Here is a 72,089-nt window from a genome sequence, read left to right as displayed (position 1 = left end):
AAGCACATTACTGACTTATCGTTTATCCTAGCAATTAATGAGTAAGTGCATGGGTCAATAAATTTGGTAATATTTAGTCAATGGCTTTTTACAGTAGTTAAGTAAATGGAGCTTCCATGATGTTCTACAAAGTGAACCAGGTGATATGCTGGTTAGAAAAGCACAAATGTACTGAAATTTAATCAAGAACTCTCAATGATGCTGACCAACACAAGAAAATTCATTGACAATAAACAACTGATCTGTTGGTGGTGGGGTGGAGTTGGGTGGGCAGGGGGTGGTGGGTAGAGTTAGGATCAGTGGGCTGTTTGAAGAGATTGGACTCTGGTTCGGTTATGTGTTTGGCTGAAGGCATTCTACAACATGACTTCACACAGGTATAAGACCTTTAAAAGCAGACAGTACACAGATTTCAGTCAGTTTTATATAATCAATGTACACTTAGAGTTGGAATTTCAGGTTATATTTGAACTTCATGTTAAACTTTAAGGTCTTATTCAATGATTGCTGTTTAAATATTCAAAGCCCTTGTGGATGCATAAATGTTAATATGATAACACTACAGTATTGAATCTATATTGCGGCAATATTAAAAGCTTGAATAAATAAAATGATATTTTAAATATTCATTTTTATTTTATATTTTTATGGGCTTATATAAGGTTTGCCATCTATGTAGATTAAACCATAATCTTGCCCAGTTGCTCAAAGTCCAATGTGATCTGTTTTATAGGAAAAACAGGGAGAGTTACACAATTTCAATTACCCCCACTTCTCCAAGGCAGCAGGAGCCACAACAAGGGTTTCATTGTAGTAAAGAGCAGGCCTTGAACCAGAATGGAACTTTTAACTCAGTTTACTCATTAACTAGTAACCCAATGGTTCCTACTAACAGAGGCACCATTCTCTGTGTTTAGCTGCCTAAGTAAAGGGGCACCAGGGAAAATGTGCTTTTGCTTGGGTTATGAAAGAGACAGAATAATCAGAAGCATGCAACCTTTCTGCAGTGACAACAAAATATATATTTCTTCTGTGTGTACACTTAAAGAAACTTTCTTTCATAGAATCACAGAATGATGGAAGCACAGAAGGAGGTCATTCGGCCCACTGTGTCCATGCAACTCTCTGTAAAGGCAATTGAGAAACCTTTTCCCTGTAGCCCTGCAAGTTGTTTCTCTTGAGATGCTTATACGGTTCCCTTTTGAAAGTCACAGTTGAATCTGCCTCCACCGCTCTCAAGCAGTGCACTCCAGATTCTGACCACACGCTGCTTAAAAAAGGTTTTTCTCATGCCTCTATTGGTTCTTTTGCCATGCACCTTAAACCTGTGTTCTCTGACTCTCGATCTTTCCGCCAATAGTAACAATTCCTCCCTATCTACTCTGTCCAGACCCCCCATGATTTTATGAACAGACATATGAACATACAAATTAGGAACAGGAGTAGACCATTCAGCCCCTTGAGCTTGCTCCATCACTTGATAAGATCATGGCCGATCTGATTGAGGCCTCAACTCTGCTTTCCTGTCTGTCCCCTATACCCTTTGACTCCCTTATCAATAAGAATCTATCAAATTCAGCCTTAAAAATATTCAATGACCCTGCCTCCAATGCTCTCTGAGGAAGAGAATTCCACAGACTAACGACCCCCTGAGAGAGAAAATTTCTCCTCATCTCCACCTTAAGTGGGACACCTTTAATTTTAAATTGTATCCCCTAGTTCTAGTCTCTCTCAAAAAGAGAACCATCCTCTCAGCACCTACTCTGTCAAGTCCCCTCAGATCTTATATGTTTCAATAAGATCACTTCACATTCTTCTAAACTCCAAAGGATACAGACCCAAATTGTCTATCCTTTCCTTATAAAACAACCCTTTCATCCCAGGAATCAGTCGAGTGAACCTTCTCTGAACTGCTTCAAATGCAATTATATCCTTTCTTAATTAGGGAGACCAAAACTGTACACAGTACTCCAGATGTGGTCTCTCCAATGCCCTGTACAACTGTAGCAAAACTTCCCTACTTTTATATTCCATTGCTCGTGCAATTAACAACAACATTCCATTTGCCTCCCTAATCACTTGCAGTACCTGCATAGTGACTTTTTGTGACTCATCTACCAGGACACCCAGATCTCTCTGTACTGCAGGGTTTTGTAATCTCTCTCCATTTAAATAATATCCTATTCTTCTGTTCTTCCTGCTAAAGTGGACAAGTTCACATTTTCCCACATTATACTTAATCTTCCAAATTTTTGCCCACTCACTTAACCTATCTAAATCCATTTGTAGACTCTTTATGTCCTCCTCAAAGCTTAGTTTCTTACCATCTTTGTGCCATCAGCAAATTTAGCAACGATACATTCGATCCTTTCACCCAAGTCATTCATAGAGATTGTAAATAGATGAGGCTCCAGCACTGATCCCTGCAGCAGTCCACTTGTTACAGCTTGCCAACCTGAAAATGACCCATTTATCCCTACTCTCTGCTTCCTGTTAGCTATCCACTCCTCTATCCATGATAATATGTTACCCCTATACCATGAGTTCTTATTTTGTGTCATAACATTTGATATGGCATCTTCTCAAATGCCTTTTAGAAATCCAAGTACACCACATCTACATGTTCCCCTTTATGCACATTACTCGTTATTTCCTCAAAGAGCTCTAATAAATTAGTTAAATATGATTTTCCTTTCACAAACCCATGTTGACTCTGCTTGATTGCTTTAAGTTTTTCTAAGTGCTGTGCTCTAACCTATTTAATTTGGCCTATAGTTTCCTGCTTTCCATATCCATCCTTTGTTGAATAGAGGAGTTACATTCTCTATTTTCAAAGTTCAAGACATCTTTCCAGAATTCTAGGAAATTTTGGAAAATTACAATGCATCTACTATCTCTGCAGCTATTTCTTATAAGACCCTGTCCATCATGTGTTGGAGACTTGTCAGGCTTTAATTCTAATAGTTTTCTCAGTACCCTTTCCTGATTATTGCAATTATTTTGTTTCTCCCTCCCTTTCACCTCTTGATATACAAATATTTCTGGGATGTGTTTTGTGTCTTCTTCAGTGGAGACAAATGCAAAATATCTGTCCAATGCTTCTGCCATTTCCTTTTTTTCCATTACTAATTCTCCAGACTCACTCTATGGAGGACCCACACTCACTTTAGTTACTCTTTTCCTTTTTAAATACTCATAGAATCTCTTACTATATGTTTTCATATTTCTCTCATACTCTAATTTTTCTTTCCTTATTTTTTGTTGGTTTTAAAATTTTGAACACCTCTATCAAATCTCCTCTCTACATTCTTTTCTCTAAAGTTAACAACCTGAGGTTCTCAAATCTATCCACATAAGTGAAGTCCATTATCCCTGGAATCATTCTCATGTACCTTTTCTGCACCCTCTCCAAAGCCTTCACATCCTTCTGAAAGTGTGGTGCTCAGAACTGGACATAATACTCCAGTTGTGACCGAACCTGTGTTTTATAAAGGTGTACGACAGATGTAAGGCATGTTGCAGTCACACTCAACAACATCCATGTTGCCCACACCGCTTGCTATACTGGATTTCCACTGCTGAGGGAGCTAACGGCAGGTTTGTTATGTCAAGTAATCACTCAACATGAGAGATGATGAAGAAAATTATCAGAAAATGTAAAGCTGAAAATGCTATAATTTCTATGAAACAACCCAAACACCAAAGGTCAAAAGATCAGAACCATGGACCGTCTCCAACTGAGGTCCTTAAGTAGGCAATTAATACCCACTCAAGGGCCTCATACTGTGTGGCTTGCTTGCGAACTTCCGGCGGGGTTCCTCATTCAAAGGGACTCAGTGCCTGTGATTCAGAGACCTGGCATTTGTAAGGGGAGGCCCACTGAGAGCCAACCCCTTGCCCTTCCTGCTGCTTGCTGCTGATCTCATTCCCCACCATGGTCCCCACCCCATCACCTGACTCTCCCCCCTCCATCATTCACCTGTGGCCTGGGATCCTAGGCGAGTGTTGTATCAACATCAGCCACCTCCTCCCCAGTGCTGCTGCCATTCAATGGAGCTACCGGCCTCTAATTGGGCAGCAGCTCTTGCAGACAGTCTTTGATCTCAAGAGAAGGCTTGCTGCTGGCCAATCAAGTGCCTGAGTGGAAAAAAGATGTGGTGGACTTTCTTGCAAAGAGGCGATGGGGGCTCTCACTGTCTCTCCAGCCAACAGTTGAGACCCCATCAGCTCCACAAGACTCTGCCCATCCTCTCTCTTTTCAGCATTATTCAGTATTATTCTCCTTAATCAGTGCTGCCACCGGTGCTCTTTTCTTTCCTTCCCTTGTATCTTGGAATCATTAGTATCCAGTCCTGTCCTTTTTGAGCCAGATCTCCATTGTCACCAAAACATCACACTCCAGTTTGGCTACCTGCACCTGCAACTCATCAACCTTATTCACCACAACCCATGCATTCACATATATGCACAGTTAACCAAATTTAGAACTTATTACATTCAGCCTTACTCTGACCCCAACTAATATCTTACTATTTTCTACTCTCATGCTATCTGTCTCTCCCAGTTCTTTGTGCACCTTAGTTTTTCTCACTAATGATTCTCTCCTGGTTCCCACACACCTGCCAAGTTAGTGTAAACCATTCCCAACAGCACTTGCAAATCCCCCTACAAGGACATTGATCCCAGCTCTGTTTAGGTCTGTACTGGTTGTCCAGCCTGTACAACCCTCTTTTCCCCCATAACTGGTCCCAATGTCCCAAGAATTTAAAGCCTTCTCTCCTGCATCATCTCTCCAGCCACACATTTATCTGCTCTATCCTCCTATTTCCATACTCACTAGTTTGTGACACCAGGGGCAGAATTTTGCCCTTGTCGGGTGGACTCGACAGGGGCAGGTGGAGGCGGTCGGGATGCCGACCGACGCCCGCAATTGGGACCAATTAAGGCCGTCCAGTGTGAAACGTGAGCAGCAGCGCTAAGTGCCGCCTGTGTGGGTTGTGGAGGAGGGCGAGCGGGGAACTTTGCGCATTTGCGTGCGTGCGCGCTTGAAAATCTCCCTGAGGCACAGAACTCCCTTAGGGAGATGAAGAGTTTTTAAAAAAGAGTAAAGGTTTTAAAAATGTTATAAAACAGATCCCCTCATTAGGGACATGTTATAAATGAAATTTTAAACATGTTATTTCATTTTTATTTGATGTTGGAAACCTTATCCCGCCCGTGGATGGGGTTTCCAAAAAAGTGCAAAGACTACTTGGCCTTTTTGCCTGTCCATCATTGACTTTGTTAATGGCCTTAACAGGCATTTTAATGGTCAGCAGGTGCACTGCCGACTCCGACGTGTGCCCGCCGACTGAAATATTGCTTAACTGCGTGTTGACTTCAGGGCGCTTGCCCAACATCAACACGTCATTTTACACTTGAGTGGATCGGGCCTGCGGCCGCCTGCCAAGATAAATGTTCTGCCCCAGAAGTAAACTGGAGATTTAAACTTGGGGTCCTGCTGCTAGTTTTTTCCTAGCTCCCAAAACCTGCCTGCAGAACCTCGTCACTCTTTCTACCAATATTGTTGATACCAATCTGGACCGTAACCTCTGGTCCCCCGGGATGTCCTGCAGTGCTCAGTGATGTCCTTGACCTTGGCATACCATCTTGGATTCACACCTGTAGCCACAGAAGGACCTTACTATAGGATTCCTTATTACTATTGCTTTGCAAATCTTTCTCCTTGCCCCTTGTACAACTGAGTCAATCATAGTGCCATGGACTTAGCTCTTGGTGCACTCACCAGAGGAATTGAATACCATTTGGAGACTGAGTTGCAGTCTTGGGACTCGTGCACTACCTGCTTGATCTTTCTTGACAGCCTTATGATCACCCATCCTGCTCTACCTGTACACCCTTAACCTACATGGTGACCCCATCCAGAAATGTACTATCCATGATACCTGCAGCACAGTGATGCCAGCTTCTGCTCAAGTTCTGATATTGCATATGTGGTTGCCCAGGTCACAAAATGCGCTCTGATATTCCCACATGGAACAGGATGTGCATTTCACAGGACTGTGCCCTGCCATGTTTCTATTGATTAGATTATTAACTGACTTAACAGAAATAAACTTGAGACTTAATTATAGACTCACCGAGTTTTTTTTATTCATTTCTGGGATGTGGGTGTTACTGGCTAGGCCAGCATTTATTGCCCATCCTTAATTGCCCTTGACAAGATGGTGGTGTAAGTACACCCACACTGCTGTTAGGGAGGGAGATCCAGGATTTTGACCCAGGGGCAGTGAAGGAATGGCGACATCATCCCAAGTCAGGATGGTATGTGGCTTGGAGGAAAACTTCCAGGTGCTCGTGTTCCCATCTATCCTTGTCTTTCTAAATGGTAGTGGTTTTGGGTTTGGAAGGTGCTGCCCAAGGAGGCTTGGTGAGTTCCTGCAGTTCATCTTGTATGTGGTACACACTGCTGCCATGGTTCGTCAGTAGAGGAGGGAGTGAATGTTTGCAGATGTGGTGCCAATCACCACAACCACAAAGCGGGCTGCTTTGTCCTGGATGGTGTCAAGCTTCTGAGTGTTGTGGGAGCTGCACTCAATCAGGCAAATGGAGAGTATTCCATCAGACTCCTGACCTGTGCCTTATAGATGGTGGGCAGGCTTTTGGGAGTCAGGAGATGGGTTACTCACCCAGGATTCCTAGCCCGTGACCTGCTGTTGTAGCTACAGTATTTATATGGCCAGTCCAGTTTAGTTTCTGGTCAATGTTAACCCCCAGGATGTTGATAGTGGGGATTCAGTAATGGTAATGCCACTGAAGGTCAAGGAGCAATGGTTAGATTCTATCTTGTTGGAGATGGTCATTGCCTGGCACTTGTGTGGCATGAATGTTACTTTCATTTGTCAACCCAAGCCTGGATATTGTTCAGATCTTACTGCATTTGGACATAGACTGCTTCAGTATCTGAGGAGTTGCAAATTGTGGTGAGCATTGTGCAATCATCAGCAAATATTCCCACTTCTGGCCTTATGATGGAAGGAAGGTCATTGATGAAGTAGCTGAAGATGGTTGGGCCTAGGATACTACCCTGAGGAACTCCTGCAGTGATGCCCTGGAGCTGAGATGATTGATCTCCAACAACCACAAACATCCTCCTTTGTGTTAGGTATGAGTCCAACCAGCTAGAGAGTTTTCTCCTTGGTTCCCATTAAGTGCAATTTTGCTAGGGCTCCTTGATGCCACACTTGGTCAAATGCTGCTTTGATGTCAAGGGCAGTTACTCTCACCTCACATCTGGAGTTTGACCTTTTGTCCATGTTTGAACCAAGGCTGTAATCAGGTCAGGAACTGAGTGATCCGGGAAGAACCTAAACTAGACGTCAATGAGCAGGCTATTGCTAAGCATATGCCACTTGGTAGCACTGTTGATGACCCCTTCATCACTTTACTGATGATTGAGAGTAGACTGATGCCGGGTAGATGCCAGTGTTGTAGCTGTACAGGATCAGCTTGGCTAGAGGCATGGCAAGTCTTGGCACAAGTCTTCAGTACTTTTGCCAGAATATTGTCAGGGCCCATAGCCTTTGCAGAGTCCAGTGCTTTCAGCTGTTTCTTGATATCACACGCAGTGAATCAAATTGGCTGAAGACTGGCATCTGCTTGGCACTTCTGGCTGAAGGTTGTTGCAAATGCTTCAGCCCTATCTTTTGTACCAATGTGCTGTGCTCCCTCATCATTGTGGATGGGGATATTTGTGGAGCCTCCTCCTCCAGTGAGTTGTTTAATTGTCCACCACCATTCACAACTGGATGTTGCAGAGCTTAGATCTGATCTGTTGGTTGTGGGATCACTTAGCTCTGTCTATCATTCGCTACTTACACTGTTTGGCACGCAAGTAGTCCTGTGTTGTAGCTGAGTTGTTATATGGGGGAGGTGATGGCATTGTGTTATTGTTGCTGAACAAGTAATCTAGAAGTCCAGTATAAACCTCTGGGGCCATGGGTTTGAATCCTACCACATTTTATTTGAATTTAATAAAAATATGGAATTAAAAGTCTAATGATAACCATTGTTGTAAAAACCCATCTGATTCACTAATGTCCTTTAGAGAAGGAAATCTATTGTCCTCACTTGGTCGTGACTCCACTCTCATAGCAATGTGGTTGACTCTTAAATGCCTTCTGAGCAAGGGCAATTAGGAATGGGCATTAAACCCTGACTTAGCCAGCAACACCCACATCCCCTGAATGAATAAAAAAAATATGTTTGTCACCTCATTTTTAGGTATGCCTGGTGCTGCTCCTGACATGCTCTACTGCACTCTTCATTGAACCAGCATTGATCCCCTGGCTTGGTGGTAATGGTAGAGTGAGGGATATGCCAGGCCATGAGGTCACAGATTGTGTTTGAGTGCAATTCTGATGCTGCTGATGGCCCACAGCATCTCATTGATGCCCAGTCTTGAGTTGTTAGATCTGTTCGAAATCTATCCCATTTAACATGGTGGTAATGCCTCACAACATGATGGAGAGTATCCTCACTGTAAAGGCGGGACTCTGGGTGGAATCGTCCCAGATTTGCACTAAGTGTGGTACCCACCAAGCTGCATTGGCAGGATTTCACGCCATATCGTCCCAAACCAGCCTCATTAATCATGCATTCCCGGGAACACGTGAATACAGCTGGGGCAGCCTCCCATTCGCCTGCCCCATGTCACATCGGGCCTTCACTAGACCAGGCGCTATATTTAACGGCACCTCTGCAAAGACCTAGCACTCTTCAAGGGAGAGGGAGCTGCTGCAAACTGATAGCTGTCAAAGGGAGGAAACATGCTGGGTCCAGATTTAGCGACACTTCCCTCGAGTGCCTACTGGACACAGTGGAGGCCCATCGCGATGTCGTCGACACTTGATCTGGGTGAAAGCCAACAACCAATGTGACAAATCCAGCATGGGAGATGGTGGCAACAGTGATCAGTGCAACACCCTGCAAAAGAGGACAGCCAGCTAGTGCCGCAAGAAGATGTATGATCTCCTCCTTTCCACCAGCGTAAGTCATTCTTCTCATCACTCAACTCACACACTCACAAACCCATCAACATTCACAGGAATCTCACTGCAAGTTCAAGGGACATCACCATTCACTCTCTCACACAAACCTTCATTGTTGTCCTGTCAATGGCACCGCTCACCACCCACACACATCAGACATACTTATCATCTGACCTGGCAGGCATCCTGCTTACACTCTCTTCTCTGTATTCATGCAGGACAAGCTGGCACACAGCAAAAGGGAGAGGTCACAGACTGGTGGAGGAATGCCTAAAATCAAGGCCCTCACGGACTTTGAAAATAGAATCATACAGCTGGCTGGCGAAGATCTGGACTGTTCCTGTGCTGACAGTGAGGTCGGTGCTGCTCTACCCAGTGAGGATCCAGCAGTGCAACATCCATCAGACAACCATGCTGTGAGTGATGTGTCCTGTTTCACAGGCCACTGCCATGCACTAATTATCTCCCCTTGCTTTCGCAGGCACATCGGGGAAACAGCTGAGGGAGTCTATGACCCAGGTCCTTGACTCAAGCCCTGAAGACACCTTAGAAGAGGAATCTGCTGAAACCCCAATTGAAGATCTGTTACAGTGCTCACCCACACCCTCCACCAGTGCAGAGACCTAGCTTTAGAGTAACCTTGGGGTCACAATCTGTTGAGCACATCACACTACCTGATCCACAGCAGGCAGCGGCATGGATTTCCCAGGTTTTTGGCACTCACAGGATTGTTGGAGACCAGCAGCCTGCTGAGTCTGAGTCAGATGATGAGCCTCTGGACTCGGACTTACCTCAGTTGCTGGAGCTGCAAAGGCAAGCTTGGGAACATCAGGAAGGGATGTTTGCTGCACTCCTCAGATTGCAAGGCACGATGGAGGAGTCCATCCATCTTCAGTCTGAGGTGATAACGTGGCATGCCAAGGCACCGAAATCAACACTGGCAGGATGGCAGCCACTATGGAAACCTTGGTCCAGGACATCACTCCTGCACTGCTGCGCGGGCTGAACTTCATCCAAAAGTGTGTATGCAAGAGGAGTGTGGGGCAGCTTGATCTCATTCCAGCTTCCTCTCCTCCTCAAGGAATCAGCCAGGGGCCCTCGGGCACCCATACAGAGGAGGACCAGCAGCTCGACACCCCGGGGCCATCCACCCAGGCAACTCTGACAGTGTCCAGCCCATCTGAATACCCTCTCCCTGTGATGCCAGCAAATCCAGTTCCACAGGCCAAGGAGGATGCCATTGCCACACAGCATGACACCAAAAGCAGGCTGAGGCCATCCAGTCCTTGACCCTCCAGGTCTTGGCCCTCCAGAGGACTCTTGTCAAGGTCATCACAGACAGGGCATAGCAGTCAGTTGCCTCCACCTCCACTGTGGATGATGGGAGAGCACCAAGACATAGCAGCAGGGTTAGGAAGATTAAGAAAATGTAGTTGCACAGCCTGGGCATGGGTGTTAATCAATTGTACATTATGCTCACTTTGTTAATAAACTCCCAAAAATATCTTCTTGCTTATGACAGGTGTTTGTTTGACTCAGATGTGAAACCTTGATCCCTGCACAAGAAAAAGGCAGGTGTCTCAGTCCAGGGCCTCTCCATGTGCTTTGTACAACCTTCCTAGCACACTGCTGGTGTGCCTTCACTGTTACTGGATACATCAGTCATGCTTGCAACTCAGTGGGGCTCATCATTGCTGCCAGAATGTCCTGGGTCGGCAGCACAGAGTTCCGTCATTGACTCCGTGTGCTCCCAGCACCTTTAAGGTACGACTGGCATAAATAGGTTAAGTGAGTGGGCAAAGATCTGGCAAATGGAGTGTAATGTGGGCAAATGTGAAATTGTTCATTTTGGCAGGAAGAATACAAGAGAAGCATATTATCTAAATGGTGAGGGATTGCAGAGCTCTGAGATTCAGAGGGATCTGGGTGTGCATGAATCACAGAAGGTTAGTATACAGATTCAGCAGATAATTAGGAAAGCTAATAGAGTGTTATCATTTATTGAGGGGAATTGATTACAAAAGTAGGGAGGTTATGTTTCAGTTGTACAGGGCATTGGCGAGACCACCTCTGGAGTATTATGTACAGTACTGGTCTCCTTATTTATAGAAAGATGTAAATGCGTTAGAAGCAGCTCAGAGAAGGTTTACTAGGCTATTGGGTGGTGTGTCTCATGAGGAAAGGCTGGGCAGGCTAGGCTTGTATCCAATGGAGTTAAGAAAAGTAAGAGGCGACTTTATTGAGACCTTTAAGATCCTGAGGGGTCTTGACAAGGTGGATGTGGAGAGGATGTTTCCTCTTGTGGGAGAATCTAGAACTAGGGGGTCACTATTTAAAAATACGGGGTCGCTCATTTAAGACAGATGCGGAAACATTTTTTCTCAGAGGGTATTGTGCCTTTGGAACTCTCTTCCTCAAAAGACAGTGGCAGCAGACTCTTTGAATATTTTTAAGGCAGAGCCAGATAGATTCTGGATTAATAAGGGGGTGAAGGTTATCATGGGTCAGCAGGAATGTGTTGTTGAGGTTACATCAGATCAGTCATGATCTTATTGAATAGTGGAGCAGGCTTGAAGGGATGAGTGGCCTACTCCTGCTTCTAATTTGTATGTTTGTATGTTATACGTTCGTAACTCATCAACATCTGTGTCCGGTGACAGTGTGGTGCTGGTGTTCAGCTCACAAAGGATGCCATAGGATCAAGAGAAGTTAAAGTTTCCCTGCTGCATCTCCATTGTACGACCCTGTTCACAGAGCACAAGTAAGGTGCTATCAGCCAGAAAGGATTCATTCACATAAGCTATGTGAGGATCTGTGAAGATTCCTCACTGCATGTTGTCATCATCCTCCTGGAATGTAGGGACTGTGGGTATCTGCCGCATCTCCATGAAAGGAGCCTTATCACAGAGGGTATGTGCACTACCATCAGCCAGACCAGAGTCAGACGTTCACAGATGCAACGTGAAGATCTATGGGAAGATATTTCCATTAGTAGGAGAGACTAGGACCTGAGGGCACAGCCTCAGAGTAAAGGGAAGACCTTTTAGAACAGAGATGAGGAGAAACTTCTTTAGCCAGAGAGTGGTGAATCTATGGAATTCATTGCCACAGAAGGCTGTGGAGGGCAGGTCATTGAGTGTATTTAAGACCGAGATAGATAGGTTCTTGATTGGTAAGGGGATCAAAGGTTATGGGGAGAAGGCGGGAAAATGGGGTTGAGAAACTTATCAGCCATGATTGAATGGCGGAGCAGACTCGATGAGCCGAATGGCTTAATTTCTGCTCCTATGTCTTATGGTCTTATGGTGTCTCCTCACTGCATGTCGTCATCATCCTCCACATATCTAGCAGCTATGAGGGCCTCCTGAGCACGCCTGCCTCATCTGGCCAATGCAATAGCCTCATTGCCATCATCTTCGCCTTCGAGGACCTCCTCACCCTCATCAAAATCTACGTCCTCCTCATCGGAAGAGACCTCCAGCTTCTCCATCTCCTCCTCAGCCAGCTCCTCCCTCGTTGCAGTGCCAGGTTGTAAAGGGCGCAACAGGCAACGACGATGTGTGACACCCTCTGTGGACTATATTGCAGGGCTCCACCAGACTGGTCCAGGCACTGGAACCTCATTTTCAATATCCTGATGGTTTTCTCCACCAATTGTGAATTGCAGCATGAGCCTTGTTACACCTTCACTCTGCTGTAGTCTGAGGCCACCGCATGGGTGTCATCAGCCACGGCCTCTGCGGGAACACTTGTCCCCGAGGAGCCAACCCGGCAGTCTCTGGAAGATGTCAGAGATCTGAGATCTACTGAGAACAATGAGTCGGGGAACTGTGTGCAGAACTGCAGGATGCGTTTGTGGTGGTCGCACAACAGCTGAACATTCAACGAATGGAAGCCCTTGCGGTTGACGTAGTTGACCACTTATTGCCATGGAGATCTGAACCATGTGAGTGCAGTCAAAGGCACCCTGCACCTATGGAAAACCTGAGATCTGGACAAATCCCAGTGCTCTTGCTTCCTGGCTTTCCTGATCCCAGGCGAAATGCACAAAGTTGTGTGCCCTCACGAAGATGGTGTCTATGGCCTCATGGATGCATTTGTGGGTGGAGGCTTGTGATATCCCTCAGAGGTCACCTGTGGAGCCCTGAAAGGAGCAGTCACTTTCATGGCCACTGGCAATAGATACCCTCCATGTCCCCATGGCATCAAATCCTGCAACAGGTGGCAGATGTGACCAACCAGTTCCTTAGACATGCGCAGTCTTCAGCGGCACTGGTTCTTTGTCATCTGAAGGAATGACAAGCACCCTCTATAGACCCTGGGTCTAGCTAGGCATCGACTAGCAACAGCCCTCTGTGGCTCTTCAGCAGCGTGGATGGGGGCCCCAACCGCCCCTTCTTCCTGGGGGTGCTGCTTTTCCCTCTGCCCAGCCAGGCACCCCCATCACTCTCTTCTCCTTTGTTCCTGCTCTCTGTAAGCCATGAGGCATACAGCCAGGTCACTAGGCTCCATGCTCCTGGTGTACTCCTCCTGCAGGATGTAAAAGACGCATGGGTTGGCTTGGATATACTAAGAACCTCTCTTGATTAAGTCTGAAGGCTCCTTAACACATTCCAGAGAGTGCTGACCACCACTTGGATGGCCGGAGTTTAGTGTGCTGCATGGCTGCCCAAAACCCCACCCATCTCCGCCCCTCTCTACTTGACCAATTGGTGGCAGCTTTGCCCATTGGACTGCATGCTGTGCTCCCAGCACAGGCACAGGCATTCTCCTAACCCACCTGCAAAGCTGCACAGTAAGCTTGAACCATGAGGGATACTGGTCCAATCTGGAATGATGACATTGCAAGGGGCTGTAAGCATCTTCACCAGTGACTGTTTCACAGCCAGCTTTCACAAGGATTGTACAACGTGCCCAGTTGTCCAATTGTTCTGTGGTCCACTAAAATATTCATTAGTTTGCTATTTGTGCCTGAGGGGTGAAGAGCTCTGGAACATTTGGTGGCACTTTCATGCCTCTGTGTTGCTTGAGTGGGCAGGTAAGCTAGAGACTTGACTCCAATCATATCAATGTGGCTGTGTCTGAACTGTCTTAGCTGTGGAGGAACTGTCACTTCACACAAAAGTTTCCCCATTGCATGGCCACTTCCCTCACCCCCTGCATCCACCCCAACACCACATGTGCTTGTGCATTACCATCAATTGCAGTGCAACCCTTGCACCCCCCCAAACTCACCTCAACTGCAGTGCAGCCCTTGCCCCGATACCACACCGTCAGCCAGCCGGGAAAAAGCGACTTACCAATGCCCTCACCTGAATGCGTGGTACCTCAAGTTTGAAGTCCAACAGGCAACCCTTGTGAGCGTTGCACAACATTACTGCGCGCTCACCTCTGAGTTCCCCTCGAATTGAAGCTCGCCTGGTGTACGCCTTATAAATGCTGTTGAGAAATACATCAGCATGCAATCACACTGACTTGCCCGGATGATCCAGCATGGGGGATGCTTCCAGCAAGCTGGGCTGAGAATGATGTGCAGATGTACTAAAATGAAGTACCCTACTTGTGGGGGCAGGAATCATGGCCTGGCATTGATGGGCAGAGTGGACGAATACAATGGTTTCACAATGGTGAAAAACTGATTTTTGGCCTTCCAGCCATATTGTCCGTTCATGCCCGTCATGACACCAGTCGCCAGTGGGCAAGGCATGGAAAATTCTGACCTTCATCTCCTCAAGGACTATGCTGTCACTCCTACCAATACTGCCTTGGACAGATGCATCAGCGGCAAGCAGGTTGGTGAGGATGAGGTCAAGAGTGCATTTCCCTCTTGTTGATTCCCTCACCACCTGCCGCAGACCCACTCTAGCAGTTATGTTTTTCGGGACTTGGCCAGCTCGGACTTTAGTAGTGCTACCGAGCCACTCTTGGACATTGAAGTCACCCACCCAGAGTTCATTCTGCACCCTTGCTGTCCTCAGTTTTCGTCCAAAGGATGTTCAGCATGGAGGAGTACTGATTCACCAGCTAAGGGGGGAGATGGGTGTGGGGTCAGTAAATGGTAATTAGCAGGAGGTTTCCTTGGCCATCTTTGACCTGATGCCATGAGATTTCACAGGGGCCAGAATCGATGTTGAAGACTCCCAGAGCAACTCCCTCCTGACTGTATACCACTGTGCCGCCACCTCAGGGATGGTGATGGTGGTGCCTGGGACATTATCAGTAAGGTATGATACCATGAGGATGGCTATGTCAGGCTGTTGCTTGACTAGTCTGTGAGACAGCTCTCCCAATTTTGGCACAAGTCCCCATATGTTAGTTAGGAGGATTTTGCAGGGCCGACAGAGCTGGGTTTGCTGTTGTCGTTTCCGGTGCCTAGATCAATATCAGGTAGCCTGTCCAGTTTCATTCCTTTTTACTGACTTTTTAACGATTTAATATGACTGACTGGCTTGTCACCATCTGACATGATTTGATTCAAACTTAGGACCACAGAGCATTACCCCTGGGTGTCTGGATTACCAGTCCAGTGACAATACCACTATGCCATCAACTCCCCATTATTCATATACCTCAGGTTTTAATTCACCTAAAAAGTTAGAACACTTTTAGTGTCTATTTAATTTAGACTTCATCCTCTGGACTTGATTAATTAATTGTACATTGATTGTAATTATATGTTAAATCAATTGGATTTACTTTTTATAGTAATCAATTGATCCAATCCTACTTTACAGTTGCTTAATTTAGATTAAATTAAAAGATTATCAGTATGCTCCCCTTTGTGGCTTCTTGACCTGTGAAGTCACTTTGCGATATTGTTGTTTTTCTTCCTCCTGATCAATACAGACTCACAGTTATTGTTGCTCTGCTCCTGGACCTCTCCTTTTGTCTGATTATTCAACGATTATTTGTAGTTAAATTAATTAACATAACTAGTTAATCTATACATTTAAAACAGTACTTTATAATTCCCTAGTCCTGGCTTAAACCATGATCCTAATATTAAAAACACTAATGCTCACTAACCAATCACCCACCTGCTGCCCTGCAATGCCAATTCTTGTATCTTTTTGTAAATACTCAGTGGAATATCCATCACCCCTGCTGGTGTCTCCGATCAGGTTTGTAGTATTCCCCACCCTCTCTCTTTTATTCTCCACCACTGCTGCTGGCACCTCTGATCAGGTCATCTCTGTTCCCCCACGCTCTCTTTTTCACTAATTCTTATTTTACCATAACTTTTTAGGAAAAGAATTTTATGTAACTTTAGATAGAATCCAACGTTGGAAGTAATGTGCTTTGATGTGATTACTTTTTAAATTGAGTTTGTCTAATCTTACTCAAAATATGGTCCATTATCTTTGAATCTAAATTGTAAGAACCAATGAAGATATTAAAACAAATCAGCCAGAATGCTGGTGTTTTATTGTATTGAGATTCAATTTTCTGAATCACAAACAGCCTTTCAACACGATATTTAATATATTTGATTTGCTGTTGTTCCCCTGATTTTTCATTGAGTCTTTCTGTAACTGAACCAAAGGGCCAAAAGGTCCCAGTATCTCCTAATGATCATAGGACATAGGAACCTAGGACTTAGAGCAGGAGTAGACCATTTGAGGCCACCAAACCTGCTCTGCCACTCGATAAGATCATGGTGATCTGTTTGTGGTCTCAACTCCAGTTTCCTGCCTGTACCCCATAACATAAGAATATAAGAACTAGGAGCAGCAGTAGGCAATTCAGCCCCTCGAGCCTGCCCCGCCATTCAATACAATCATGGCTGATCTCATTTTGGCCTCAACTCCAATTTCCCGCTCTCTCCCCATAACCTTTCAACACATTACTAATGAAAAATCTGTCTATCTCCTCATTAAATTTATTCAGCATCCCGGCTGAGGCACTCTGAGGCAGTGACTTCCACAGATTCATGACTCTTTGAGAAAAGTAATTCCTCCTCATCTCTGATTTAATTATTTCTTTTATCCCTTGTCAATCAAAAGTCTATCTAACTCAGCCTTGTATAAATTCAATGCCCCAACTTCCACTGCTTTCTGGGGAAGAGAATTCGACAGACTGACAACCCTCTGAGAGAAAAAAAGTTCTCCTCAACTCTTTCTTAAAATGGAGACCTCTTATTCTTAAACAGTGTCACATAGTTCTAGTCTCCACTACAAGAGGAAACATCTTCTCATATCAACCCTATCAAGTCCTTTCATATATGTTTCTTATGTGTCACCTCTCATTAGTCTCAGCTTCAATGGGTATAGGTCCAACCTGTTCAACCTCTCTTCATGAGATAAGCCCTTCATCCCAGGAGTGAAGCGAGCGAGTCTTATCTGAAATGCTTCTAACACAATTATATCCTTTTCAAATAAGACGACCAAAACTGTACAGAGTACTCCAGACATGGTCTCACCAAGGCCCTGTCCAGCTGCAGTAAAACTTTCCTACTTTTATATTCTACTCCCGTTACAATAAAGGCCAACATTCCATTTGCCTTCCTAAGCAGGGTTAGATAGGGTAGACAAAGAAAAGCTGTTTCTATTAGCTGATGGTACAAGGACTAAGGGACCCCGATTTAAGGTTTTGGGCAAGAGAGTACAGGGGACATGTGAGGAAGAACTTTTTTACACAGAGATTGGTAATGACCTGGAATTCTCTGTCTACAAGAGTGGGGGAAGTGTAGATGGTCGATGATTTCAAAGGGGAATTGGATGGGCATTTGAGGGAAATTAACTTGCAGAGCAAGAGGGATAGAGTGGGGGAATGGGGCTGACTGGATTGCTCTTCAGAGAGCCAGCATGGACTTGATGAACAGAATGGCCTCCTTCTGTACTGCAAAGACGATGACTCAATGACAACACTCCAGGAAAATAACATTATAAGAAAAATTATGTTATTCAGCTTTTCTCCACATGGTGGAGACTGGTGCATGTATCATGGCTGATTGAGCATCTCTGTTCAGGAAATTCACAGGGCTCACCAGTCTCAACACTTTGAAGACTGACTGATTCATTTATTTAACTATGCTCTTTTCTTGGGGGGACAGCTCTGAACATGAATTCTGTGGTCCCTGAAAGAAGCAATCAGTTTAAATTTTACAAATGTATGGTTTTTTTCCCCTAAAATTAGACCATTTTAGGATTCTTATGTAGTATTATTTTAAAAATGGCAATATTCATGTGCTGACGCATAAAATATCCCTCTGAGAATTCTAAATGTTTTTACCATCTTGTGTGTTTTTGTACCTTTCTCTCATGGGCCCAATCACAGTAACAAATGTAACTTAATCACTCTATCCCTTAAAAAAAAATTCAGCATTTTAGTTACAGCTTGTACTCTTGTGGAGTATTCAATATTTGAATGACCCACAATAGTTGGATAGGGTGGGGGAGGTGTGCATATAATTGTCAGCCATCAATTTGGTGATGTCGGTCAGAGCTCAGTGATTGCACTCTCACTTGTGAATCAGAAAGTTTTTGGGTTCAAGTCCCACTACGGACTTGAACACAAAATATAAGCTAACAGAAGTGCTGTACTAGGGGAGTGCAGCACTGTTGAAAGTGCAGTCTTTTGAATGAGATGTGTAGAAACACACTCTGGGAGGTTTCTTAGTCAAACAAAAAACAAACTTTACTTACATGAGAGCTTCTGTAGCTGTTTGTTTCTAGCCAGCCCCTCATACAAACATTTCCTAGGGAACTCCTCCCCTAGAATTTATTTCCCCTGTGCTAGCTAGATGTTGGTTGAACAAATCATGTGACATCCTACTCAGTCGAACTGAACTTAAAGTGACAGTCATCACATCCCTCTCCCTTTAACTCTTTTGTACATCTTTTCAGTTAACAATTGCTTTATACAATTGAACCAAGAATTTTCTGAATTCTAGAAATAATTATATGTCGTCAGCCTGGTCATCAATTTCACCATACGTACAACAGACTCCATAGTTCTAAATTAAATCTTTGGGGTGGATTTTGAATTTGTGTCGAGTGGCATAGTTCGACAGGTTGTGAGGCTTATGCTGGATCAACATTTTCCAGAACTGTACTAATGGGTACCGCCTTTGGTACAGACAATTCATTATCATTAACTTCCATGTCCTTGACGTTCAATACAAGTCGACCAGAGTCTTCGATGCACACAGGTTCACCAACACTCGGTGGTGACACTGACAGCAAGAGTGTCTCCCTAACCTTCAAGTGGTCTGAACGATCCATCCTTCCATCCTTACTCAAAGTGAAAGAGGTCCGGTCTCAGAGACTACCCTTCAGGGAATCCATCTAGGACCGCTACTGAAGTTTCTCACGTACACATTTTCATTAGTCGAGAACTTCCTAGATCTACTTGAGAATCATGACTTACCTTCTGGTTGCACTGACTTGACTTTACCCTCCCCTGCAAATTTGAAAACAAGATTTAACCTTGTTCTGAGATGATACTTCATTAATAGTTCAGCAGGAGGAACACCTGTCGTTGTGTGGTACAGGGTGGTATGGTAACTCAGCAGAAAATGAGAGACTCTTGTTACTAAAGATCCACCTGATAGTATTTTTCATGCCAGATTTAAAAATTTGGATGGCTCTCTTGGCTAAGCTGTTCAGTGCTGGATGGTAGGGTGCTGCCTTTGTGTGTTTTATACCATTGAGTGGTGAAGTTTTGAAACTCCGTACTCGTGAATATTGCCCCATTATCAGACATGATTATTTCAGGCAAACCACGAGGTGCAAAACAGTGCTGCAGCTTTTCGATGGTCGCCATCGATGTCGGTGTTTTCACCTCAAAATTTTTTACCAGTTAGAATGTGCATCAATTACATCGTACCCATAAATGGTCCTACATAATCGACATAGACATGGACACATGGCTGGCCAGGCCATTCCCAAGGGAGTAGTGGAGCTGTGGCTGGCAGGTTTTGCTGCAACTGGCACTGTTGGCAATGCCTTACCATGTTCTCAAAATCAGTGTTGATTCTGCGCTACAATATATAACTCCTGCCTAACATTTTCACTTCCAAGATACTAGGGTGGCCATTGTATAGTTACATCAGGAGTAGCTTCTGGCCCAGTGCAGGAATGACCACTTGTGCTCTCCATAATTGTCAAGATGGCATAGTGCTAAGTTCATGTTTACAGATGGAGGAGGTTTCATGTCCTCATCCCGTCTCATTTCCCCATCCCGTAAGGATTTTATCTTGTACTCTGGAATAACAGTGGAACCCGACTGGTCCAAGTTTTGATTTGTTTCACAGACTGGTAGCGTATCCAAAACTTTTCAGGCCAAAGCAATTTCTTGAGGAATAGGTCTCTCAAGGGCAGGTGACTCAGGGCATCTGCATTCGCAATATGTAGCCTGGTCGGTGTTTGAATGTATATTCATATGTGGCCAGGATCAATGCTCACCTCTGAATCTTCAAAGAGGTTACTGGTGAAGCAGCGTCATGCTCCTTAAAAAGGCCCAACAGCAGCTTGTGGTCTGAAACAATGTAGAAACTGATGGAACTATCCTGAGGAACTCCTGCAGTAATATCCTGGAGCTGAGATGACAGACCTCCAACAACCACAACCATCTTCCTTTGTGCTAGGTATGACTCCAACCAGCATAGCGTTCTCCCCCTGATTCTCATTGACTCCAGTTTTGCTTTGACACTTGCTTGGAAGGTAATCCAATGTTTCATTTAAATTTTCAAGCACCCCCTCATTACCCAATTTGATTAGAGGAAAATCAATTTCAGAGTCCTTGTTTTCATCACCCACCATCACTAATACCTCTCTTTGTTCAAAGTACTTTTTAAGCATATTTACATGACACACCCTCTGCTTCTTTCTTCCATCTGGAGTATTTATTAAATAATTTACTTCACTACAGTTCTTTCCAATCGTGTAAGACCCACTAAACCTTGCATTTAATGAATCACCCAGCACTGGTAACAAAACTAGTACAATCTCTCCAGAAACAAAACTGAGTTTTAGCTTTCTTACCTGCTTTCACTTTCATCACTTGCTGCGATATCTTTAAATGCGCCCTAGCCAACTCTCATGCTCTGTTCAATCTTTCCCTGAAATTTGATACATAATCCAGGAGAGTAGTTTCTGAATTTTGACCCACCAATTTCTCATGAATCAATTTCAGTGGTCCCCTTACCCCATGGCCATAAACTAGTTCAAAAGGGCTAAAACCGATCAATGCATTAGGAGCATCTCTAATTGCAAATAACAAAAATGGAATTCCTGTATCCCAATCCTGTGCATAATCCTGACAGTATGCTCTTATCATAGTTTTTAAAGTTTGATGCCATCTTTCCAAAGCTCCTTGTGACTCCGGATGATAAGCTGTTGACTTAAACTGTTTTATCCCCAACCGCTCATTACTTATTTAAACAGCTGTGACATAAAATTTGACCCGATCTGATTGTATTTCTTTAGGTAAACCATATCTCGTAAAAATGTAATTAACTCCTCCACAATCTTCTTGGTTGTAATTTTTCTTAAAGGTGTCACTTCAGGAAACCTGGTAGACACATCCATTGTCAGTACATAGGGATTTCCACTTTTAGTCTTAGGGAGGGGTCCTACACAATCAGTCATGACCCTGGTAAAAGGTTCTTCAAATGCTGGTTTTGGGATTAAAGGCAACGGCTTAATCACTGCTTCTGGTTTTCCTGTTATTTGACATGTATAACAGGTCTTACAGAATTTGACTGTGTCCCTATGCAATCCTGACAAAAATAACCTCTATCTTTTCTCCTGTGTTTTCCTAATTCCTGAATGTCCCCCCATTGGAATTTCATTAGCAATCCTTAGAATCTCATTTCTATATCCTAATGGGATAAAAATCTGATGCATTTCCCTCCAGATTTCATTTGCTGAGACATGATCTGACCTCCATTTTCTCATCAAAATATCTTCCCAAAGATAGCAACATACTGGAATACATTTTGTTTCTGTTTCCAAATAAACTTTCTAATATAACTGTTTTAATTGCATATCATTTTTCTGTAACTCCAACAACTGAATTATCCTATATTCCTTCCTCCTGAACAATGTTATCAAACAAAGTGCTTGCCAATTGGATTTCGACACCTTCTTCATACCTTTAAACTGACTGCCTGTCTCATTTTTCTTGTTCTTCCCTATGAGCCTTTGATCTCGTTACAACATGATCAGGAAACAATTCGGGATGTTCCTCCTGTAACACCTCTGTTAAAAATACTTCTACAGGTTGCTCAATTACCATAGGTATCACCCACATTTGCGATTCAACTATATCAGTACCCAAAATAAATTGAACCCCTGCAACGAGCAATTTTTTTCACCACTCCAACTATAACTTCATATGCCTTCCACGATGGAATAGATTTAGCATCTCCATGAACCTACAAAACTCCCTCTGAACAACAAGTATCAATATCCCACAACATTAGGGATTGACTAGCCCGTGTCTCTTAAAATTTTAACATCTTTACCTACTCCACCCTGTACACATGGAAAGACTTTCCCCACTTTCCCTTCACATACAAAATCTTTAAACATTTCTGCAACCAGCTCTTCAGAACTCTCTTGAGTAAACTGTGAACACATTCCCACTTCTTCACTTTTCATGGATTCTCCCTGATTTACCTGTACACAAACCATAGGTTTCTCCTGTGCCTGAACCTCAGAACCCACAGTACTTTTACTTCCAGAGCTTTTCTGTACCCCAATAATTCCAACAGATTTTTCCTGCAATCTCCAACACACTTTGTGTGCCCCACTTTATTACAATGAAAACATCTCAATTTTCAAATGTCACCTCTACCTTCAGCACCTTCATTTTTGTTCTGAGAAAAAACTTCCTAGGAACTTCCAGCTACTCCTTCTCTTCCCTGGCTACTTACCTTCTTTTCATCTTCCCACTTTTTATCCTTTTCCAATTTGAAAGGGTGACAGGAAAAAGGTTTAGCTCTATGAACGAACTCATAATCATTAGCTATCTCTGCTGCTTATCTTACAGAATCAACCCTCTGTTCCTCCACATGAGTTCTCACTACCGAAGGGATTGAATATTTTAATTCTTCCAAAAGAATTACTTCCCCAAGAGCAGCATAGGTTGTTTCTATTTTTAGCACCTGTATCCACTGGTCAAAATTACTTTGTTTTACTCTTTCAAACTCAATGTAAGTTTGCTCAGGTTGTTTTCTCATTCCTAAATTTCTGCCTGTATGCTTCAGGAACCAACTCAAATGCACTCAAAATAGCCTTTTCACCACATAATTCACGAACATTTCTCCTGACTACTGACTAACTTAGACTGTAATAATAATAAAAAAACTGCGGATGCTGGAAATCCAAAACAAAAACAGAATTACCTGGAAAAACTCAGCAGGTCTGGCAGCATCGGCGGAGAAGAAAAGAGTTGACGTTTCGAGTCCTCATGACCCTTCGACAGAACTTGCGTTCGAGTCCAAGAAAGAGTTGAAATATAAGCTGGTTTAAGGTGTGTGTGTGGGGGGGCGGAGAGATAGATAAGCTCCCTCCCCCATCCCCACCCCCTTTCTGTTTCCCCCTTCCCTTTTTTTTCCAATAAGTTATAAAGATTTTCCTTTTCCCACCTATTTCCATTATATAAAAAAAAACCCACTAGAGCTATACCTTGAGTGCCCTACCATCCATTCTTAATTAGCACATTCGTTTAGATAATATCACCAACTTTAATTTTAACACCTATGTGTTCTATTGTACTATTGTCGTTGACATCTTTTGATGATCTGCTTCTATCACTGCTTGTTTGTCCCTACAACCACACCCCCCCCCCCTCCACCTCTTTGTCTCTCTATCTCTCCGCCCCCCACACACACACCTTAAACCAGCTTATATTTCAACTCTTTCTTGGACTCGAACGCAAGTTCTGTCGAAGGGTCATGAGGACTCGAAACGTCAACTCTTTTCTTCTCCGCCGATGCTGCCAGACCTGCTGAGTTTTTCCAGGTAATTCTGTTTTTGTTCTGTAATAATAATGTCTAGTTTTCCTGTGGCCATTTCGTCTGTTTAGTTAGCTTCTCAGATAAAATAAAGAATGCTTCAATATCTTTTTCCTCAAACTTTGGAAGAGCTTTTCAAATTTAAACAATTCCCCATTGGAACCTTTCTCACCTAATGGCCTTTTTTTTAGTTGCCAACATTTTCAGTTGGAATATTCTCTCTCTTTTTTTCTTTCTCTATCTTCACAATTTCTAATTTCCTTTCCTGTTTTCTTTTTCTCTCTCCTGTCTTTCTACCTGTTCCTTTTTAAAAGCCATTTCTCTGTCCTTAGCTTTTAATTCAAGTTGTTTCAGTTCCTTTGCTTGTTCAAATTCAAGTGTCTTTGTTTGTAACTGAAGTCTCACTACCTCCAACTGTGATTCACTAGTGTCAGGTTTCACTTCCAACTGTAGATGCTGTGCTATACTTTTAATTATGTCCAATTTCCTAGCACCCTCAGGTAACCCCAATTTTAACTTATCTGCCAAATCTGTTGTTACTTTTGGTTATTTTTTCCAACCCAGTTATCTCTCCTACTCCTAGACAAGTCTTTGCAATTGCCAAAATCATCTTGCAATCTCACCACTTCTAAAATACTTCACCAACTCCTGGATTCAAAGTGCTTCTCGTACTCGTAAACTTAAGATTCACCAATTCCAAACAATCAAGGAATTAGAAATATTTTTAATATCAGACAAGCCCACAATTGTCATGACACAGCAGTTGGTAAAGCTGAGTTATTTAAAATTCCCAGAGGGAAACTTTAAACAACTGTCATAACCTATATTTTCATTTGAGATACAACTCTGAATTCAGGCATAAAACCACCAGTTCTTGAGGGATCTTTATATCAAATTACATGAGATTTATTAATTTACACAATTTAAACATACAGTTACAAATTACTATCTTAATTTTTAACAATTTCCCAAACTAATCTCCACTAAGGCAACAGCAACCCATAGGCTTTAAGCAAACACCAGGCAAAGCAGTTTCACCTTACAAATTCAAAATGAGGTTCCTTTGCAGACACAGTGGTATGCTTACAGACTTTGATGTTACATTGTCTCTGCCCTGCACAGATGAAACTGCTGTGTTATACCCAGCACATCTCTGAATGCAAATTCTCATTGGATCACCAGCCCCTTTGAGCTTCACCTCTTCTAACTATAAAACCCCTTTCATAGTACCAATTTTATTATTATATGCATTGCTTGGTCTCTGCCAGCTAGGTGCCAGATTTCACTTCCCTTCTTGAATGCTCTATTCAACAAAATACAAATGTACCTTTACCTCTCTGCACCTCAAAATTAGTTTACATCAAAGCACCCAGACTAGCTGGCTTTAATACAATTAAACCACACTCTCAAACTAAACCTCTATTTTAAAAGAAAAATAATTGCCAAAAATATTATATACTTTAATAGCTTCATGACAACACACAGAAGATCACAAGAGGATCTATGAGGCTGAGACAGCATCAAGAGGACACACAAATATGCTTCTTGGGCGAGGTCAAAGATCCTGGAGTTTCATTCTGGAATGTGGATATCTCAGTTAATAGCCATCTCACAAACTTTAAACTGGACATGGGAGCCAGTATTATGGTCCTATTGAACAAAGAACCATGACTGAGACCTCTGGCTACTAACCAGACTTTATGGGCTTGGAGGAATCTGACTTCTGGAACTGTTAAGGTATGGCTGAAAACAAATCTTCGTGCTGAAGTACATTATCTGTAACCAGTCTTTTTCTCTCTTGAGCAGAGATGCCTGTGTGACCCTGAATGTCCTCAAAATGGCAGATGATGTCAAGATAACAATTGTCGTAAATTATACAGAACTGCAAGTTCCCGAGAGTTCCAACACGAAAGATACGCTTGACTCAGAATTTAGCTGAATTGTCTCCTCTCTTTCTAGAGCATGTTCGACTACTTTCATTACAGTTGGAAGAAGCCCCTCACTGAGCAGACTAGCCAACCACTGAGATGGTTACCATGACACCTCCAGTAGATGACAGTCAAGAGATGAACCAGCAAAAAAAAAAAAAGCCTCGACCTCTGGCTCCAATGGCAATTGGAGAGATAAATCCCAAGATCACGGAGCAGACACTGCAATCCCCACCAGCACGACAGTGCCACAGATGATGCTGGAACCGAATAGCAGCCATCCATCCAATAGCACACCAGAGCCAAATGCAAAGGTGAACTTACTACCAGATCACTCTCACATCAGGAAAAGCCATCTTCCAACCCAAGCATGCGAAACAACAAACAACACAAAAAGAGGGAAAAAAAACACTATAGGAGATGAGCCCAGAGTTTGTCCACTCCATAAAAAGCATGATAAACCAACTGCCATCAATAAAGGAACTGACAAAGAGCGATTCAATGCCAAAGAATGGAAATAGAGAATGAACAACCTCCAGTTCAACAAAATTTACCTGCAGTGACAGAGCTTTCCAGTCCTCCAGATTGCCTGAAACTATGAACTCAGATTTTAGGAAGGGTGGGGTGGTGGGAGATAAGACAGAGTAATATTAATGATGTAAATACATGGGGTAAACCACCTGGGATAACCTATAAATATAATGGATAGAAACTTTTTTTGGGGGGGTGGTGGGGGGTTGGTGGCTGGCAGAAGTGTAGTTTAAGGGTCTGGCACATAAAGGCCTGACATAGCACTCTCTCTACTGTTACCATCAAGACCAGGAGGGCATGCCAGGAGCAGCACCAGGTATACCAAAAAATGAGGTGTCAACCTGGTGAAGCTACACACAGGACTACTTTGCACATTAATCAGCAGAAGCAGCATGCAACAGAGCTAAGTGATCTCACAACCAACAGATCTAAGCTCTGCAGTCCTGCCATACACAGTTGGGAATGGTGGTGGATAATTAAACAACTAACTGGAGGAGGCGGTTCCACATATATCCCCATCCTCAATGATGGAGGGGCCCAGTACATCAATGTAAAGGACAGGGCTGAAGTATTTGCAACCATCTTCAGCCAGAAATGTTGAGTGGATGATCCATCTCAGTTTCCTCCTGAGGCTTCCAGCATCCAGATGTCAGTCTTCAGGCAATTTGATTCACACCACATGTTAAAGAAATGGCTGAAGGTACTGGATAGGCTATGGGCCTTGACAACAGCACTACAGTCACACTCAAGGCTTATGCTCCAGAACTAGCCACACACCTAGCCAAGCTGTTGAGTACAGCTACAGAAAACTGCCAACATGGGACAAGACAGAGAATACAGTCCTTAAAGTAAACACTGTGGGGGGATTGGAGTTGATGGGTTTTTGGGGGGAGGGGGGTAGGGTGGAAGAGGATGTGAAGGCAAGGGCTGAAGGGTCTTTACATATGTAGCCCTACTCTTGGAGGAAACAACTCAAACTGTGGTGAGTTTCTCTGGTGCTCATGCTGGTAAACCAACCCTTTTCCTCCCAGGGAGTTACGAATCTGTCCTTATTCTGTCACACCCAGTTATATGGGCATCCCTAGGTGGGGCAATTTCTGATGTTTCTATTAGTTTTTCCTTTACATTAACAAGCATTTTTAGTCAAATTAGCTCTAGAGTCTAGAGCAGGAAAATCAAAGCTTAATCCCATTCAAGTCACAGTATACACAATTTGCCTTAATGGCTTTTTTTATTTTTATGGATGGACAGAGGAACACAAAGGAGACTTCATTTTTACAATAAATGGAATCTATATTGTATTCAGAGATTGAAAGCTGGCTGTTGTTTCCCCTCCCAAAATAACATCACTAATTCAGACTCATTTATGCATCTTCAAACCTTTATTGTTTGGCTATACAAAGCGTACAATTTTATACTGCTGCAAGTTTCAAACTTGCTCTATTAACTAAAGTACATACAACTCATTTAGCCTCACATGAGGCCTTTTCAAAACTTTTGTTCTGCTGATATTGCACTTTTGCATTAAGGCATGGGGATAAAGAAATCATGGATAACAAGTTTTAGTGCTCCAACAGCAGATAGTTTGTCACTTAGCCATCTTAGAGTAAAAAAAAATTCATCCTTATAGCTTATAGGCATATACAAAATTTTTCTATTGCATGCATTAAAGACATTACCTATAAGCAGCATCCTTGTATCATAATATACAAATGGTTTAACATAAACACTGCATGCATGTTAAGAATGGCGAGTCTACATGTGGCTCTGAAGCTACTAGGTTTAAATAAAATATATAACTTAACTACACTTAGCATCGTCAAGTTTTGCAAGTCACTTCCACATCAGTATAAAGTCAAAATCATAAATGCGAGTTGGCAGTTTAAAAATAGGTCGATGCAGAATATTGCAGTCTATTATGGCTTTTGCATTAGTGCACAACCCTTTGGCAGAAAGGGGGTGTCCGACACATGCAGTTTCCTCTTTTTGCCACAGTCTGTACAAGGCCGCACTCCTTTTTATAAAGGAATGATCATCGTTTTCCCATTGGTATGACGGCTGATGAGTCGATCTGTAGTTCTTACATCAATCTGAGGTTTACAGGCTGATGGCCAATAAGTTGTCCATTCTTTTCTGACACTGCTCGTGTAGCCATCTCAACGGTTGGGAAAGTCACCAAAGCTTCTCCACTGGGCTGGCCGTTAAAGTTATACAGAACTAAGATCGCATCTGCAGGAAGCTGAAGGAGAAAGAGAAAATACACATTGAAGGATGGCTAGAGATTTGTTGATGTAAAGTTGGAGAGTCTTTAGCGTGCCTTCTGCATCTTGGATGGAGCAGCATATTTTTGTAAATGCACTCCAAGTTAATCTATTGGTTTGTTCCATCCAGCTGGTAAACTTCAAAATATTTAGCTAAACAAAAATTTGAATTGCCACAGCTTTAAACTGTGTATGTTGACTGATGTGGTTCAGTGTTGGGCAGTCTTTTGTCAAGATTCCAAGGGATCCCCTCTTCTTGGACCTAGTTTATCAGTTATAACACTATCTTAAATCAGGTAAGGACAAAAACACAAAGCAAATGGGAAAAGCAGTAGAGCTCCAAAGTAATGAATAACCACCACAAGAGAGCAAAGCTACACTGCAACTCTTCAATGCAGAATTGCACAGCAGATAAAACCAAAGAACAAGAGGTAATGTTGCTTTCTCAATGCATTTAAGTGTTTAAAATAAAAATTAAGTGTAGGGCATTGAATTTAAATTTAGAATTGTTAAACTTCTGAAGTGTTACAATAACAGCCTTTGCTTGAAGTTCAGAATCATCAGATCAGCTCAAGCTTAGCAATTTAGAGCTGGGGTAGACTGTAAACTGGTGAAAGCAATAGAATGGTTTGTTCTGGATAACTCGGTAGGAACTAATTTCAGAGTCCGTACCCTTTGTTGGAAAAGATGGATTCCGAATGTCTTCCTTCCCATTAAGTCCATTTCTCTTACAAATGTAGGGCCCTTCATTGATTCTACCTATTTATTTAATCACTGGAGGGGGGGGGAATATTCTGTGAAATACTTGATTGATCTCATCGTACTTATATCCATTACTCAGCCATGTCTTGCTGCCTTTCACACCTTCATCTTCTCTGTCTTCTAAAGCTGCATAGGAACTATCATGGTCAGGGAACTGGATCATCCTATACTTATTCTATTTATTTATAACCCAGTCGTGATAACTATCCAGCTCCTCCTTGGAGGGAAAGGGGAATTTATGTGCAAGAAATAGTAAACTTGTGCAGAAAGAATTTCTTGTTTAATTTGTGCACAAAGTGACTGCATTACTGTAGCGAGTGAAGAATCAGCATTATCTTAGCCATGCAAAGAAAAGTTCAACTTCTTTCCCTTTGAAAAAAAGCACTGCAACCGCCACTGCTCAAAAAGGTGGCTGCAACCACCTCACCGTGTATTTGCAGCACATCATTGGAAGGTGTCAAGAAAGATGATAGTAGTCCCAGAGATGAGATGGAGAGAGAGAAATAAAAATCCCAGTTTTGAAACACCACTTGATGTCACTTGAGAGTGAAGCCTGGCCACAGAGCCAGCTGGGAAGTTTCTCTCTTACCTTATTGAAATTTGTAAAGGCGGTCATCTACAAACAGACCCACTCTTTGGGTGCCTGAAACATACTCCTTGCTTGTTCGTTCATCTGAATAAGGCCGCTGTAGTCATCAGGTGCATACTACAGTACAAGTTTGAATACATGCATCAGTCAAAAGGAACATAGCTTGGTGAGTTCATGTTTCACCACAAATTCCAAACCTAGAAAGTTCTTAACCTGGGCATTATAACTTGGCAAGAGAGAACTTCAACTTTTACAAACCTTGAATCAATTAACAGCACTTTGACTGCAAGAATAAAGGCATCAAAATATTTTAAATACATTAAAAAGCAATGAAGAAATTTTTAAAAAATTCATTCCTGGGATGTGGGTGTCACTGGCTAGGCCAACATTTATTGCCCATCCCTAGTTGCCCTTGAGAAGGTGGTGGTGAGCTGCCCTCTTGAACCGCTGTAGTGCATGTGATGTAGGTATACCCACTGTGCTGTTAGGGAGGGAGTTCCAGGATTTTGACCCAGCGACAGTGAAGGAATGGTGATATATTTCCAAGTCAGGATGATGAGTGACTTGGAGGGGAACTTCCAGGTGGTGCTGTTCCCATCTATCTGCTGCGCTTGCCCTTCTAGATGCTAGTGGTCAGGGTTTGGAAGGTGTTGTCTAAGGAACCTTGGTGAATTCCTGCAGTGCATCTTGTAGATGGTACACACTGCTGCCACTGTGTGCCAGTGGTGGAGGGAATGAATGTTTGTGGACGGGGTGCCAATCAAGCAGGCTGCTTTGTCCTGGATGGTGTCAAGCTTCTTGACTATTGTTGGAGCTGCACTCATCCAGGCAAGGGGAGAATATTTCATCACACCCCTGACTTGTGCCTTGTAGATGGTGGACAGACTTTGGGGAGTCAGGTGGTGAGTTACTTGCTACAGAATTTCCAGCCTCTGACCTGCTTTTGTAGCCACAGTATTTATTATGGCTGATCCAGTTGTTTCTGGTCAATGGTAACCCCCAGGTTGCCAAGTCAATCACAACTGTATACCCTCATTAAACTTGTGCATTGCAAGCATAAGCTATATTCTGATCATGGCAGAACAAGACAAGCCGCAAACAATGAAACTACTATTTGACTAGTATATTAGTCATGTTAGAAATGGTCATAGACACAGCACACGTGCTATAGAGCCCTGTATGATTATGCAAATAAAATGCATGCCCTGAACCCATGCTGGTGGGCAATGGGACAGTGGAGACTAGTTTCTCAGTGGTAGCCTCTTAGGTGGCCTGTCTCTCCAAGCTGCTGGCCCAATCAGGAGGCTGGCAGCTGCAGTGTCACCGACAGAAGTGGCCATTACTGAGGCTGCAAGGGGAAAGAAAGGGTCCCTCCATGTTGACACATCCCCACAGTTAAGTTGGAAGCTTTCTTTTCCATGCCAGGGCCGGGTAGGCCAATGATCAGAATGGCAACCCCTCCAGAGATAGCATTGGTTAGCGGCCGAAAATAAGGCCCCTCTTCCAGCAAGCCACCGACAGGCTACCTGGCTATCTCTCCATGCCATGGAAAAGAAAGCTTCCAACTTAACTGTGGGGATGTGTCAACATGGAGGTACCCTTTCTTTCCCCTTGCAGCCTCAGTAGTGGCCACTTCTATTGGTGACACTGCAGCTGCCAGCCTCCTGATTGGGCTAGCAGCTTGGAAAGACATGCATTACTACACTATAACACTATGAATAAAGATACAATAATGTGATAGAAGTTTTGAATGGGATCAAAAGAGCAACAGGACAGTGAATAGTTCACTCTAGTTATTCATTAATAGTAGCACTAAACACCAAATCCCACTACCCATTCAAAGCTCAAATATGGATACCTGAATCTAGATCTGGAATTCATATTTTTTAGAAGATGCTGAAAGATATCTTTATGGATAAGATGGGAACACTTCGAAAAATAGAGCTCAAATGGTGAGACTAGTCGGAAAAAGTTAAACAGCCTGTGGACTCCTGAACAAATGGGATTGGGAAGTGGCAGTTAGTCTTTACTATTTTCCAAGATGCCTCAAGCTTACTTTCATCACACCTGTAAAAGCACAAATTCTCTCCTGCCAGTTTCAAGATTCATACTTTGGGAGAAAATTGCTTCAGGCATCTGGAGCAAAAAGTCAAAATTTACAATAAAAGCAGATGGTGTACATTCACAAACTCACACAATGCAGTCACAATCTGTTGTTGAATCATTAATCCTGGCATAGGCCCATCCACCATTTTATAATAAACCATTACCTTGTGACTAATCCTGCCCAGCAAAATACTCTAGGTTGGATTGGCCAGGCTGTGCAAATATTAGCATATTACCAGACCTGCTTGCATAGAATGCAATTGTAGAAAAAGGTGTTTTTTTTGTGGGTAGGGATGGAGGGCGAAGACAGAAAAGAGATCCAGAAAAGGATAAGAGCGAAACAGAAATATGTTAACTGAAAACCTCCCAGATAAAATGACCAAGAACAAACATTTTTATTATGTGAGGGTATTCAAATATTTGGCTGCCTTATGACTCATTGCTCCTGCAAGTCTAACGTGGTACAATCTATTCTGTGCAATACTCCAGCAGACATACAGTGGGGAAAGAAAACAAAACTTTTACACCAATCCAGGATTTTAATCTGAATTGCAAACAAAGATTTGACAAGATTAGCTTGTTTGTCTTCCTTGTAACTACCAGCCTGGTCTGTTCTGGTTCTGTAAAGATCTACTTCAAAACATTGTGTTGTGACCATCAGTACTGATTTTAATATGTAAAGTGGAAAATATACAGCAATATCAAAACAGTAGAAGTGCTCCATGTTCAAACGGAGCTCAAAAGGCACATACGAAAGCGCACAGCCTAGTGGAAGGAAAAAAAGATCCAAAATGTGCAGGTTAACTGTTTGTTTAACTGGTTAAATATAAAAGTCTAAAATATTGTGAGCACATGTTGCCATTTTCAGGCTAGTACAACAAAATCACCAAAAGGAAAAGATAAGAAGTTAGTCCCTGCTCCCCAGCCTCAGACAAAGAAAATGCTACTCTTGTATAACTAGCAGCTGATGATAATTCTGCAGATAAGAGTCTTGGAAATGGAGCATTTAGGAAAGAAACCCATTTGGTTTGACTGTAAGCAGAAACTGATCAGACCACACCATGGTTAATTAAAGATATGCCTGGAACTATAATTGCACAAGTCTATTAACAAAATGGCTTCTACATCGATCTTTCCTCCCATTTGAGCATATAATAAAATGGCACAATTAGATTTGAAGAAACTGTACACCAGGTGGATTGACACAAAAATTGATAGTAAAATCACCAAGTAGAGTTACAACAATGTCTTATAAGACAACAGGCAGAACTGGATAGAAGATTGTCAAAATTAAAGAGATCAACAAAAAAACAGAAGGGTAGCATTGACAGTCAAGAACAGTAAATTACAGTCAAGAAAGGTGATGCAAAGCGCAATAGATTCCCTCATCACATTTAAAAGATGAACTCATGAAATTTGTTTTTCTTTTTTTAAAAAAGGGAGAATACTTGTGCATTTAAATGGATATCACTATAGTTTTGAGACAGTATATTTACTTGCCACATAAGACGGTATTTATACTATGGCAGGTCTGGTATTACGGCGACTGTTCATTATGGTGCTCACACATGCAGTACAAAAGCCCCACAAAACCGAAAAGAATTCTATACAGGGGGCAGGGAACCCCAAAAAAACCACCACCATCTCATTTCTCGGCCCCCCCCAGAGATGGTAGAGACCAAACTCCCACTAAATTACATCACCACTGACACCTGTCAAATCAATACCCACAGACAGTGCATTGTAAACGGTACTCCCATTTTCACATGGCCATACCAAGCTAGAGGCGGTCCAACATGTATTCACTTTAAGATCAGCACGGTCATTCAACACATCCAGGAGAGCAAGAGAAATGGAACGCATGAGAAAAAAAATTGCTCAGTTAGACATCCTTAGGCCTTAGCAAACAAGTGAACTATAATATAGACAGGCACACTTGAGTTTTAAATGTTGTACTGCAATCCTGAAAAAGGAGGCATATATGCAGAACATCCTCAAATCAAATTATGCTGTAGTGGAAAGGAAACAGAACCTCAAGAAGGAGTACAAAGTAATGATCTTTACCTGATATCCTTGGAAGAAGCTAAGGATGTCTTTCGTTGCAATATTATACGGCAGGCCCTGCATGCGAATGAGTGCTCCTGGTTGTGGTAACACAGCATGGGTTGCTGATGTAGCTGCAGCAGCCATTGCTGCCTGGGGAGCTGCAAAGTATCCTACTGTCGTTGGAGATACTGGAGGGCTGGAAGGGAAGGGGCCTTAAAAGAATCAGCTCAAATATCCAAAAAAAAAAAGGACAGTAGGATTCCCAAGATGTTTCTTAACGACATGGTTCAGTACATTTGAACACTGAACTATAAAGGCATCACGAACAAACATTCTTGAATAAAGGCCCAAGCATCAGATTGCCAGTAATAATAAGAAAATACCAAAAACATTTACCTTGGATAGTAGGTTGTGTAGTTCATATAAAGCTGAGTGGCTGTTGCCTGAGCGGGATAATAGGCAACTGCAGGTGGTGGCGGCGGTGCTGTCCGTGTTGGAGCCAACAGGGCTGGGGATTGATAAAGTGCTGCTTCGGCTGGTATCACAGCAGTACCAGGTGAGAACGTGGGGTACGTGGGTGGGGAAAGGCCTGCAAGATAAATAAAAAAAGAGGGACAAATGAAAACAGTAGTGTATATAATCACCTTATGCATCTGACAGAGTCCCAAATACCTTGGTGCATAACGAGCGTTCAAGGTGTCAGACCTCCATCGGCAGCCATTGCATCGTTGCCAATAAATTCTCAAATCCAGTTTTGCCTTCATGCATATCCTTCAAATTAATTTGGCATTTTGTTTACCCCTACATTTTAAAAACTATACACGCTCATAATTGTGCAAGTCAAATGCCAATCTGAACATGCATGACATCTTGGATGTTAAGCATGAGACACACCCTGGTGAATGGCCACCTTATCTTCAACCCACTGGCAACTCTATGAGCATCATCTCCAAAGATCAAAAATCCTATTACCAGGCAGACTAAATGCAGAGCTCCAGAAAATACCCCTAAAAGCAAAAAATTGCCCAGTACAAATGTCCAATTTTGCCATTTGGTGAAGGGGGAGTGGGGAGGGGTGGGGAAAAAAAATAATCAAAACCCCCATTCAGACACAAACCTTGATTAATGAATTATTGATCATGGCAACCAGGTAAAGATGAAAAAGGTAAACAAAGCCCCAGGCTCCACCTACCACAATGTCAGCCGTTAGCAGCAAGAGAGCATCAGAATTCAAAACTTACATGGTAACTTACATGGCGGCGGAGACAAGCCACTACGATTTAAAGTGCCACCCATTAAGACATAGCTCATTTCATCTCCAGAACACTGAAACACTTCCACATATCTATCCTTCATTGTCTTCTTGTGACATTTCTGTGCAACCAAGAAAGCACGATCTGCAGACTTCATTTGAATAAAAGCATCACCTGAGGGCCGGCCCTGGAGGGTTTGGGGACAAAGAGTGGTTATTCCAAGCTGAACACTTTTTTTCCTTTAAAACAAAGCAAATGCACCATTGTAGTCAAGAATATGACTCAAATCTCAGGACCTTTTCAAAAAAAAAGGTGCTAAAACATGTAATCTCAACCTCAAAATAAAAGCAAAATACTGCAGATGCTGAAGATCTGAAATAAAAACAAATTGCTGGAAAAACTCAGCAGGTCTGGAAGCATCTGTGGAAAAACAGATGCTAACACCAAGCCCAATATGACTCTTCTTCAGTCTAGTTCTGAAGAGGAGTCACATGAGGAGTCATATTAGACTCAAAACATTCTCTCTGTTTCTCTCTCCACAGATGCTGTCAGTACTTCGTTTTTAATTCCAATTTTAACTGGTTTAGTTTGAAGTCAACCCTGAGATCTTGGCCCAAATCAACAAATCACAGTTCAAAACACAACCAGTGTTAAACTCATTCTCAATTACAGACAGCCTCTTTCCTATGTAGAAAGTTTTAAATAATGGGAAGTTTGTACTTGATTGAAGACTTTCCTCTCCCCTCCCTTTATTTCAAAGCTACACCTCAAAAGCACACACAAAAAGAAGTCAGAAGATATTGGTGCAGGGTGCTGTGGTGCTGGTGGAGTTTTCCAATCCCCACCCATTGGTTGCAAAACCGCTTCAAGCATGGGGCAGTTTTATGTATCCAGTTAAGCCAATTCATATGCAAATTATTAAAATAAAACAATTTTCTATGCTAAAAAGACAAAAGATTCTTAAAAGGAAAATCAAGCTCAGAACTTGTCAATACTCCAGATTTTCATTCCCTTAACATGCACAAAATGCTTATAGAATAATTTACATGCTTTTATTTTCTATATAGTACCCAAAGTTTGGTTATGTACATTGTTCATTTATTTTAAAATGGCAATTTGAGCAATTACTTTGAAAGCTAAGTTAAGTTTTACCTACTTTACTAAAATTTGAGAAGACAATATTACTGACAAGACAGCGCATTTTAACAATTCATGGAGGACAACCGTCAGTATTTTGGCTCATGCGACACAATTACTTAAACTATATAATAATGTGATTGTGAATATCTGGGAGATGGAACTAGCGAGTATCAAGGAGGAAGTTAGTAACACAGGCCATAGAAGAAACCTCAAACACTAAATCCTGACTGCTTCTTGCCAGCAGGATGCCTAGAGCATGGCCATGAATAGGATTTTCCCTGTAGCTGCAGTCATTGAAGGTCAAGATGATGAACCGATCAATTGTTTCTACATTGCTAACTCCAGTCGTACCAACATTGTGCTCATGAAGTATTGCTGCAAAAAAACAAAAAGGTAGATCAGTGCATCACTGCATCCCTGCCTAAACATGTCTGACAGGGCTCAAGGGTTAGTTTCTGGAACTGTTTCGCTCAGTGTTTAATTCATTAATCCTTAGACATATTTGAAAATGAGAACCTGGTAAAAAAAAAAGGGACGAGAAAAGTGGCTTCATGCAACTTGAAATAATAAATTTAAAGCATAGGTACAAGTTCCATGTTGAATTATGTATTTATAACTCAGTGCCTGGTTTTGTGCAACCAGGAGGCCTGACTGGGTTTTAATGTGGTCCATTTTTCAACATAGAGCTTTGACACAGGGAGGGGCTAGGTAGAAAAGAGTCAGCATATCCTTTAAGTGCATTCTTATACCTAATTACGATTGCTAAAGTGAGCCGATCGACCTTTGCCATTCTTGCTCTCGCAATCTCGAATGTACTCAAGTCCACATAAATGCAAAATATTAATTGACAAAGGGTAAAATTTTTAGCTTGGCAGGCAGTGCATCTAACCCAACCGAGCACAAAATGACGCGCGATGATGTTGGGCGAGCAACCCGACGTCATTGTGTAGTCCCACAATATTTCGGTTGGCAGGCGAGTGCCGGAATTGGCTGTGCACCTGTCAACAATTAAAAGGCCTGTCAAGGCCATTAAATGGTCAATTAAGTTGAATTTTTTGCTGCCCATCCAACCTCACTGTTGGCGGGCAGGCAAGAGGCCAAGCAGCCTTTGCATTTTTTAGGAAACCTCATCCATGGGTGGGATAAGGTTTCCTAAAGCAAATAAAAATAAAATAAAACCTTTAATAATACGTCCCTGCTCATGTGAGAGTCACATGAAGGGACATGTTTCATTACTTTTTTTTACATAACACTTCATCTCTCCAAGGCAGCTCTTTGCCTCGGAGATTATGAAGCGTGCACTCACTCGTATGTGTGAAGGTCGCACTCCCCACCCTCCCACCTCCACCACCCGCACAGGCAGTGCTGAGCGCTGCCGCTCACATTTCATGCTGGGCGGGCCTTAATTGGCCTACCAGTGTGAAATTGCCTTGCGGACCCTATCACGGGTTCCCGACCACCCCCGCTGAGCCCACCCGACATGGGTGAAATTCTACCCAAAGTCATTGAGGAGATTGAAGGCAAATCCAGACTATACTAAAACAAAAACAGAATTACCTGGAAAAACTCAGCAGGTCTGGCAGCATCGGCGGAGAAGAAAAGAGTTGACGTTTCGAGTCCTAAACTATACTAAACTGTATACTAAACTGCCAGCTAAGATGTTAGCTGAGACTACACAAAATTCATTTGGATCAAAATCACAAACTACACACATGTACACAACACACACAATAGTGTACAGTCTAATGTTCTGTGAGGCAAGGGTTCAAATCCCACCACAGCAGCTGGTGAAATTTAAATTCAATTAATAATTCTGGAACGAAAGCCAGGCTCAGTAACGGTGGCCATTTCAACCATCATCAATTGTTGTAAAAACACATTTGGTTCACCAACGCCCTTTTGGAGGAAGGGTAACTCCAGACCCACAGCAATGTGGTTGACTCTTAACTGCCCTCTGCAATGGTCTAGCAAGCCACTCAGTTCAAGTGCAATTCGGGATGGACAACAATTGCTGGCCTTTCCAGCGATGCTCATGGACCGTGAAATAATTTTAAAAAACACACAACATTCCCAGAGCTCGTATGCAAAGCTCAAAAACTCCAAAACAGGATACCTTCCTAACTTCTAAAACTCTAGTGGAACAACTAAACCCACCAGTCACCAGGGAGGTTTGCTTTTGTGTCACTCTTTCCCATCTCTCTCCCTCCCAACCTGCTACCCAATGGACAAGGATTGGCCAGAAGCCAAAAAATCTACACTACATTACAAGTATAGTGCGGGTTAGCTTGCTATCTAAACAACTTGAATAGATTCACATACAGAAAAAAAACTTAATTCAATGAGTGCACTTGAAATAATAGGCTGTTTGATTTACAGGTTGGCATTTACACAGTCGTGTTAGAAGTTCAGAGAGCTTTGTGGCACATGGATTGAAGGATAGCTTCACAAGTGTCCTTTTCTCAATCCCAACTAAAGGTTTGCATTTTCAAAGGGTAAGAACATTACATTAATGGCAGCAGATTGCAAGTTACCTGTTGATTTAGTACCATGTGAACGCCATGAGGTTTTATGTCAATTGTAAATTCGCCCATGAAGTCTAGAATATCCTCAATGGTTGCTGTGTAGGGAAGGCCCCGTAGACGTATACAGTCTCTTGTATGTCCAGTGGCAATGAACGGCTGAGGTATCACAGGGATGATAGGAGCTGGGAGTGTTGAAATTAGTGGTGTAGACATGTATCTATTTAATACCTAAGGCATTGGAAGAAAAAAAACAATTGGAAGGCGTTCTCGTGTAAAAAAAAAAAATTAGAAAAAGATGTAGTATTATTGCAAAGCTGCTCCAACACACCTGGTACACCTTACACAGAGGCATTACAGCCACATTTATATTTCAGCTGTATCCATGTGAAGCAAGCTAGGAAGCAGTACTGCAAGGCTGGAGCCAGACGCAGACAACTTGGAGGATCTTGCTTTGCATTATTGCTTCAGGCCACAACACCCCACTTTGCTGTGGAGTTCCATTGAGCCTTGGTTCCAAACTTAACATTGCAAATTCCCAGCACCTCATCCTAATGTTACGATCACATTGTAAATGCACGTCCAGAGTGCTGGTTAATTAGTACAAGGAAGTATTTAGCCCGTATTGGTCTGAGGAAATTAGCAGAGTCTAGATTTTGTAAAAATCGATGTTACATCAATACCAGGCATCACATTTCTCTCAAAACATTCACATTCCATACTTCAAAAGGAATGTCTTTGTTAAAGTTAGGGAAACAAACATCAAATATAAAAATGCCAGGCGAGATCAGGGAATGAAGTTTGTTCTATCAATGTTAAATTTCAATCATCTGGCAGTTGACATATTTACTCTTAAGGTACTGAATTTTACTTTAAAAACCAGCCTATTCTCTGAAAGTACTGGCTAAAATGGTTCCTCAACAGAATAAAACGTGTCCCAGAAGTGATTAATCATCATTGTCAGTAGCTCCTTAACTCAATGGGATTCCCAACTTATAAGCACACTCCCTGAAATTGAACTTTATGAACGTTATTGCACGAGTCCTGATCATGACTTGCACTGTTCGGCTGGCAATAAATAAAGTCATTAAGTAACATTGCGCAGCAATGTAGCAGATCCAATTCAAAAAGAAAATGTTTGTAGGGTGTGGAACTGGTTTGATGGCTCTTTCAAAGAGCTGGCACAGGCACGCTTGACTAAACAGCCTATTCTGTGCCATAAGATTATGTCTCCAAAATCAGGACAATTTAGCACCAAATTTAGAGAATTTGGAGAAATTGGAAGAGAGGAGACCATCAACATTGTTACATCAAGATCATACACAACCACAATATAATGTTCAGTGCTTCATGATGTAGTAGTACTAACCTGCTGTACTTCTGCCGCAGTACTTCTGAACAGCTCAATGTAACGCTTCCCCAATATTTCCTTGTGCTTTTTAAGTGCATTTTGTGCAAACTCTTCACAGGCAAACAACACAAAAGCATCCCCAGTCGGTCTTCCATCAGGGTACTTAACAAAGAGGAGCCCCTCCTTGCCACCTGTAACAGGACACTCATTTCCAAAAAAGCCTAGGACATCATCTGCTGTGGCTGTGAAAGGTAGTCCACGCATTCGTATTATAACTTGGCTCTCCTTGGACAAGAATTGTGCCACTTCATTCGAAGTACCTGCATTAAAAAGCATCTTTCAAAATGGTACTAACAGAACATTAACTATGTAACCACCTTCTAATTGTCCAAGATAAAAATAACAATGAGTACAGCAAGGACCCAAGATTAGTTAAATACAGAAAAAAAAATGAATTATGAAGTGGTAATTTAAATAATTCTAATAATAAATCAATAAAAGACAAACCTTAAGCAGATTACAATGGTCACTTGAATCTCAAAATGAGTTTATTGCCTTGTAATCACTTCAGGGTTTTACTGAAAATAGTTGTCCAATGAGAACAGGTTTAATCATTTTACTGAAAACAGGTTTAATCATTTTACTGAGTCACTGCCATCAGGAGAGAAAAAAAACATGGCTACTACATTGGGCTCCTGCTTCATAAATTAATCTCTTGGGAGAGGATTATTATGGCAACTGGTAGGCAAGACCAAGAAAAAAGTTCTCAGCCAGTCTACCAAAAATAGTCAGTTTTAGTGAATGAACAGTTTGGATGCATGTTAGATACAATAAAAATCAGAATTATTTCACATTATTTTTTCACTACATTAAGAACTGAACTATTCCCTTCTCCATCCCCACATACATCCCATTTTAAAACCAGATTAAGCAGCAAATTCAGGTTTTGCTGCCAGTCACCCATTTCATGAGTTTTAAAACTATGCCAAAGGGTTGGCTGCCGTCTTGGTTTCCAGTTAGAAACCTCGCCTGAAGTAGGCCACAAATGTTGCAACATTATGATTTAGAATGAAATCAACATGCACAGACTTAATCGCTTTAGGACAGAAGGTATGAGTTGCCATTATGGTAGCAATGCACACACTCTCCATGCAGGAATGGAGAATGAAACCCATTCTACAAAAATCCTTCAAAGTGAATTCTGGACAGAGCAGTTATGTATTAGAGTTGATGCCCATTACACTGCATCTCTGCCCTGTTTGGGCAGAGTTTCCTTAAACAGAGGAGGCAGATGTTTCTGGTGTCTGCCCACATTGACAATGTCAGCAGAAGACTCAACTGATGGAATGGCATCAGAGTTCCAACTAGTTCCATCCCTGTAAGCAAGTGTCCTCGTCGCCAGCAGCTGCCAGGCTACAGAAGTGAGCCCCACAGATGCTGCAAGGCAATCTCCTTAGCAAGGGCAGTCCTTGTATGCATGGGTTCCATGGAAGACAAGCATCTACAATAGTTAGAAATACCTCATTGCCATCGAGATCTGCCAGTGCTCCTCCCTTGCTAATTCTTTCTTCAACCACCCCTCCCCCACCCCACCTAAACAAGCAGATGACTCAGCAGTACCACTGCTGGCAGGAACACATTCTCACTAAATGGAGATGCTCTTCACCCCAGATAAGGGTTTTCCCCCCCCCCCCCCCCCGCCCCCCCCAAAGCAGAAAGACTCGCTTGGCCATGGTTATGGCGGTGCAGCAAAACTGCAGATTTTCAGGGTCATAGTATTTCATTAAATTGAGCTGTAATATGCCATTGATCATCAAACTGAATGCACCAGCCTGTACAATATTTAAAATGGATCCCCTTCAGTACTCAGGGATTGGGGTGGGAACGATGAAATCAGCAACCACTGATCTCTTGAGATTTATTCTCCTTATGTATATATTCTAATTTGTAAACATTCCATTGGATTTTTCTAAAAACTTACCTCCAGCAATTTTTAAGAATTCTTCTCCAGTAGCCTTGTATACCTGAAAGGAAATTAATTTTCACAATCAGCCATTCATTTGAGCTTTGCCATTTAAAGTGAAATTTAAAGTTACTTCACATTTGTGCCCACCTCAATGTATCTACTCCCCATGTGATGTTTATGCCTCTCGAGTGCAAGGTCTCGGTGTTCTGGATTGATGAACCTGACCAGTGCTTCTCCATTTCTTCTGCCTTGGGAGTTGAGGCACAATGCTACACCACCTCTACAATAAAACCAGTGAATTCCCATTATAAAACTATACACTGATTCATTCATTATTGTCAACCACAAATCTGAACTTTCAATCCATTTAAACACTTACGATCCGGTTAAGGACTATTAACATTATAATAAAATACCAGAATTCCTTGTTTTAATTAATAGAATTATACCACAAGATTTTAGTTTGTATTTTTTTTAAAAAAGTGTGTATAAAAAGGAAGTTAAACAAAACAAACACTACTCATTTAACAATATGGTTTACAACTACATAAGTTATGCACTCAGGCTTACTTTTCATTTTCTCCCAAGAATTCTCTTAGAAGACACATCAAAAGTTATTTACTTTTGTAGGGACCACACAAGTATGCCACAGTCCTTCGGAGAATATTCCTCAGCTCCAGCTATTCTCAAAGGTAAAACTTTCATTTCTAACTATGGATGTCTCAGTCCCTCATTCTGGTTACTTTTCCAATACTTCCAAGCTAATCTACTTGCTGCTTTCTTTGCCACAAGACTCAGGAGGACCACTGTAGATTCTTCCACTCGTTTCAAACCAGGCAATCTTCCATCTTCTGTTGCCTCACAAATTCAAACTGAGATTAAGCCTCACCTGCACTCCACACAGTGAATGAAGTAATTAGTTTTTTTAAAAAACTCTGCTTACAGTGCAAGTCTATCTAATTGTCATTTATTTTGGCTTTCTTTACTCAATAAGCTACAAACCATACAAGGTCTAATCTGCAACTAAGTCTCTTGGCAAAAACACCCAGATAAATTGAAACCAGAAAACCTCTCTAGACTCCACTCATCTACAACATAATAGCTTGCTCTGGGATATCCTCAAACCAACCTTTAGATTAATTACAATTACCCCCCATTTACAACTTATTCTTTGATCTTTCCAGGATTCATTAAATGCTTTAAAACTGATTTAGCTCCAACTACCAAAACAAGAACATCTCTCTGGAATGCCCTTGTTGGAAGCATTGCAGACATCATCTCTCCAGCTAAGTAAGCCCACCTGCTGCTTTATGATCTTAGCTTTCCAGCTGCTAAGTCAAATGGCCACCAACCCTTTGAGGGTAATAGCCTGCAAGCTTGCTTTAATTGCATTTATCCCATTTTCTACAGTTAAACTTTAATTCCCCAAACTAAAAGCTGTACTCTAAAATGCAAGTACTCAGTTCAAGGTCCATGTAACACTAATATTTAAACTCTATTAATATTTTGCACCTTTAATAACACCAGTAAAAAAAAGCCCAAAAATCAGTGCTGCACTCTTGGTTTGTCTTACGACATGCAATTCCTGCAGGGCTTCCCTCAATAATGCAAGCTTATCCAATAAGTAATTGAACCATAAGTCCCAGGAATAATCTACATTCTGTGGGTGCTACAAATTGGACTTTGGCATTCCAATTTAAGCACAGAAATAAAGGAGCAAGATTCTTGCTCTTGATCTTTGTTCAGCAATGGGTGCAACATTTGATGAGGGCACGGTTTCCCCTTATAGTTAAAGACCTGTTGACATTCAGTGTCACAGCCGTCATGTGAACAACTATTTCAGAGTACTAGAAGATAATGGTGCTGAGGGAGGGAAAGGGGAACAGAATCATTCCACTGACAAGAGAGAAAATTGCAGAAGAAACCTTTGATTCACCACTTGTCTTGGCTGACAACTGTGGCTGAGGGAGGTCACCTACACTGACTATCTTTTAAAGTAAATTAAGAAGTCATAAAAGTAATTGATACAGGTGTTTCCATCTCTAGGTCTATTCTGCTCTACTTTCACCCCAAACCAACAATTTCCCAGCCAAGAACACATATCTATGCATTAGTGTAACTGGTCCTAAAGTATTTTCCTCCTTTCACTTCTCCACCCGAGTGAATGTTCTCTCTTGACTACCTCTCAAAAGTAATGTCTGGCCATAACTAGTGAGTGCATTCCTAGCAATGTCCTTGCTTCCCACCCTGACACTGGTATCTCTAGGGTCACTATAAGATCAATCTAAGCTATATGCTCCAAATGGCAACATCATCCCGAGACAAGTTCAGCACTTAACACCCAGCTCTTCTTCTTCACCATCCCCCCTAGACCCCTCATTGCTAGTGTTGATAAGATACTTGGCTAACATCCAAACTTGGATGAATCACAATTTCCTTCAGCTAAACTCTGGAGATCAAAGTCATAATCTTCCACCTAACCATGGACTCCATATCCTCGTCACTGATGAATCCCCCTCACCTACTAAGGTTTGAATCTGAGCCTGGCTTTTTGACTTTGTGCAGAGCATGTGACGCAGTGCATGCAGTTAGTAGACCATGAAAAGCATTACCAAAAGTACCGATTGAATCAAATTCAAATGCAGCATTTAAGAGAGAATTAGATAAACCAAAAATATTAAGGGAAACAAGGAGGCAGAAGGGAAACAGAATCAGGCAGCTCAGATATAGAAAAAGCACCCAAGCCATTCTCAAATCATGGACTGATATAACACAGATGGAGGCCATTCATCCAATCATGCTGGCTCTTTGGTAGAGGTATTTAATTAATCTGTCTCCCCTGCTCTTTCCCACAGCCACGTTAATTTTTCCCCCATTCAAGTATTTGCTTTGCAATCTGCTTTGAAAGTTATAAATTTGCCTCCACACCTTTTCAGGCAGTGCATTCCAGGTCATAACTTCCTGTGTAAAAAGTATTCATATCACTTCTGGCTCTTCTGCCAATCGTCTTAAATGTCCATTGGTTACTAAGTCTTTTGCCACTGGAAACAGAGTAAATGATGAGAAACTATCAAGTGCCTTTATGATTTTGAACCCCTCTATCAAACCTCCTCTTAAGTCTTCTTTGCTCCAAGGAGAACAACCCAGTAATTTTAGTCTCTCCAGATAACTGAAGTCCCTCATCCCACGTGCCATTCTGGTAAATCAGTTCAGAACTCTCCCCAAGGTCTCGAAATCCTTCCTAAAGGATGGTGTCCAGAATTGAACAATACTCCAGCTGAGCCCTGACCAGTGTTTTATAAAGGGTAAACACAACTTCTTGGTTTTTGTACTCAGTGCCTCTACTATTAGGGCCAAGGATCACATATACTTTAACAGCCTTCTCAACTTGTCCTGCCACGTTCAAAGATTTGGCTATATACACTCCCAGATAAACTGTTGCAGCTAACCACCTTCAGAATTGTACCAGTAAATTTATATTGCCTGCTTCTCAATCTGTCAAAATGTGTCATTTCACACCTCTCTATTAAAATGTTTGTGCCTGCTCATCTGTCTACATCTTCTTGAAGTCTGTTACTATCCTCCTCATTGTTTACTGCATTTCCCAATTTTGTATCATCTGCAAATTTTGAAACTATGGGCCAAGTATATTCAAGTCAAGGACATATCAAGTAGAGCAGTGTTCCCAAAACTGACCCCTGAGGAAGGTCACTGCGATATTACTTTCCTCCAGTCTGAAAAACAACTGGTCACCACATCCTTTGCTTTCTGTCCCCATTGTCCCTGATCGTTTAATCCCAAGGGCTTTAATTTTGTTAGCCAATTTGATTTCTCATATCTTGGAAAGTCTTTAATTCTTGGAATTTTTGATTGTCAGCCCTCCTTCCATGTCTAAAAAGAATTATATTTGCAAACTGAGAAAATGCCACTGGGCAGATTTAGTCCACCCACAGACAGAAACAAATGGCAGGCATTACATGAAGCAAAATTGTATTCACATTGCTGCTAACTCTGAAAATGCTCACTGAAATAGCTTCAGGGGAGAGTCAGCAGCAGTAAATGCTTCTAATTTTGGTGGCAGGGCTGGCACAGGAACACAAGTGGTTCAACACCAACAAGCATTTGTACAGTACGTTTACTGGAAGGAGTGCCGCAAGGTGATTTACAGATAGGGAAAAGAAAAGCAGGATAGCGAGGAAACTTTACAAGATTTAAAACTTGGTGAGAGATCATTTAACAAAAAGCTTTTTTTTTAAAAAAAAGCAAAATACCAGAAAAGGGAAGCAGAGGTTTAGAGGGAACACCAGAGAAGACACGACAACCGATCTTGGAAGTCAGAAAGCCAAGATATTTGGTTCCGACTTTCCATCTCTACTTGTATTCAGATTTTAAATAGTTTGAAAAAGTGACTTAAGAGTGTGGACAACTGGAGGGAAATCTTATTAAAGGTATTTGATAGCAATTACACCTCTGGTAAGTTGAGCCATGCATTCATTTCAACTTAAAACTATAAAACATTCACAGCACTGTATCTTATTCCAAAGTACACTTACTTTGCAATGTTTAGTCCTTTAAAAAATCTTGCAATATCTTGGTCAGATGATTGCCATGGAAGACCTCTTGCCCTAATTACAGTTTCACCATTTACTCCTTCAGCCTTGCTACTGTAAGAGAACATTTCACATAAATTTCTACCCATCATTGTTCCTTGAAAAAAAAGTCCATTACGCAACAATTGTATAAATTGCCTTGTAGAGGAAGTAATTTGTCTAAACTGGCTATGATGATTTGCAGCACGTATCACTTCCCTTGAAAGCGTTTTCTCCTTCTCTTTGGTCTTCCCCACATCATTTAGACCATGTGGTCCAGGTAAATATTGCGGCCAATCAAAGCTAGTAACTGGGGTACTTGCATGAACAGCCCAGGTAATTTCCTTCCTTCCTCAAAAATGGTCAATATTTGCTCAACACCTCTCCACAACTAAAGCAGAATCAACCCATTCTGTATTCTCTGTGGGAAACTTGACTAAGGATAATACACATTGATAAAAGCAAAATACTGTGGATGCTGGATATCTGAAAAAAAAAACACTCAGCGGGTTTGGCAGTATCTGCAGAGAGAGAAACAGAGTTAAGAGCCTGTAGGACTCTTCTTCAGAGCTATAAAACATATTGCCCTTGCTCCTATTTTTTTCTGGATGTAGGCAGCACTTCTATTCTTAAGGCAAATCATTAAAAACTTTTATTACTTGCACAATTCATAAGTATCATTTTCTGTTAAACATTCTTGGACTACAATACAGCACCTTTTAAATACAAATGTACAAGTGCACCACTTACCAAGGACCCGTTTCAAATTTGTACTTGACAATTTCAAAGTTTTTGAATTCATAATCTGAAAGAGAAAATGAAGTAACTATACACCAGTCACTGTTGAAAGGCTTAGAATGCTTAATTAAAGGGATGACTTACTGTAAGGTTCACTTATTAAACTTAAAATAATTGCACCCATGGTAACAACTTCAAAAACACCAGACTCATTGGCTGTATTGTCTGTGTTTAATTCCAAATCTGTACACAGCATTAAGGAAGTTAAATCAAAAGGATCCTCCTAATATCCCATTAACAAATGTTCTGTTGAAGGATCATGAGGACTCGAAATGTCAACTTTTTTCTTCTCCGCCGATGCTGCCAGACCTGCTGAGTTTTTCCAGGTAATTCTGTTTTTGTGTCCCATTAACAAAACCGAACGAGATGCAAGTTTAAGTTGGAACAATCATTCGTACTTAACAAAAACAGAATTACCTGGAAAAACTCAGCAGGTCTGGCAGCATTGGCGGAGAAGAAAAGAGTTGACGTTTCGAGTCCTCATGACCCTTCAACAGAACTGAGTGAATATTAGGAGAGGGGTGAAATATAAGCTGGTTTAAGGTGGGGTGGGGGGAGGTGTGGTTGTAGGGACAAGCAAGCAGTGATAGGAGCAGATAATCAAAAGATGTCACAGACAGAAGAACAAAGAGGTGTTGAACATGGTGATATTATCTAAACGAATGTGCTAATTAAGAATGGATGGCAGGACACTCAAGGTACAGCTCTAGTGGGGGTGGGGTGGAAAGACTAACAGGGCATAAAAGACATAGATTTAAAAATAATGGAAATAGGTGAGAAAAGAAAAATCTATATAATTTATTGGAAAAAATAAAAGGAAGGGGGAAGAAACAGAAAGGGGGTGGGAATGGTGGAGGGAGTTCAAGATCTAAAGTTGTTGAATTCAATATTCAGTCCGGAAGGTTGTAAAGTGCCTAGTCGGAAGATGAGGTGTTGTTCCTCCAGTTTGCTTTGGGACAATGCAGCAAGCCAAGGACAGACATGTGGGCAAGAGAGCAGGGTGGAGTGTTAAAATGGCAAGTGACAGGGAGGTTTGGGTCTTTCTTGTGGACAGACCGCAGGTGTTCTGCAAAGTGGTGGCCCAGTTTATGTTTGGTCTTGCCAATATAGAGGAGACCGCATTGGGAGCAACAAATGCAGTAGACTAAGTTGGGGGAAATGCCAGTGAAATGCTGCTTCACTTGAAAGGAGTGTTTGGGCCCTTGGACGGTGAGGAGAGAGGAAGTGAAGGGGCAGGTGTTGCATCTTTTACGTGGGCATGGGGAGGTGCCATAGGTAGGGGTTGAGGAGTAGGGGGTGATGGAGGAGTGGACCAGGTTGTCCTGGAGGGAACAATCCCTACGGAATGCTGCCAGGGGGTGTGAAGGGAAGATGCGTTTGGTGGTGGCATCATGCTGGAGTTGGCGGAAATGGCGGAGGATGATCCTTTGAATGCGGAGGCTGGTGGGGTGATAAAGTGAGGACAAGGGGGTCCCTATCATGTTTCTGGGAGGGAGGGAGAAGGCGTGAGGGCGGATGCGCAGGAGATGGGCTGGACACGTTTGAGGGCCCTGTCAACGACCGTGGGTGGAAAACCTCGGTTAAGGAAGAAGGAGGACATGTCAGAGGAACTGTTTTTGAAGGTAGCATCATCAGAACTCTGTCCACAAATATCCATTACAAGCCTACCAACTCCCACAGCTACCTCGACTACAGCATCTCACACCCTGCTTCCTGTAAGGACTCCATCCCATTCTCTCAGTTCCTTCACCTCAGTCGCATCTGTTCTGATGGCAAGCGACAGGAAGGTTTGGGTCTTTCTTGTGGACAGACCGCAGGCTTTGCCGAACACCTGTGGTCTGTCTGCAAGAAAGACCCAGACCTCCCTGTCGCTTGCCATTTTAACACTCCACCCTGCTCTCTTGCCCACATGTCTGTCCTAGGCTTGCTGCATTGTTCCAGTGAAGCCCAACACAAATTGGAGGAATGGAACCTCATCTTCCGACTAGGCACTTTACAACCTTCCGGACTAAATATTGAATTCAACAACTTTAGATCTTGAACTCCCACCTCCATCCCCACCCTTTCCATTGCTTCTCCCTTTTATTTTTTCCAATAATTTATATAGATTTTTCTTTTCCCACCTATTCCCATTATTTTTAAATCTATATCTTTTATGCCCTGTTAGTCTTTCCACCGTGCCCCCACTAGAGCTGTACCTTGAGTGTCCTGCCATCCATTCTTGATTAGCACATTCGTTTAGATAATATCACCACGTTCAACACCTCTTTGTTCTTCTGTCTGTGACATCTTTTGATTATCTGCTCCTGTCACTGCTTGCTTGTCCCTACAACCACACCACCACCCCCACCCCCCGCATTTCTCTCCCCCACACCCCACCTTAAACCAGCTTATATTTCACCCCTCTCCTAATGTTCACTCAGTTCTGTTGAAGGGTCATGAGGACTCGAAACGTCAACTTTTATCTTCTCCGCCAATGCTGCCAGACCTGCTGAGTTTTTCCAGGTAATTCTGTTTTTGTTTTGGATTTCCAGCGTCCGCAGTTTTTTATTTTAATCATTTGTACGTGTTATTCAGGAATAAGATAAATGGGTTGCATTAGAGAAGACATGCTACACCATCAAGAAATTTAACTGGCTTTCTGTGATCACAGTTCTGAGCAGAGGTTACTGGTCTTGGAATGGATATACACTTGCTGGACCCCAATATAAAAAAATACTTTTATATAGCACTTGTTAGTGTAGTCAAGTGTTCCAAGACACTTCACAGCAGCATTATAAGACAAAATTTGACACCAGGCCACGTGAAATGTTAGGGAAGATGATACAAAGCTTGGTCAAAGAGGTATGCGTTACGGAGTGTTTTACAGGAGGTGAGAGAGAGAGACAGTTTTAAGTTTGGAGTTCCATAGCTTGGGATCTTGGCATCTGAAGGCACAAAAAGCTAATGGACCTAATTTTCTGCTTTTGTACACATACAGCTAAACCACAGGGACATGATTGAAGATAAGAACAATACAAAAAAAAAAATCAACATTCGCAACTTGTTGTAAAGCAGATAATATGCAAATGGATGTTGGAATGTTCAGTGCAGTAGTTTGGGGATTTTATTTGATGTCTTGGTCAAGGATTTGTATTCAATGTCCTCTTTTCCCTTTGTGCCCCCTCTTTTTCACCAATATCTAGCCAGTTCTGTGATCACAGAAAGCCAGTTAAATTTCTTGATGGTTAACCAGAAGGAAGGATACATTCAGCCATGGAACTGATGGAGAGTTCTTTCACGGAGGCTGCATTTGGGCAGCATTTGTGAAATTCCTTCTGCAGGTCATAAAATGAGTAGAAACAGTCAGGGAGCACCAAATTCTACAAAAAGAAAAAGGAAAATCAATTATGTTTAAGTGCATGAAATTTTACAGTTAAGGTTTTCAAAATTGATATTTCAAATCACAAGGCAATTTTTCTGCAATATAGAAGACAGAATTTTTCAAAGCCGATCCACAGATTTGTTGCTAGATAGGTACAAAGTTACATGGAACAATAACCCTGCTTAGGGGGCACAAGACTGCTGCCAATCATTTATGACAGCACAGGAAAGCAGTCCTAGATGTAATCGTAATTAAGTGCTAGGAACACTAAGCTATCATAGCCCACTCAATAGTTCAGCAAGTAGCAAAGTCACTCAGTGCCAGGACACTTTCCGTTTCAACAAATAATCCAAAAAAAAATCACACAAATACTGTCTAAAAAATAATCAAATGGAGGGACTGAAACAACAAATGGGTGATAGAATTCACTTTATAACTTGTTATGTTAATGACATTTTTTGTTCTTCTATTGCCCATTTTAATAAAGAAATTGATAAAATCAAGCTAATAGAATTATAAGCTCCTGGAGAACCACAATTACATATAGATTCAAGCAACAAGCAGATTGAAAAGGGGTTTGAAAGATATAGCAAGATGGCTAGTTGGAGTGGCAACAGCAGGTGTCACTGCAAAACATAGGCAGCTTTACTCCATTGTCATAATATTCACATTCCTTATTGTAACAAATACTGCAGGTTTATTAAACTGATCAAGTGACTATCAGATTAATGTATCATGGATAATATTGTACCTCATGAATAGAATAAACTAGATATTCTCCCATTGGTAAGGCCACTAATTTATAGTTTTCATTTATAAATAGACATCAGAACTTGATTCCAAAATACATAATCTTGTGTAATTTGACCTATTTGGTTACTGTAATTCAATACCCATTTGTATTGCACTTCAAGGGGAACATTGTCAAGTCCCACTCCCAAATACTCAGTTCTAATCATTTTTCCTGCGCAAATATTGCAAAAATCTACTCCTTGTCTAGGTGACAGCTCTGGGCATCCTCTCAAACCTACACAGTTCATGTTTGTGATCTTTCTTTTAAACATACAGTTACATGCAGGCATGTAACATATATTCAGTAGGTCCAGAGTTCACCAGTCACATTCAAGATTAAGTCGACTAAAGCTTGGCCTAAAAGTCACATCACCCATGGTAAACTAGGAAAAAGGTTTGCGAGGCATCAACTAATCCTTCATTGGCTGTGAACTATTTGGGATGTCTCAAGGTCCTGGTAGGCACTGCATATAATATAGTCTTTTTTTCCTGAACTGTGTGTTAGATACTGGAGAGCTACTGCAGGATTGGAAACAACCAAGTTGCAGTTAAAAAGGTACTGGTAGGTTGAGATAAATATAACCCAGTTAATTATAGTTTCAACATCATTAGTGGGTAAAATAATTGAAAAGGATACCAAAGATATAGGTAATGGTGCATTACCTAATGCAAAGCTTAAGAAACAGCTAGCAGGATTAGAAAGGAAAGGATCAGTTTGTGAAAGGTCCCTCGAGTGTTGTAGAGAACAATAGCACAATTCGCTAATAGCTTTGTTTGCTTTGACTTTCAAAAAGCCTCCTACAAGGCAAAGAACAAAGAACAATAACAAAGAAAAGTACAACACAGGAACAGGCCCTTCGGCCGTCCAAGCCTGTGTCGATCATATTGCCCGTCAACTAAAACATTTTGCACTTCTGGGGTCCGTATCCCTCTATTCCCATCCTATTCATGTATTTGTCAAGCTGCCTCTTAAACTCCACTATCGTACCTGCTTCCATCGCCTCCTCTGGCAGCAAATTCCAGACACTCAATACCCTCTGTATAAAAAACTTGCCCCGCACATCACCTTTATAGTTTTCTCCTCTCACCTTAAATCTATGTCCCCTGGTAATTGACTCTTCCACCCTGGGAAAAAGCTTCTGACTATCTACTCTGTCCATGCCACTCATAATTTTGTAAACTTCTATCAAGTCGCCCCTCAATCTCCGTCACTCTAGTGAGAACAATCCAAGTTTCTCCAACCTCTCCTCATAGCTAATAACCTCCAGACCAGGCAGCATCCTGGTAAACCTCCTCTGCACCCTCTCCAATGCCTCCATATCCTTCTGGTAATGTGGTGACCAGAATTGCACGCAATATTCCAAGTGCGGCCTAACCAAGATTCTATACAGCTGCAGCATAACTTCCTAGCTTTTATACTCAATACCCCTGCCAATGAAGGCAAGCATGCCATATGCCTTCCTGACTACCTTATCCATCTGCGTTGCCCCTTTCAGTGACCTGTGGACCTGTACACCCAGATCCCTCTGCCCGTCGATGCACTTAAGGGTTCTGTCATTTACTGTGTAATTGCTGCCTGTATTAGACCTTCCAAAATGCATTACCTCGCATTTGTCCAGATTAAACTCCATCTGCCATTTCCCCGCCCAAGTCTCCAACCGATCTATATCCTGTTGTATCCTTCGACAATCCTCTTCACTATCTGCAACTCCTCCAACCTTAGTGTCGTCTGCAAACTTGCTAATTAGCCCAGTTACATTTTCCTCCAAATCATTTATGTATACTACAAACAGCAAAGGTCCCAGCACTGATCCCTGTGGAACTCCACTAGTCACAGCTCTCCATTCAGAAAAGCACCCTTTCACTGCTACCCTCTGTCTTCTATGATCAAGCCAGAACAAGACAATTCATAGAATGATACAGGAGGCCATTCATTGTGTCTGTGCCAGACTTTTGGTAGATCTATTAAATTAGTCCGGAGACTCTGTTCTTTTCCCATAGTCCTGTAAATATTTTTTTTCCTACTCAAATATTCATCCAATTCCCTTCTGGTAGTTACTGCTCCACCATCCTTTCAGGCAATGCATCTGAGATCACAACTGTTTGGTTGCCTCTGGTCCTTTTGCACAGCACTTTCAATCTGTCCTCTCTGGGTAATGACCCTTCTGCTACTGGAAACAGTTTCCTTTCATTTACTCTATTAAAACCATTCCATGATTTACAACACCTTTACCGAATCTCCACTCAACTTTCTCTGTTCAGGGAGAACAACCCAGCTACGATGAAGGAATCATGATATATTTTCAAGTCATAAAGCCTCTGACTTGGAGGGGAACTTTCCGGTGATGTGCCCATGTGTCCGCTACCCTTGGTCTTCTAGGTGGGAGAGCACAGAGATTTGGACAATGCTGTCAAAAGGGCCTTGACAAGTTGTTGCAATACACAGCCGTCATTGTGCACCAGTGGCGGAGGGAGTGAATGGTTAAGGTGGAGGATTGTATGCCAATCAAGTTGACTGCTTTGTCCTGGCTGATGTCCAGCGTTGAACTTTCTTGGAGCTGCAATCATCCCAGGTAGGAGATACTCCACCACACTCATTACTTGTGCTTGGTTGATGGTGGACAGACTTTGAGTCAGGAGTTACTCACTTCAGAATTCCTGTGACTGGTCTCTGAAAATCCCTGGGATGTTGATAGTGGGGGATTCAACAATAGTAGTGTCACAACGTCAAGGGGAGATGGTTAGATGCTCTTTTTGGAGATGTTCATTGCCTGGCACTTGTGTGGCATGAATGATAGTATGTTACCCCCTACACCATGATCTCGTTTTGTGTAGTAACCTTTGATGTGGTACCTTATCAAATACTTTCTGGAAAAAAATTCAAAATGAGGCCAACATTTCATAGAAAATCTTTAGCAAATTATAAAAACACTTCTACAACACGGTGGTTACTCTGCATATCCACAGGCTCCTTTTCCTCCATGTTGTTTGTTACTTCTTTAAAAGTCCAATAACTTAGTCAAACAGGATTTCCCTTTCACAAAACTTCAATGTCTGATTGCATTGAGATTTTCTAACCGCCCCATTATAACCTCCTTGGTATAACCTCCTTGGTATAAAAAGAGTAAAGATTAGCAAAGCTCAAGCTTTACCATCTACAAAGAAGCTTGCTGTTCAAGAACCTTACTGATGCCTGGCCCCTTTCCTGCTCTAATCTCTTCCAACCCCACAGCTATCCAGGATTTCAGTGCTCCTCTAATCCCAGCCTCCTGAGCATTCCTAATTTTAGGTGCTCCACCTTTTATGGTCATGCCTTCAGCAGCCTAGCCCTTAAGTTTGGAATTCCCTTCTTAAAACTCCTCTGCTCTACTTTGTCTTCCTCCTGAAAGTTGCTCCTTAAAACCTATCTCTTAGTCTTCTGCCCTAATACCTTCTGTGTCTCAATGTCGTATCTTGTTTTATAATGCTGCTGGGAAGCACTTTGAAACATTTTATTACATTAAAAGGTGTTATATAAAAAGTTGTTAAATTAAGATAAAATTAGCCCAAGAAAATTAGAGGACAATAAACTCAAGGAAAGAAAAAAAAAATCTTTACTACCTTAAAGGCTGGTAAATGTTTGGAATATCCTATCAGTTAAGAGTAGTGATGTCAAAGACATTGAGTGTTTTAAGTGAAGTTAGCTGCTGAATTGGGTTGGAGCACCAGGGGTATGATCTTCACTGAATGGCCATTGCTTATGTTATCCACTATTGTCTCTAAAGTCTAGTCATTGCAGGGTAATCAAGCTTAGTCTAAAAGATTCAAGTGTACATACAGGATTTAATTTTTTAAAAATTATAACCCATCAGCCACGATCCAGTTCTATTCACGATTAATCAAATCTCATTATACCCAATCTAATTCCTGGAGCAGCAACTCACTGATTTTCATGTGGCATTATCTCATTAGCTGCTAGAGAGGTTTGTGCACTAGGAAGTCATAGCTAATAAACAATGAAGTTGTGAAATTTGACATTACGAAAAAAAAGCTGGAATCTGTGGATATGATGCTATCAAGCTAACTGCATCAGTACATTATAAATGACAACCAAACTGAAACCATGTCACCTTTCATCAATAGGTTTAGATCACACCAATTTATCACCTTAAACTGACCACAGCACCATGGTACAGGGAGCCATTCAAGTGGGGGGAGGAAATGGGAATGTAGTAGTGGTAGGGGGACAGCATAATTAGGTGGATAGATACAGTTCTCTGCAGCCATGAGCATGAGTCCCAAAGGCTGTGTTGCCTGCCTGGTGCCAGGATTAAGGACATCTCCTCAGAGCTGGAGAGGGACTGGAGTGGGAGGGGAGGGGTCCAGTTGTCATCGTCCATGATGGTACCAATGAGATCGATAGGACTAGAAAGGAGGTTCTGCAGAAAGAATTTGAACAACTAGAAGCTAAATTAAAAAGCAGAACCTCCAAGGTAATAATCTCAGGATTGCTACCTGAGTCAAGGGCAAACTGGCATAGGGTAAATAAAGTCATGGAGTTAAATGCGTGGCTCAAAAAGATTGGTGTAGGGGGAAATGGGTTTCAGTTCATGGGCACTGACATCAGTACTGGGGTAGAAGGGAGCTATTCCAGTGGGAAGTGCTTCACTTGAACAGTGCTGGGACCAGTGCCCTGGTGAACTGAGAGAGGGCTTTATAAACAAAATAGAGGGAAGGGGGGAGGCGTTTCTGGAAAAGGGATATGTAGGCTTACAAAGCAAAAGGACATGGCAGCCTTGCAGGCCAGCTATTTAGGTAATGATACACAGAGTGTGACAGGAAGGGACAGTGTACAAACTTAAAAAAAAAAGCAGCAAATAGGGTCAAAAGAGGGAAAAATAGTAAAAAGGCTAAATTAATAGCTCTATATTTAAATGTACATAGTATTCGGAACAAAATAAATGAATAAATGGCACAAAGAGGTTAATGAGTATGATCTTATAGCCATTTTGGAGACATGGTTACAAGGAGATCAAAGCTGGGAACTAAATATTCAAGGGTATGTGACTTTTCGAATGGACAGTCAGGAAGGAAAGGGTGGTGGGGTAGCTTTGTTAGTACAAAATGGAATATGTACAATAGCTAGAAAGGATCTTGGATCGGAAGATGTAGAATCCATATGAGTGAAAGTAAGAAATAACAAGAGGAAGATGACATTGGTGGGAGTAGTCTATAGGCCCCCTAATAGTAGCTATACTGTAGGACAGACAATAAATCAGCAGATAACAAGGGCATGTAAAAAAAGGCAGTACATTAATCATGGGTGACTTTAATCTTCATGTAGATTGGGAAAATCAAATTGGCAGAGGTAGACACGAGCAAGAATTCATGAAGTGTATTTGGGACAGTTTCTTAGAACAATATGTTGTGAATCCAACCAGGAATCATGCTGTTTTGGATCTGGTAATATGCAATGAAGCAGGTTTAATAAATGATCTCAGAGTAAAGGATCCCCTAGGAAACGGTGACCCTATCATGGTAGAATTTAGCTTTCAGATTGAGAGTGAGAAATATGGGTCAGAAACAACCGTGCTAAACTTAAATAAGGGTAATTACAATGGAATGGGGGCAGAGTTGGCTGGAGTGGACTGGGAAAGCAGTTTAACAGAAAAGATGGTTGATGAACAATGGCAGAAAATAGTTCACAACTCTCAACAAAGATATATCTCAGTGAGGAGGGAGGGTTCAAGGAAGGGGATAAAGCAACCAAGGAAGTTAAGGGCAGTATCAAATTGAAAGAAAAAATATACAATGTGGCAAAGATTAGTGATAAACTAATGGATTGGGAAGGCTATAAAAGATGACCAAAAAAAAACTTTTGAGGGTAAACTAGCAAGTAAAATAAAAACGGACAGTAAGAGCTTCTTTAAATATATGATAAAGGAAAAGAAAGGCCAAAGTGAACATTTGGAGAATGAGGCTGGGGAAATAATAATGGGGAACCAGGAAATTGCAGAAGAGTTAAATAAATACTTTGCTTCAGTCTTCATGGTAGAAGATACTAATAGCATTCCAAAAATACTAAATAATCAAGTGGCAAAAGTTGGAAGTGGGGGAAAGAAATACAATAACTATCACTGGAGGAGAAGTACAAGGGAAACTAATGGGGCTAAAGGCTGATAAGTCTCCTGGTGGGTTGCATCCTAGGATATTAAAGGAAGTAGCTACAGAGATAGTGGGTGCACTGGTAGTAATCTTGCAAGAATCCTTAGATTCTGGAAAAGTCCCAGAGGATTGGAGAACAGCCAATATAACACCCTTATTGAAAAAGGGAGGGAGGCAAAAAACAGGTAACTATAGGCCAGTTAACTTAACATCTGTTATTGAGAAAATGTTGCAGTCTATTACAAAGAATGTAATAGCAAAGCATTTAGAAATACCTCATCTCATTAAGCAGATATAGCTTCATGAAGGGGAAATCATGCCTAACAAATTTATTAGAATTCTTTGAGGTGGCAACACGCAGGATAGATAAAGGGGAACCAGCAGACGTAATATATCTATTTCCCAAAAGGCACTTGTTAAGCTATCACACATAAGGCTACTTAATAAGATAAGATTGCCCATGGTGTTGGGAAGCATATATTAGCATGGATAGAGGATTGGCTAACTAATAAAAGACAGAGTTGGGATAAGGGGGGGCAGTTTCATGACGGCAACCTGGCAACAATTTTGGTGTCCTTATCTAAGGAAAAATATACTGGCATCGGAGGCAGTCCAGAGAGGGTTCACTAGGTTGATCCCGGGTATGGAGGGATTTTCTTACGAGGAGCGGTTGAGTAGGTTGAGCCTGTACTCATTGGGGTGCCACAGGGATCAGTGCTGGGCCTCAATTATTTACAATATATATTAATTACTTAGATGAGGGAAGTGAATGTAGTATCACCAAGTTTGCGGATGACACAAAAATAGGTGGAAAGGCAAGTGGTGAGGATGACACAAAGAGTCCACAGAGGGACATAGGTTAAGTGAGTGGGTAAAAACTTGGCAGATGGAATATAATATGGGAAAATGTCAGGTTATGCACTTTGGCAGGAAGAATAGGGGAGCTGAATATTATTTAAATGGAGAATGTGCTGCAGCCTTTGCAGTCTGAGGGATTTGGGAGTCCTTGTGCCTGAATCACAGAAAGCTAGCATACAAGTTCAACTGGTAATAGGGAAGGCAAATGGAATGTTGGCCTTTATTTCAAAGGGAGTGGAGTATAAAAATAGGGAAGTTTTGCTAAAACTACACAAGGCACTAGTCAGACCACACCTAGAATACTGTGAACAATTTTGGTCCCCTTATCTTAGGAAAAATTTACTGGCATCAGAGGCAGTCCAGAGAGGGTTCAGTAGGTTGACCCTGGGTATGGAGGGATTTTCTTATGAGGAGCGGTTGAGTAGGTTGAGCCTGTACTCATTGCAGTTTAGAAGAATGAGAGGCGACCTCATTGAAACACAAGATTCTTAGGGGGCTTGACAGGGTAGATGTTGAGAAATTGTTTCCCCTTGTGGAAGAGTCTAGGACCAGAGGGCATAAGACTAAGGGGGGCACCCGTTTAAAACAGAGATAAGGAGGAATTTCTTTTCTCAGAGGGTAGTGAATCTATGGAATTCTTTACCGCAGAGGGCTGTAGAGGCTGGCCATTAAGTATATTCAAGGCTGAGATAGAGTGATTTTTAATCAGTAAGGGAATCGAAGGTTATGGGGAAAAGGCAGGAAAGTGGAGTTGAGGATTATCAGATCAGCCATGATTTCATTGAATGGCAGAGCAGACCAAGCCAAATGGCCTACTCCTGGTCCTACATCTTATAGTCTAAGTTAAATGTTTTGGTTACCAGATGGTAAAATGTATGCAATATTACAGCTGTCAAATATCTTCACCTTTTTGGATGCTTCTGGGTGTAGAACCTGCCGAACGAGTAGCTGGCCATCAGTACAAAGGCAACAAGAACTCCTCCCAAGTGATTTCAGCTCACTCGACAAAACCTGATTAAACTGAAAAGAAAGAAGTGATTCATGTATTTATTCAGCACATTTATAATGATTCGTTCACACCTTTCTAGAGAACATAGGAGGATTCATACACTGAAAACATTTAAACCACAAAAAGCTGCATTGGCCAACATGCCACAAAGAATCTACTTCCTAAGTCATGACCATCCACAGTTTCAGTACTTCCAGGGCATTCGAGTGAGTTTGTTCCGGCTGTAGGTCGGTGGGTGGAATGTTACAAATCAAGAGATAACTTTTCTCTCATACCTGTAAACATGTTCCATTTCAAAATAAAACAAAACAAAGCTTACATATTCGAAAGGCATCACAGGTAGCCTGGTACAGTTTAACCAGCATGCTCCAGAACTGGCACAACTTTAGTATTAGCTGCTACTACTATTTATTTGGTGCTTTCAATATAATGGAGTGTCCCAAGGCAATTCACAGAATTGCTAACAAAATTTTAACATGTAAGGAGCTATTAAGACAAACGCTCTAAAACTTGATGAAGAGGTAGGTTTTAAACAGCATCTTAAAAAAGGAGAAATGAGGAAGAAAGGCAGAAGTAATTCCAGAGTTCAGGGCCTAGACATGAACGCCAGTGGAGTAATCAAAATTGGGCATAGAGAAGAGGCCAGTATTGGAGGAGTGCAGAGGTCATGGAGGGGAGATATAGAGGTAGGGCAGGGTGAGAAAATAGAGGAGTTTGAAAACAAGATGAACTTTTTTTTTAAACGGAGAGGGCGCTGCACAAGTTAACATACAGGCAGAGTTTTGGGTGTTGAAATTGGTTTGTTCAGTTTGAGGTGGGTGGAGGGGAAGATCAAGAGACAACTCCCATACCTATAGGCACAATGCATTTTAAAACAAAGTGAAACAGAGTTTACATATCTTTAATACCTATACATCAAGGACCACTGCATAATTAGCATTAAAGTAGAAATACAGTAAGGCTCTAAAGTGTTAAATCAGCATCAACCATTTTTAAAAAAAAAAACTATTGCACTAAAGGACATGCAATGTATAGCAAAAGATCTGCACAAAGTTTTGAGATTTGAGAGAGCACCAATTGTTTAAGTGCAAAATAAAGATATATCAAAGCTTGCAAAGAACAAATGCTTATTTAACAGGTCCAGTGCCTGTTGGGGGATGGGAACATAATCTGGCAACATGTCTACACACTATGAAAAAGGGATGTACAAACAGGCTATACCAGCATAGAGAAAAACCAAGAGGCTGTCACTTATTCATTTGTCAAATCTGATGAAAATCAAACTTAAAAAAAAGTGTTAGGTTTCTCAGACAAAAAGCCACCTACTCACTCAGAGCTGTGCGCACTAATGAACACATTATTTCTTTGATTTCATCAATTGATGACACCCCAATAAAAGAGGTTGAATACCAAAAATTCAAGGTATTTAAACATGCCCCCGAAGATTCATCAAGTTATCAATTTTGAAATTGCTCTAACATCTGCAAAAACATGTCATCCCTTTCATTACATGTTTCAGACCACAAAGCACTGAACCTGAAGTGTCCTCCCCTAGTAATTATGGGTGGCTCCAGGAAGTCTGCAAACATCAAGTGGTTTGCACTGATGGCAGGACCAGAATGACAATCACCTGCATCATGAATACAACACCACAAATGTCATTCAGTGATTCCACCAACTGGATCTTTACTAAAACAATTAAACTCAGGTTAAAAAAGGAAAACAAACAATATACGCTCAGACAGCTTAAGTCTATTGGCTTTTTAAATTTAGCTTTCAAACTAAAAAAACCTGACCCAGTTGGGAAAGGGTTAAAAGGAAATACATAAAGTTTCAGAAGTGGAAATACTAGTTTGGCAGCTTTCTGTCATTGCCTGGACTACAAGGCAGAATAACATGTTTGACCACTTAAAAAAAGACAACTAATCTCGCATCAGCCATGCACACCACAATCCAACATCCCAAATGCTCAGATTACTCCTAGTTCAAAACACTTCTGTATGAACAAAACTTGTTACAAACAAGCAGACTGTTTGGTAAAAAAACAATATTAATTCAAAAGACCTACAGGAACAGTTTAATATTCAAATATACTTCAGCATTTTCATGCAAATTAATGGAATTATCTAGTTAATGCCCATTCTTGATGAATTATCTACCTAACCAACAATTTTTTTTTAAAACAAAGTCATTTAACTCAGATTTCACCTGCAGACACAGGAACCTTTAAGCTGCCTCCCTCAGGTGTCAGCTATAGCTCAGTTGGTAGGACTTACCCTCTCCACTCAGGCGGTTTTGTACTCAAATTTCATTCCAGGATTTGAATATAAAAATCTAGGGTGACACTCCAGTGCAGTACTGAGTGCTGCACTCAGAGGTACCATCTTTTAGAATATACATTGAACCAAGACTGTCTGATTTCTGAGGTGGGTATAAAACATCCTGCAATGCTGCATTAAAGAAGAGCCGGGGAGATATCCCCTTTGTCCTGGCCAGTGTTTGTCACTCAATCAACATTATTAAGGCAGATTATCTGGTTATTATTACAGTGCTGTTTGTGGAAGTTTGCTGTGTGCAAAATTAGCTTCCACGTTTCCTGCTACAAAGGTGACTACATTTCAAAAGTCCTTCATCAACTGTAACATGCTTTGCGATGTCCCAAGGTCATAAAAAGTGTTATATAAACACAAGTTGTATTTAAAAATCAGCAGGACCTTGTCTATTCTTCAGGTTACTACTGGCCCACAATCAGAATTTTTAAAATAGTTATCTGGTTAAATAAATAAGTAGTGGTCAACCATATAATAGAGATCTAAATGTCAATCTCTTCCAAGTTGCTGATATCACCAGAACCATGGTGGGGGACAGAGAAATAGAGGAAAATCTCCACATGCACTGTTCAGGATCTCCGATTTTAAGTGATTACCTGAGGTCACAGGAAAACTAAAATAGTGCATGTAAAATACTTCAATTTCTCCTATCACTTACATAATAAAAAATGTTCCAAAATGGCTATAGACAGAGACAATTCCACTAACTGACTTGTCAAAGATTGAAAGCAACAAAGTTAAACATTCAATAGATTTTGTTGAAAACTACAATGGCTACGAACATTTTTTTTTACTATAATAGCCATTTAGGGGGCTTTTCCAGCAAGTGAGGGAAACAAGGACAATTTCAGAAATAAAATGTTAAGAAAAGGATTTGTAAACTTATAAAGAGAGGGTATCTGACTCAAAAGTCAATTTACTTTTCTTCCCCAACACTGCACCGTGCAGTGGCTGAAGCTGCTAAACTGCTTTTTTGTGTTCTCCTAGAAAAGAGTCGCAAACAAGAGAGAAAAAACACAGACAACACGGGGGCAAAAAATCAGATACAAGGATGGTGCTGATTTACACAGGCTAGTTGGCCTTCAGAAAGTAAAAAGAGCAGGCTAGTGTTTGGGGGTGAAACTCCCAACCTCTCAGCAGACTTCAATTTTATTATTTTTTCTCATTACAGATGCTGACAAATCTTTTGCGCATTTCCAATAGGAATACAAGCAGGCCATAAAGCCCTTCAAGCCTGTTCAACCATTCACCTCAACTCCACTCCACTTCATTTCATTTGCCACCCTTTAAAAGCAGATTCTCTATAGTCATTAACCCAAGACCTGCTTGAAACATGAAAATGTACCAAACATTAGGCCTATTTCCAAAACTTCTTATCCGTTGCCTCATTAGATTTTCAAACCTGGGGTCCCACCAAGCTGGGTTCCACAGAGAGATCCCTGAGGCTGTGGAAGAAAAGAGATCACTTCCTGAAATCAGAGGCAGTGTACAACAAAAGTCTCCAGACAGTAAGAGTTGTCAAAATGTCTGACTGGCTGGTTTAATGGACACTGACAATTATACTTTTCCTTTGGGTAGACGCCACTTGTTTTTGGACATTAAATCAAGGACTCCTAGACAGTGACTTATTGATAGGGGAGGGTTTCCCAATCCCCAGCATTAAAAAGTTTGAAAGTCAAAAAAAAAATGATATATACATGGCAACACCCCCGTAGAAAAATGAGTGGCAGTACAAAAATATTTGTTCGTTTGTTTAACTTGATCCTATCACTTTCGTTCAGCTAGGCTTAGGTTGTTGTTGAAGTGAGCGATGAAAGGAACAGAAACCAAACATTTGGGGCGGGGGGAGGGGAGGAGGGAACTGGCACCGATTAAATAGAGGGATAACAACATATTTATTTATCTCCAACTGAAACAGCAAAACCTCGTTACCGCTAAATGAGCATGTTGCTATCCACAGACACATGCTATCTGCACATACAATATAAAGGGAAATCTGCTACATCAATGAACTGTAGATTTTCGATCTCCAATAAACCTTTGGATTTCTGAGTCTGAAATGGGGGTTTTGTTGCGATTTTAAATAATTATAGGTAGTTACATTCCGTTCCTTTAAAGCTCAACTTTCGGTTTATTCGCCACATTCTATAGTGAGCCGTGTTCAAGACACAACTGATCAGGACTTTCCTTTTACTGTACTGGTTACATTTACAAATGAGAACTAAAAGGAAAGGACCAAACCTCCCGCCTCCCAATTCCTAGACTCCAAAGTTTTTTTTGTCCACGGCTAAAAATAATTTCAATTTACCCAAGGTTACATTTATACCCAAATGGGTGTTTTATTTTGTGTCTCCTTAATTTAAATTCTGTTGAAACAAAATCTCAGAAGGTGTGAACAGCTTGAACCTTGATGCTTGCAAACTCAAATTTGAATAAAGTTTAAAAACAACTTAAAATGGAAAAGATCCCCCCATTCCCAAACAGCTGTGTGCATTCATCTCAGATCAGTCACAGGTGAATACAGTTCAGCATGGGCCAATTAAGCTTAACAAACTACCAGTCTGTCACTGAGTTTAAACAGAGAGCCGAGGTCTCTATATCCAAACAGTTCCGGGTCTTGAAATCCAAGTTCTGATGTAAAACACGAACTAAAACTTTCCCAACTGGTTAAAGTGTGTTATTAGTTGTTACATCATGTGTCTTATAATCCATTTAATATGCTTCAGGTATAACTAAAAGCCGGCATTTCTGGAACTGGGTGAAGTAGTGGTTAAGACAAGTTTCCTTCAGGATTCAGGTGGGTCACTCCCAGGAGCGGAGCTGCTTCCTGGATTTGAGCAACAGGTCTCGATGACGCTTGTCATCTCAGGTTTTATTCCCCCTACCCCACCCGGTCTGCTTACACTCGGTGCCTGTTTTCACTCCGATCCTCGCCTTCTGAGATTTATTCGCCTGTATACTCCCCCCTCCCCCTCCAAAAAAAGTCGGAGAGCAGACTCACCTGTTCAAGGACTCGATCAAGCGGTTCTGCCTTGCCGATCTCCTCCGGGTTAACGCCTATCTCCTCCTTACACTGCTCACTCAATTCCAGGCTGTCGGCTTTCACCAAGACTTTGTGGACTTCACCCACCTGTTAAAAGCGGGAACAGGGGCAGCAATGTTCCATGAAACAAGTCGCTCACAACACAACACTATACAAGGAGCAAGTGTTCACCAGTGTGGAGAGGTTTGTGTACAAATCAAAAGACAGAAGACACAAACACACGAGAAAAAAAAATACAGGTCGATTGCATACCTTCCTGTTGTGCAGATCCACAACTTGCCACACCAAGAGAACTAGTTCCCTTTCATCCGAACCAAGTTTAGCCCCATTTGCACCAGCTGTTGCCCCATACAAAACCACCAGAGAATCGTGCGAAGCCGTCATGACGAAGAACTACAATAAGCAAAGGTTCAAACACACAAAAAAAAACAAGAAAAGTGTTCACCTTTCGAGTGATCACCTCTACCGGTCTTAAAGAAAGAAATAAAAAGGAAGGGAAGATAAGAAAGTCTCTTTTCTCACACAACAAAAGTAGCTCCTCTAAGTCTACCTGATCACAAGGTGTTTGTGGATTTGATCGTTCACAAGGCGAAACTGGTAAAGCTTGTCTCTTTCACTCTGACATAGGGAACACGATGGCTGCTCTCTGTCCTCATTTACCTGCCTACCGCTCAGACCATGTGACAAGCAAAGCAGCAATCACTAGGGAGATTCCATTGGCTTATTGCAAACAAGAAAACAGGGACGTGGCATTGCATGCAATGGAACAGCCCAATCCGGCGTTTCACCTTTTACTGGGTGGAGAATCGAAAAAAAACCTGAACGCATCACCTTTATCACTTTACTTGAAAGATTTCTTCTGTAGGCTAACCACTGGCTTGATTAGTAGAGCGGGTCACTTTTGATATTTAAAATATGTCAGTATATGCTAGACATTCAGTTGTTCAAAGTATCAATTATTGTGAAGAGACAATTGTCTCCTTTTGATCTATAGTAACAATATCATCAAACTCATTTTGGGCCATTTTATAGTTTTCATGTTTCTAAGACTTTATATTTTGGAATCTCTAAAGTTAACAAATTTTAGGAAGTTTATTGTTGAGTTTTATTGGTTTATTTCGAATGCCGTGTGGCACTAACATTCTATTACTGGTAGGGTTTTTAAATGAGAGGCTGTACTCTGGCTCTGGGTCAAGGTTGTCGGTTTAAAAGGTAATGTAATCTGACGCCCCAGTGTCCGAGGCGTCAACCTTCTGATGAGACATTAAACTGATGAACTTGGAGTTCTCCAAAACTTGAAGACTTGTCACCTCGGGTAAAGATTTCATGGAGATATTGGCCGAACAAGGAGTTCTTCTAGTTAACAAGTTTCCACCAATCAACACCAAGAAAAACAGATTAAATGACCACTCGCCTCAGTTGTGCTTGTCAATGGCCACTGGGTCAAAATAAGATACAGGCCCAGACTGCCCACTGAATGCTCAGTAAAATGTTTCCGTGGAACCTGTGCACATGAAGTATTTACATTAATTACGAATGGAAAAGCAGCATTCTAGTTATCACAATTTACTTGTTTAACCATAAATATAATTTAATATTGGCTTGTTGACTTAATTTCGAACCGGTTTCTTAAGAAATTCCGGAAATTTTAATTAATCGAGGTGCCTTACACTTGGTGGATATTTTGGAATAGTTCTGCTGAAAATGATATCCAATTCCCTGAATTCAAAGGAAGCTATTTGTTTGACATTAGTCTGTGGCGGTCTACAAAGCCAATGAAAAAGCCGATCGGCCTCCCAACAACATGATAACTTACATTATGGTCATACTTTTCGTGCTATTTTCCATCAGATCCTTAAAGCAAAGTTGTAGTACAGTCATCTTCATCAGCGCATCTTTAAGGCAATTGACAACTAAAACAGGTTATTTGGAAGCAAGTCCTTCTGGTTATTAAATAGTGATTAAGGAGTAGATTTAATTTCAGATTCACTTTTTCTATCAAAAAAGACAACTGGTTATAAAGATGTATTTGACATAATGGCAGGTTGCAAGTCAGTATTTTTGCAAAATTATATTTGGTTATCAACATACTTAACAGAATATATTTTATAAATATTATGGAATCTTGACTTGCAAATTATTTTATTGAAATTCAAATAAAAGTAATTCATAATATTGTATCTTCAAAATTCTAGATTCATTCCTAATGTGTTGCGTTTAATATATTAACATTAACGGACATTTTATTGTATTTCGTTACATTCTTACTTCTGCTGTTGGACTCTGAATTGGAATTGCAGAAATGAGTATGTCCAGTCTAATGTTTTCTTATTTAATGTTTGGAACTGCTGGTAACTGGAGGAGGCTTGCGTTACTCGTTTGGAATGAAATCAGTGATAATAGGATTTACTTCCGCATAGTGTGGGCTGAACACGTGCTCCGGCCTGTGGCTGACTCGGTTAAACAATAACCAGGTCTATCTGCCGTTCACCCAGGACAAATACCTAGCGGACTGGCTACTGTAAACACGGTGGGACCGCACTTCTAGGGCCACCTGAAACTCCCCAATAGGAACCCCACTCGGAAACAAAAATGCTCCAGCGACTATCCAGTCAGAAAGGAGCCTGCATTTGGGAATCTTACATTAGCACCTTAACAACACTCTACAGGTTTGTTTGTTTTAAGGAATTTGATTGCAACCGCCCAGATCACCATGGGATTCCCATAGAAACGGCGCCACGCCTTCAGAACAAATCTGTGTACAGTAGCAGTCATTGCATCAGACCACATTGTATGACCCTTACAGGATAAACTCCGATAACACTTCCCGCTTAAGGCAACTTGAAAATATCCATCGCACTCTTAGCATTTACTGCAATTTCACTCTTACTAACTCGTGGTAGAACGGAGTTCGTTTTTGCCAGGGATTCCTAACCCGTGAAAGATTTCATTTGAGATAAAGGGTGGTTGGTGCAAATAATGATTAACCAGTCTGAACTTGACGGTTCTTAAATAAAACAGGCGGGTGGAAAATCTTTTGTTTGAAGCTAACTAAAATCAAAGCAAGCTTTGTGGCTTGAGACAGGAGCTAGAAGCATCCGTGTGAAAACTTTTTTTATAAAGGAAACAACGTGTTGACTGTATTGATTTATTCACGAATTCTCCAGCATTTCTGGGTAAATCTTTGAGTGACGGAATTAATTCTGTCATCTCACCAGAGGTCAGAGTGCCAGCCAACCAGACCGGCACTGTTGGTTTTCTGACGAACCCTGTACTGACGAGGTTGTAACACGCAGAATGTAAACCGACAAGGACATGTTGAAGATCTTCAGTCAAAGGGACATGTACTGCTCAGCTGCTCTTCATTACACGTTGTGTGCGTATTCCACCGAAAATTCACTGCAAAGAGAATAAAGCCTCCAGTCAAAAGTGAAAGTCCTGAATAGCCGAATGACCTTAAAAAACGAAAATGCTTGATAAAGTTGCAGTAGGTGCAGTAAACGTATTTACAGCCTCCCGAAGCAAAGGTCGACTACTGTTCGTTACATTTGCTATCGATCTAATTCCCTAATTTCCGACCTGTCAGCAGTGGTGACTGGTTTTATGTTTCTTCCATTAAATCTTTTGAGTGTTGCACGTGTTATTTTAAATGGTCAAAATGCATATATTTTAGTGGATCTTGTTATGTTCTTCCCACTTGTGCCATACAGACTTTCCCAATTGTGTAGAGAGGTTCGGTGGGGGGAGTTGGCAGGATAGAAGAGGTGTGCACCTGAATCCTCCCAATACAGAAAGGGCCCCTGGAATACTTAATGTTTTGCTGATCTCACCCCCATCAGGCCTTCACCACTTTTGCGGTGCCTGGTGTTCTTGGGCAGCAGCACAGCCTGGATGTTGGGCAGGACCCCACCCTGGGCTATGGTGACCCCTCCCAGCAGCTTGCTGAGCGGATAGCGAGCCGCAGGTGGCGAGGGATGATGTGAGTCTTCTTGTTGCCCAGGGCCGCGTTGCCGGCCAGCTCAAAAGATCTCGGCAGTCACGTACTCGAGGATGGCGGCCAGGTCAACGAGGACTCCGGCCCCAATATGTTCGGTATAGTGACCCTCACGCAGCAGCCAGTGCATATGGCTGAAGGGGAACTGGAGACCAGCTCTGGAAGAGCAAGTCTTAGCATTGGTGCACCGTTTTCCTCCAGTTTTACCACGATTGGACATCTTGTTACCCCTGCTGAAAATTTTCACCAATACTTGACAGTGAGCTACTAATCCAATAACTAAAGCCAAACTTACTTTAATTTTGTTAAAAGCTATTTTTTAAAAAATAATATCAGCTATATTCACTTCAGCTGTGAGGTTGACAATGAAAATGAGACTTGTCTGGAATGTATTATGCCTTCATCCTTTGTAATTTTATATTCAAATTCCATTGAATCATTGTTGATTGAATTCTATCAAGTGGAAAAGGGTAAGTAATTTTTGTGTTCATATTTTAATACCATAATGTTTTAAAACAAAAAGCACTTTCGCTTTATCTGTTTGGAGCAAACTTTCCCAAGCTTAATCCTGCACTAAATATGATGTGCAAAATTCAGCAGTTTTCAGATTAACCTACATAATTGTATATGTTTATCACATCTGATAAAAAAGGCAACAGTCCAATCTTGCACTTTGTCAATTTTATTACAGTTTTGATCAAACAAGATTCAATACTTTGCAATATGGAATTAAAGTATTTTCTTAATCGAACTGTCAATTTACAGATGTAAATAAAGTGTAATTCAGACATTGTATAATGATAAGCATCATAACATCTCGCCATGTTCACCTGTTGTGTTCTGTTCGTAGTACACATATTGGCTAGTCAATGCAATGCATTTAATACAGGCTTTTAAACCAAATATATGTACCATCTAGAGCTACCTTGTGACTGGGAGATCATTTTCCCTTACTACCTTGAACACTGAATTAGTCTTGTGATATAAAGATCCTACTGATAGTGATAGAACCTGATGCAGACAAATATACCCACACTGATACTGAATTTGATAATGTATACATTTTCACAGGAGGTCTTGTGGTGGAGTGGGTAGTGTCCCTGCCTCTGAGCCAGACATTCCAAGTTCAAGTTCCACCCAGGACTTGATGGCCAAGGAAGGTATGTTCATAATGTAGCCAAACAGATTGAGTATCAACCCCGCAAATCCGCCCAACACACACAAGAGCAAGAGAGATTCTTGATCAACCATTTAATGGAAAGAAAGGAAATGGAAAGCCTCTTCCATAGTCGACGTGCATGTAAATGTGTATGTTGCCACAGCAACTTGGATTCCCTGAGTGAACTGTAACACACCACCACCACATTCTAGCAGACTGGCACCACCAGACATGGCATTTCAGTCCTGGCACTAGCAATGTCAGATTGAGTTGAATGCCTGACTTTATTCATGTAAGTTCATATCTATTCAAACATATGTTATGGAAGCTTGCTGTATAAATGTAATAGGATCCATGCAATTAAGAAAGTAGAGTTATTAAATGCAGAATTTGTAAATTATCAAAATTAAACACAGTGAGACTTCAATTTGCATTTCTAACTCAGAGATTGAAGTTATTAAGATTGCAATATTGGGAAAAGACGGTCTAGATTTAATTTCATGATAGTAATACTAATTGGCACTAAGCACAAGAACTGGAACTAAGGCTTTCGATAAGGTCCCCCACAGATAGTAAGCAAAATTAGAGCTCAATTGATTGAGGGAAATATACTGACATGGATTGAGGATTGGTTAATGGACAGAAAACACAGAGTAGGGATAAACAGATCATCCTCAGGTTAGCAAGGATCAGCGCTTGGGCCCCAGCTATTTACAATCTATATCAATGATTGCACAATAGAGAGGGATGACCTAAGTTCAAGAAACCAGGATGTGGAAACAATTTGGATAGAGATGAGAAATAGTAGAGGCATGAAGTCAGTTGTGGGAGTTGTGTACAGGCCCACTAACAGTAACCACATGGTAGGGTTAAGCATAAAGGAAGAAATAATTGGAGCTTGTCAGAATAATCATGGGAGATTTTAATTCTGGAAAAGTCAGATGGGCAAAGATAGCCTAGATGAGGAGTACATTGAATGTTTTCAGGATAGTTTCTTAGAACAGCATGTTCTGGAGCCAACCAGAGAACAGGCTACATTAGATAAAAACAAAAAACTGCGGATGCTGGAAATCAAAAACAAAAACAGAATTACCTGGAAAAACTCAGCAGGTCTGGCAGCATCGGCGGAGAAGAAAAGAGTCGACGTTTCAAGTCCTCATGACCCTTCAACAGAACTGAGTGAAATTAGGAGAGGGGTGAAATATAAGCTGGTTTAAGGCGGGGCGGGGGGGGGGGGAGAGAGAGAAGTGTGGGGGGATGTGGTTGTAGGGACAAGCAAGCAGTGATAGAAGCAGATAATCAAAAGATGTCACAGACAAAAGAACAAAGAGGTGTTGAAGGTGGTGATATTATCTAAATGAATGTGCTAATTAAGAATGGATGGCAGGACCCACAAGGTACAGCTCTAGTGAGGGTGGGGTGGAATAAGGCTAACAAGGCATAAAAGACATAGATTTAAAAATAATGGAAATAGGTGGGAAAAGAAAAATCTATATAAATTATTGGAAAAAACAAAAGGGAGGGGGAAGAAACGGAAAGGGGGTG

General features: G+C 41.6%; 1 protein-coding gene across 5 annotated transcripts; it reads right to left on the bottom strand.

The window, feature by feature from the left end:
- Positions 1-27,834: 27,834 nt before the first annotated feature.
- On the bottom strand, positions 27,835-66,105 carry esrp2 (epithelial splicing regulatory protein 2). Of its 5 annotated transcripts, none has more exons than XM_041192165.1 (17): positions 65,914-66,101; positions 65,644-65,784; positions 65,350-65,478; positions 59,916-60,029; positions 51,099-51,213; positions 47,936-48,034; positions 47,804-47,858; positions 47,018-47,128; positions 42,612-42,744; positions 42,480-42,522; positions 40,517-40,818; positions 39,160-39,378; positions 35,477-35,675; positions 34,632-34,824; positions 34,254-34,431; positions 30,084-30,200; positions 27,835-28,710 (listed from the first exon to the last, which is right to left on the bottom strand). In XM_041192165.1, the coding sequence occupies exons 2-16, from the start codon at positions 65,773-65,775 to the stop codon at positions 30,111-30,113; spliced, it is 2,112 nt and encodes a 703-aa protein (XP_041048099.1). In that variant the 5' UTR covers positions 65,776-65,784; positions 65,914-66,101; the 3' UTR covers positions 27,835-28,710; positions 30,084-30,110. The 5 variants fall into 5 exon arrangements, with proteins under 5 accessions (XP_041048099.1, XP_041048098.1, XP_041048101.1 ...); XM_041192164.1 differs by having other exon boundaries at positions 65,942-66,097; XM_041192167.1 differs by having other exon boundaries at positions 35,489-35,675; positions 65,644-66,105.
- Between the last annotated feature and the right edge of the window lie 5,984 nt (positions 66,106-72,089).

Source organism: Carcharodon carcharias, chromosome 7 (assembly GCF_017639515.1).
Source record: "Carcharodon carcharias isolate sCarCar2 chromosome 7, sCarCar2.pri, whole genome shotgun sequence".
NCBI classification, from domain to species: Eukaryota; Metazoa; Chordata; class Chondrichthyes; order Lamniformes; family Lamnidae; genus Carcharodon; species Carcharodon carcharias.
The sequence above is the reverse complement of the archived record's forward strand: the minus strand, read 5'-3'. Positions and strand labels throughout refer to the sequence as shown.

Excerpts from the sequence above, each read along its gene's own strand:
- esrp2 (XM_041192163.1), bottom strand. The coding sequence starts at position 65,775 with ATGACGGCTTCGCACGATTCTCTGGTGGTTTTGTATGGGGCAACAGCT. Across the intron at positions 47,129-47,803 it reads AAATTTGAAACGGGTCCTTG|TAGCAAGGCTGAAGGAGTAA; the intron begins GTAAGTGGTGCA and ends GTTCTCTTACAG. Across the intron at positions 42,745-47,017 it reads AAAGGACTAAACATTGCAAA|AGGTGGTGTAGCATTGTGCC; the intron begins GTAAGTGTACTT and ends GTTTTATTGTAG.